Here is a 72,089-nt window from a genome sequence, read left to right on the forward strand (position 1 = left end):
CTACATCTTGTGTTTCTGTAGTTATCTATTCTTACCAAAACAGAAAAGGCATACTTGACTTAACTGAATTACTTCTCTTTTTAAACCATTTTTCTAATTTTTCAAAATAATTCTGAATTCCAATTCCAGTCTCTCTTATTTCCTTCTTATGGTATACAACTGTTTTCTGAAGACTGAAATGCAGAGTCATTCTATTCAGTAAAAAAATATGTGGATGAAGTGCAATGACCTGTGTTACACTGGAGGTCAGATCAGATGATTTAAAAGCCCCTCGGGCTTTAAACCCAAGGAAATCTCTACGAAATCTTTGAAGTTTCAAAAAAATCTTTTACTGTGGTAAATGGCTGTCTGCTAGAGCAGCTTGCAGGAAGATAATAACTAAATAGTGATTCCTTAAAGCCTCAAATATAAATTTCCTTATCTATCACAGTTTATGCCATATCTTGCAGTTACAATACTTTAGAGATTATTAAATTCTCTGTTGAAGTTCTTAAAGATCTGCAGGCTGTTATTGAATAACTAGACAACAAAATGCTTAACTGAAACAGTAACATACCACTTCCATTACAATATGTAATTGTATTTTTATTTATGTATATACATATGAATGTCTTTTTTTTTTTTTTTTCTAAATGTCTATTGACACTAATTTGCAGTACCGGGTCACTTTAAAGGTCAATAATCTGTTTAAATGTGTGGTCTATTCATTCAGTACAAAATAAGTAATCAGTAATACAATCAGGGCATTTCAGTTTTTCAAAAGCAGTATAGGAAAATTGAGATTCTACATATTCTCTTGAAATTTTTAAGCTCCTCATTATAAACAAGCAGTATTTTTAACAGTCATTTTACTGAGAAACAATACATTGAAGTTCTCATTTTATAAGGCACTGTTACCCAAGTAAAGTTCAAGTTATTATGATTAATAGTAGTAATATGTGTAATAACTACAGTAAAGAAGTCTTGCTGGCAAATCGGCAACATTTGTATGAGAGTTCTCCCTATGCTGCCTAACACTGGAACTGCATGCGTTCAGAAGTACCTCTGCATTTGACCCATGAGTTGAAAAAAAATGAAGAAAAGACTAAACCACACAGGACATTACACCCCTCCTGCTGTATTCCTACAAGTGTCCTCCAAGTAATTTTGACCTCATTTACTTTCCAGTATCTGACATAATGAATATAGTTTGGTTGAAAACTCAACCACAGCCCATTAAAAAGCCATAGATGGCAAAACATCTGGCTTAGAAACCTAAGTACAAGATCCTTATACAAGATCATCTAGACTGAACACTCAGAAAAGTAGCTGAAAATGGAAGGTAAGGAATCAAAATGTTCAGAGACAATTCACAGTAAGGAAACCAAACAATGACTTAAAAATAGAGACATAAAGTGTATAGTATAAGGAAAGATTTTAGAGTTTAATTTTACATTTAGCTAAAATCATAAATAAGAGCTGCTCAAATCACTTTTATTATGAGAAAGAGGATAAAATTACAAGAAACCTTGAAAAAAAGCATTGGGAAATGCTACTGAAAAGAAATATGTCTCTGTGAGAGCACTTTCTACTTTCTCTCCCTGGATGTTTTTTCTTAAAAGCTATTTATTAATAGAATCATAGACCAGCCCAGGTTGGAAGGGACCTTGAAGGACCATCTGGTCCAACTTTTTGTGAGAAAGGGAGCCTAGATGAGATTATCTAGCACCCTGTCTTGAAAACCTCCAGTGATGGGGAGTCTACCACATCCCTGGGGAGGTTGTTCCAGTGACTGATTGTTCTCACCATAAAAAAATTCTTTCTTATATCGAGATGAAATGTTTCCCAGTGCAATTTGTACCCATTGCCCCTTGTCTTCTCTATGTTGCTCCTTGTGAAGAGAGAAACTCTTTGTAGTTGTAGTGTAGAGACTCGTTGTAGTGTAGAGTCCTCTTTGTAGCTACCCTATTTACCATTCTCTTGAATTATTAAAAAATAGAATGACCACTTAAACCACATTTTCTGGCCACAAAATGTTATGCTCTGTCTATGTTTTAAAGCAATTTTTCCTCTGTACCTGTTCTGCAATTTTTGTTCTCAATCCATTGGGACAGGAATAATTTATTAACTACCTTGTGTATGTACAGTGCCTGGCACAAGGGGTTCCCAATCTCAGTTTGGGTTTAGATGATATTTATACCAATAGAATTAATATCAAGATGCTAATGTAGACTAGGAAGTACATAAACACTATAAGAAGGTTATTACTTTCATGGCATGTTTTCAGCTTGAGGCAGTATCAACTATGAATTCTCTGAAACAAAAATTCACCTAATTTAGTTTTACATATTCTTGAGCAAAGACAGGTAAGTCTCAAAAGAAGAGCTTCAGTGAACATGGTTGTAGCCACGTTTCCTCTGCTGCCAACAGCTCGACATGGCTGGCACCACTCTCTACAGTAATAGAGCAAAAATAGTTCCTGTAGATGTTTTGCTTTCTCTAAGAACTAGCTGCAAGCATAGCAGATAGCCAGGCTGAGAAGCTAGGATGTAAACTACACATATCCGGTTATAATTTATCTTGTTTTATGTGTTCAAAAATATAAGAAGTCTAAATGAGATGAACGCTGAACTCATTTACAATTACGTCTCAGTGGGTACTGAATCTAGTCCATAGTGCATAAACACTGGGTAAAATGAAAGAACACAAATTAGTAAATAGTGCACTGCTTAAAGCATCAGAAAACAGTCCTTCCTGAAGACTAATTACAAATTAAAAGATGCCTATCAAATTAACCATGCTTCAGGCAAGCAGAAAATGGAATAATTATAAACAAAGGAATTAATATTATAGTTTCTTCTCACTTTTTTATTTTAAAGCACTAATTACAAATTATTCTGAAGATAAGACAGCAAAAACAGTTGCTGTTTTATTGTCCCTCTGCACCAGGGAGCAGACAGAGCATAACAGTATTTGCTTACAGAACAGAAAATGTTTCTCTTGAATGATCTCATGTAGCATTAGTTTAGTAACATATACAATTTGGTTTTGAATGATGGTTAATGGAGTTTGGAGTTGCCTGGAGTTTGTTTATAAAAATATTGAAAACCAGAGTTGGAACAGCCTGTTATTGCCTTACCTCAGGAACTGTAGGGCTAACTGAGCCTTTTTGAAAGAAATTGTCATCTACAGTCTGCTGTGCCCCTTGCAAACAATCTCATTGGAAAATTGGTAAGGCAATCCTTTACCAGTAATTTTTCCATAATATCTGATATTTTGGTGAAAATTAGTGATTTTTTCTAGATAAACAGGGAGGTTGTTCCCTTCATCTTTCCAACAGTCTTCTATACTTTGAAGACTGGGATCAATCTTCTCTTCTTGAGGGTAAAAAATACATTTTTTTCAGTCTTTGGTAATTCTGACTGTTCTGGCTCCTGCAATTGATCCACAATGATAATGAATTGTAAAGCTGAAAAAAGCATGCTATATTCCACCCACAGACTTTCCAGTGTTGAGTAAGTGGATGGTTTATTGTCTTTGATCTTTACATGGCAGTGTGGTATCTCCTTCTTTCTTATTTTTCTTTTTTTTAAATGACATCTTTAATTCTTATTTAGTGTTTTCTGAAGAATTTTCATCATAGCAGTTATTCCTTATCTTACATTTGTAAAAAAGACTAATTCTTATTCTATCATAAAAATTTAATTTGAATGTTTGACACAGTTTGGTCCTCTAAAATATATATTGGCTGCTACTTTTGCCTTGAAGAATAATAATTAAAAAAAAAAAAAGACTATTTGTCTGGTAATTGAAACCATGACAATTGATCTTTTTTTCCCCTCCTTTCTCCTCTCCTCTTCCATTTGAAACAAACATTACATTTTTTCCCCTGAATTTCAGCTGTCCTCTCCGAGTTCTTAAAAATAACTGCAATAGTTTTGGAAGTCAGCTAAATATGTAGATCCAGCAGAAGTCACAAAACCATGAAATAAATTAGAAATCATCTTCCTCTCCCATTTTTCCCAGTGTAAAGTTCTCCTCACCAGGCTGGCCAACCTATTGGCAAAAATGCTTTTCTGCCAGTTTGTCAGGTGGATCCTGCCTCTTTTCCTGGCAGTACTCAATTCTCAAAGAGGGCTGAATGGTCATAAAAATCAAATCCCTGTTATCAACATCAGCTTGGAACCAGTTGTTGACTCATAGCATCCAACCACCACTCCTCAAGCCCCTCCCCTCACTAGCAGGATCAAAGAGAAAACCACTTGGGCCCCCATGCTGTCAACTCTCAGTCGTAGACCTAGGTAGTCACACTTGATACTTTCCAGAAATTCACTTTGAAAAATTCATCTATACTTTTAAAAATTCACCTATATTGCAACAGTTTTACGTTGATGGAGGTGGCCATAATTAAACCGTCCTTCTGGGAGTCACAAAAAAAGGCTTCATTTGCTACAGAGTACCTCCAAGCCATCACTTGGTGAGGGGGTGGAAATAAATAAATAGAGGAATGATTAGAGAGCTACTAAAAACAACAGCAGAAACTGAGGTTCCATGTTAAGAATTAATGTAGAAATATTTTCAGGGTTCAGCTTCTGCAAAGAGTGTGCCATTCTAGCTAGAGCTGTGCAAATAAAAAAGCTGTCCTCAGCACAAAAGGAGCAATAGCTGAGTAGATTCATTTTCACATTGTGTGCTGCAATATCTGCAAGAACAAGACAGTGAAATATTATTATAAGAAACAAATGAGAACCATCCCACTATAACCCCCATTAAAATCAGATCTTTTTTTTCCAGAAGACAGAGAGTTCAATCAGCCATTGCAGTTTAAACACAATCCACATTATGTCTTGCTTCTACCTATGTAATAAAAATGTGGTAAAAGTGCTAAGGGCAGTAGGCATCTGTTAGAAAAATGAGCAATATAAGCACACACATGTCATGCCATCAGCCAGAGAAAGAAAATATTTGAAGTAACCATAGATCCTTTAGGGACAATAGGCCTGATTATCTACTACCTCAAAACTTAGAAAAATGTTACTGACAATGAAAGATGCTCCTGTTCAAATGGGATAGCATTTTATGGCTGCTCAGTGGATAGCAAAGAGGCAAAGAAAAATGTATAAACTCTTATTATTGAGAAGATACTGCACAGAAAAAAACAAGTAATATTTAATCTTAGAACACACATCTGATCCTTAGTTTTCTGTCTTTTTTTGTATGTGATTCCCCTCCCACCAAAGACTGACATTTTCTGACTTCAGGAGTAAAGCTGTAAGCAACAGCAATCTGCCCTACTGAGCAGTTTTCACTCTTGACTTCCCCACTTAAAGGTGGAATTTCTATAATTTTAGACATTCTGGAGCTGGAATGTGCTCACAGCTCTGCCTGTATTCAGTGGGAAGAGATAGGTACCATTAATGCCATTTACCCCATCATAAAATAGACTTAATGAAATAAGAAATATTGTTCTCTGAAGTTTCAGCCTTTTTTTCCACTAACTGAAGAGGAAACCTAGAGAACCAACACTGGTTAAGCAATGGACTTTTACTTAAAGACGGTTAAATGTGTCTCACTGTAAATGGCCAACTCTTCTTTTGCATTCACTTAAATGTAAGTACAGAAGGACCTTGGATATGGATGTGTGAGTGGCTCCTGACAGCACAGGCTGCACAAAGAACAACCCTTAGATCTTGAATTTTTATTTGTTCAAGTCCAGCCTTTAAAATTTGCTTATCCTTCTCTCCTTTCTCATTTTTCTAATCTATGAAAATGTGTTGTTTCTGTTGGCCCTTCTATGCTCTAATGGCAGCAGAAATAGATATTGGTGTAGTGTAAAGAATAGTTATTTTTTTCATCAAGTGTTGATAAGTTATCATGCCAAATGCAATGCAAATATCTCTAGAGGTGAAGGGCACTGTGCGCAAAATGGAAATCTTCCTCAAATTGTTTCTTTAGTTAAATTTATAACCACCAAGAAGATGATTATGCTTGGCTTCAGGTTTCCTTAATATAAATGCCTATCCATAGTCACAGGACCAATCCATAAAAAATTCATTCTCTTAAACCACAACATTATTAACCACTTAAAAACAGACATGGTGCTATCCCATGCCTTAAATGATGTACACTCATAAAGCACCAGTGCTTTCTAATTTCAAAATTACTAAATGGAAAATTAATCCTTAAAAAACTGGGCCAGATCTTCAACCTGTTGAAAATGGGTAAAGTTTCACTGCAGGCAACAGGAGCAATGGTATTTTAATCTTCTGAAGATCTGATACCAGTAGTGAGAAACCAGAGTATTTTATCCCCACCACATAGATGTATCATGTTGAGTTAGTGTAATTACAGACATGCCCTTGTTAATTTCTGTTGTAGCTTTGTGCACACAACAGTGAAACAATCTTAAATACTCTCTTTATTAGTAGGTAACCTACTAAAACCTCCAGCATTTAAGCTGCCAAATTCTGATAGGTAAGAAAATTAATTTTTCCTTCCTGCAATGCTTTGCTTAGGTGTTGTGTAGATGTTTTCATGTTATTTCACTCTTTGGTAATCAGTCTTCTTAAGTACACTGGGCTCTGTATAGGCATAGCCTGAGTAATTAAAATAAAGGGCCTCACACTGCAAGTGGTATACCTCAAAACTAGACCACTAGAGATCTGCTGCAGCAATGCCACCAGCCAAAAAGTGTTCCAGGTCAAGCCTAAATCAAACACAGACTGGCCTTCTGTTTATTGACAAAATATTATGTCTACCTTTTAACAACTAATTATACAATATAGCTTCAGGAAGAATTTATATCATATAACAGTGAACATGAATATGAAGATAAACAATAGGGAAAGTAGGATTTACCACTCTCATTTTTAGTTTACATCAAATCAGGAAGCATTTTATTGATTTATTAATGACACATGATTAACCAGCAATCAGGGAACCTTATGTTCAGGATCAATAGCAGCAATAAAACAGATGAAGCACAGCACTGGACACTGGACAAATAAAATAACACCAAAAAGTTTCTAAACACCCTTCTACAACTATTTTCAAGAAGCTCTAACCCCCTTCTACACACTCACATACTCAGTTACGAGTCACCCCCCTCCCCAGCCATGGGGGCTACCAACCCTGTGGGAGACGCGGGTGCCCCATCTTAGTGTACCCCCCTTGCTCCCAACACCGCACTGATGTACCCACTGGTGAGGAGGTGCCTCCACACCCCAAGGTGAGGTCCTTGCGTGCTGTCCCCACACTACCAGACTGCTCCCACGGGGAGGTTGTGCCGCCCAGCCTGGGCAGGGCAGGGGTGCCTTGGAGACACTGCCATCAGGGGCAGACACCCCGTGATGGCTACCGCTTCCTCTCCACCGCCTGTCCCCATTTTCACAAATGTCTCTGCTCTCTTCTTTTCAAGCTGACTGCTTCTTTGTGTTATAATTTTTTTTTTTTATTTCCTTTGTTACTGTTTAATCCCACTGAAGGTCATCTTCCTCTTCAGGACTATCAGTTTTGGGAAAATGCTGTCTCAGCGTTTTGGGTCTCCCCTTCTCACACACTGTTTACACTTCCATCCTCTTACCAGCTGTTGTTATCCAGGGTGTGTTACCAAGAGGGAGCTGTGCAGGGACCCCCACAATGTTTTCTTCGTACTTCACATCTATTCACTTACTTTTTTTTTCTTTAATTAGCATATTTCATAGTTTTTTACATTAACATTTTTTACTTCATACCTGCTCATGGTATAATCTTTTTCTTTTTTCCCTCCACAGTTTTTGCTTGTTTAAAATGTCATGTTACCAATAAATGGGCCACATCTTTTCTGGTTTGCCATGGCTCAGAGATTGTTGCAGACAGGTTTGAGAAAAGTAGATATATATCTGAAGATGATGAATGACTTCCCATAGTCTGGATCCAGAAGTATAAGAAGGGATAAGCCCAAGGAAAAAGGGTACCTAAATATCAAGGGAATCTATTGAATCTTCTAGGGGTGGCACACAGTGTCAAGCTGTAGCAGCCAGAAATTTATCTATGCTATAATTTTCAAGTACAGAGCTCCAACCTAGAAAGCTTACTGGATGAAAATGTTACATCCTGATACTTCAGTTATTACTTGTACACAATTTTCAAAAGAAAAAAAAGTTCTTGCTTTATCTGTTTCATTCATATATATTTTGTATAAAACAGGTTGCAATTTCTGACATAATCATATCATCTACATATTTTCTGTTGCATTTTCTGTCTGCTAATACCTTTACCTTCAGGTCATTTTAGTTCCATCAGTGGATTATTTTCTTGCCATGGTAAAAGGTTGCATTGACAGACTGACAGATTCACAGAAACAAAGCATCCTTATGACCATCTAGGCTTGCCTGCTGCTTAACACAGGCTGCAGAATTTCACACAGTAACCTATCTATAGAGCACTTAACTTCTGTTTCAGCTGTGGCACATTTTAGAAAATTTCCCATCTTGATTTGAAGATTCAAGAGGTGATTATAGATTGCTGCCAACAAGACCTGTAAAACCATAAATCTTTTCCTCTCAGAACTTCCCTGTTATTTTTGTTATATTGCCTACACAACACAGAAATTTTTAGAAACCTTGTATCATAAACCTTATTACAAGAAAAAAATGTTGAGACAAGTCTAGACAAAAAAACAATTCTGCATTCTATTTAGCACTTTTTTATGTATTTCGAGAGCAAGATGATGGTCACTTTGGAAGCACCTATGACTGAAATAAGTGATAAAGAGGGAAAATAAAGTCCAGTTTCACAAGGCAAAGTCCTAAATCCTAGTAAAGTCTTACCAGAAATTACACTATTGCTGCCACACATACAACCATATACATATGTAATACATGTGACAGAATTAAACTCTCAGATATTGTGGTGGGTTGACCTTGGCTGGATGCCAGGTGCCCACCAAAGCCACTCTGTCACTCCACTCCTCAGCTGGACAGGGGAGAGAAAATATAACAAAAGGCTCGTGGGTTGAGATAAGGACAGGGAGAGATCACTCAGCAATTACCATCATGGGCAAAACAGACTCGACTTGGGGAAAATTAATTTAATTTATCACCAATGAAATCAGAGTCCAGCCAGGGTCAATTCACCACAGCATCTCCTGCAAAATACAGTTTTGGCAGTGCTGGAAGGTAAACAGACGAGCTTTCCAACAGGGTGGTGTGTTAATCTGCTACATTATTCACAGTGCACACAGGATTTTGGCAGACTGTATTTTACCAACTTTTATTAGATTTACACATTAAAATGGCTATACATAAGTGTAATAGTGTGTTAATTCTGGATTATTAGCTTAGGAGAGACATTTGGTGCTGCAGGTAAAGTCTTACAGATTTGAAAGACTTAGAGCACCAATTCTTGTAATTTTACAGAGACATTTGAAATAAAACACAGAATAAGGTATTGTTCCTGCAAATATTTTAAAGATCTGAATAATAACAGAAAATCACACGGAGAAGGAAAAACATCTTTCCACAATACATATTTCCATGACACAATATGTTATTGTCTTGCTGAGCTGTAGTTGTCAGCAGCAGTTTTGCTCTTGACAAAAATGCTTATGGTGATATTCCTAGTGGATTTTTTGCCATGGTGATTCATTTTCACTTATTTTGTAAATATATGAAGAAAAATTTTGTGATATATAGCAGTGCAAGTCTTTGCACTGTGGTTTTGTTTTCTGCTCATTTAGAAGTCTCTTATGACTAAACTTGGAGGTGTATTAAAATGAAAAAGTTTATCTATCTCCTTTATTTGAGTGTAGTTAGATATTTATGCACTCGTTTTATGCATTGTAGTAGGAGGTGTTTTAGGAACCAATCACTGAAAAAGTCTGTAGCTCTTTGGTTGTTTTATTTACATAATTTCAGTAAATAATATCAGTTTCTTTTCAGTTTTTGTTTCCACATCAGAATACAACTGTTTTCTTTTTTTTTTTTTATAATTTTGCTTTGAAATTTAGTCCATTGAATTTCAGCACCTTTTTAAAATATTAAGTTCACTCATAGATTAAGATAATTGTCATTTTATTCTTTCATGCTTGTATTCCACACACTCATCTACTCAACCTGCAGATTTCCTCTGCTTTACTTTAGATTTTTTTGTATTTTTCCCTACTTTTTCTGTGTTCTTCCCCTAGCAGTTTTTCACATTTTCTTCTCTCCTTTTTGTGCCTGACAAACCGAAAATTTGTAAGAAATGTAGTGAAGGACAAGTACAATCTAAGAGTTATAACATGGAACTGCAAAAGCTGAAGTATCTGTTTCTTTTTTCTTGATGATATTCAGATGTTTTCTCCTACTCTAGACAAGACACAATCTGTGTATTGATAAACCTATCTATAGAACGAGGATAATAATATTTATCATTTTCATGGATTGCTATCAAGCTGTAATTAGCCCATACAGTTAAGCATTCTAAAAAAAAGCTGCTGGAGTATGAAACTTGGTTTAATGATGTGTGTTAATTCTTATAAGCTATAGCTCAGCAATGATACAATTTAGTAAACTAGATGACTGAAAAAAACCCACGCCAAAATCTCTTGATTAACTTGAAACATCAAACTTGAGGTCTCACTTCATTCTTTATCTTTCTTTTTAAAAAACTTGAGTGGCTGGAACTTGTTTCTGTCTAGGTACGATCTTTTCACTTGCAAAAGTTGCAACTAAATCAATCGGTTTTCTGTATGTAATGGACATATAAAACTGTGTGCTCTAAAATGCAAAAGGGCTTCTAAAGACCTCAGAAATACAGATGCTTTTTACGTTGCTTTGACTTTTATAAAGAATGATCCACAGTGATATTTGACCACCCTTCCTCTCCCTCATGCCTTAGAGGGACAACTGATTTTGGTATTTGCATTTGTGCAAAATTTACAGATTAATTCCTTTAAAAGATCTAAGGAATTCAATTTTGAATTAATCACCATCTTCGAAGACATATGGTATCATTCGTAGCCTCATTTCTTCTGTGTCTAATTTATCTAGAGATATCTGTTCAAGGCCTTGACTTTGCTCTGAGGAGATTCAGGTATCACCACATTCATTTAGTTACTGTATGTTTACGTATTTCACATAAATTCTAGTCAGTTGAATTTATCTGGTGTCCATCACATATCTGAGAAACTATTGATGATGTGCTCTTAAATTCAGACGATAATGTTCTAATAAATCAATATCATATTTGAAGAAAATTTTAAGTTCCTCATCAAAGAGACCGCTACCCTTGGATATATCTATATATGTCATGTACCGTGGAAATACTGGAAGATTGAAAGTTCTGGAGTACCTAATTGATGAAAGCTCTTTTGCTGATATGTATCAGGCAGGTTCAAGCAATAAAAGCAGCTATTGAGCTTCTTTTTGGTTTCTGTTCCCAATCAAAAAATGCAAGTGCTGCAACATGGAAGAACTTTGCTCACAACCATTTCTGCAACCTTTGCTAAGGAACCAAACTTTCCTCTGCTCTTCATTTATATTTATATGCCTTTGTTTCTGTATAACTACTTGAGTGTGCATTATCACTACCATGCACTCAATTTATATCTGAAGCGTCCAGAAACAATGGTTCCACAAATCAAGCTTAAGCAGGCTCTGTCTCTGGCTGCTGTTCTACTCCAATACATTCCAAGTGATTAACACCACCTGTGGCACTCCTAATTCACAGCAGCAGACAATTATATCCCTTGGATACCCATTATGGGTAATTATTCCCATGACAGACTATTAGATATGGGTTGTGAACATCTCAGCTGTAAACTTTTTTTGCAATTTTATTTTAATTCTGATATTACCATTGAGAGGCATATTTGGGGAACAAATCAGAGTGTTACATTAATGGTATGCGTACAACAACCAAAAGATTCATTTTTATTGCTGGAGTCGTAGTCAGATTCATTATTTAAATATGTGATTAAAGGAGATTTTACATGTTTGCTATTACAAGATTATTTTATTTCATTCTTTTAGTACAGAGGCAATAGCAGATCCTGCTGATAAAGTGACACTTGAGGCAGTTAGAAACTAATTGTTTTTGTTTTAAAGACTGTCTACTTTTCTTAACAAATCTTTTTTCTTTTTTCTTTTTTTTTTCCTCCTGTATATACAAGCCTGATCCCTTATAAGCATGTAGGGGAATTCTCAGTGTGAAAAAGGGTTTAACTCAAAGATCAAAATTCATAAAACTTTCCTTTTGCTGTTGCTTTAATTTAATTTTAAAGATCCATCTTTTTATGAAATAACAGGATTTAACACACTCAATCATAATGTCTTTGATTTCCTATCACATAAGATAAGGTCTTATGTGGAAAATAAGCATGCTCTGAATCTGAATTGGGATAACTAGTTTCAGACAGGACCAAGTGTACTGAAATCAATGGAAATAAGATAAAAAATGTAAATATAAATGAATGAACAATTGATTCTTCTTTGTACATTAATTTTCAAGATGTCCATTTATATAAAAATGCTAATATTGGGTTAAAAAAAAGAGAAGGGAAAAAAAGGAATAATTCAGTTTGTTTATTATATTGAAAATGGAACAAAATATAGTTTTCAATATATTAGAAAGAATGAAAAGAAAAAATAACATAGAATTAAAAGGAGAAATATTTATACATGATGTGAATGTAGCAGTTATGGTTTCATTAATAAGGCTGGGTTCAGGTTAGATTTTCTGTATTGACTTAGCCTCTTTGATAAATATGAAGAAAACACTTGATCAGGATCCTCCCTCTAACACAGGCCATTACTGAATACGTGAAACCCTTAGCTATTAATTATAGCTGATCCTAGGTTGGAGCAGGGGGACAGACTAGGTCAGCTGATAAGACCTCCTGTAGTGGTTTAACCCCAGCCAGCAACTGAGCACCACACAGCCACTCACTCACTTCCCCCCCACCCAGTGGGGTGGGGGAAAGAATCGGGGAAAAAAAAAGTAAAACTCATGGGATGAGACAAGAACAGTTTAATAGAACAGAAAGGAAGAAAATAACAACAATAATAATAATAACGATAATAATAACAATAATAATAACAATAATAAAATGACAACACTAATAAAAGGATTGGAATATACAAGTGATGCACAATGCAATTGCTCACCACTCGCCAACTAATGCCCAGTTAGTTCCCAAGCAGCTATCCCCCACCTAGGTCAACTACCCCCAGTTTATATACTGGGCATGATGTCACATGGTATGGAATACCCCTTTGGCCAGTTTGGGTCAGCTGTCCTGTCTGCGTCCCCTCCTGACTTCTTGTGCCCCTCCAGCCTTCTTGCTGGCTGGGCGTCAGAAGTTGAAAAATCCTTGACTTTTAGTGTAAACACTACTTAGCAACAACTGAAAACATCGGTGTGTTATCAACGTTCTTCTCATACTGAACCCCAAACATAACACTACACCAGCTACTGGGAAGAAAATTAACTCTATCCCAGCCAAAACCAGGACACCTCTATGTTTCTGTCATGTGATTTATTGAACTTTTAAAATCCTGTAGGCATTTCACAAGTGTTGTTGAAATGTGCAATATGACAGAAAGATATGGTAAGCTACAGCTGCCCTTAGCCCAAGCTCAAGTTCAGCCTTATGCTCTAGCAAAAATCTACCTGACATAGGTAACAGCAAAGTGAGATAATGTTCACAAAATTCAGAAGAAACAGAACTAACCCAAAACCCGTTACTGTGGACTAAATGTGTTATGCAAATAATCTAGGCACGATGAACGGGATCTGACTCTGTTGCTCATACAGTCTGACTTTACCGCAATTTGTCATGTGCTGGTGGATCTCTCAGAGAGATTGAAGTCACGGAAGCAAATGGGATTTGTACAGAGTCTGTGTGCACTATAGGCTTGTACTGTGTATCGAATAGCATGGAAATTTGAATCAAAGCTATGACATCTTGCAGCCAACAGTGTGGACATGAACAGATCTCTCAGAGAGTTTCTCCTGACTTTATATTCTTCAGTCAGCAGAAACACAGCATAGCTTCCCTAAAGAGTAACTGGTACCATGCCATAAATTAAGAGTGGGAAATAGTATTACTTTGAAACTGTGTAATTATTCCTGAGTTCCTCTAAGCAAAACTTAATTCCTTATCCTCCTTTGACAGGTAAACTACACCATGGAAAAAATTTATGAAGTTATCTATCATGCCTGAGGACTGTCCTCAGGTAACTCTCAGGTCAGACAAATTTTTTTTAAATAATAAAACCCCACCCAATTTCATGGGGCAGGTTGCCCCCAGGAATTCACTGTATCTATACAAGTATGAAAATAAATGTGCTTAATAGGCAATGTATCAAAACAGGTAGTAGATGTGTTTTAGATGTGTGAAGATGATGCTTTGGTACAGTTCTTTATAGAAATACAAGCATATTTCCTGGAAACCGCTGAGAAATTTATATCTAAATATTTGTCATGAACTGAGCTCTTGTCTCTATTTAGTGAAATGAATAGGATAACTAACAAGACTTCTCTTGGTATCTAAGCCAGAAATCGAACTCATATTTAAGAGAGGTAATGATTCAGGATGCTTACTGTTAACATTTATGATCTATAATTTCTTTTCCACATTGAAGGAATAAAACTAGTTAGTAGGACTGTGTAACAGCTTTTAAAAATATGAATAAGCATATGCATACTCAACATAAGTGGCAAATACAAAGGATTTCAATTGAAAACTAGTTTATTCTGATCTTGTCCAGTGAGAATAGACCAATTCAAGTGAACAGCTAAAACCAGACTGAAGTTCCTGCAGTACCTGAGAAAGCAGGATTATTTTATTACCTGTGGCCAGGTAAAATAAAAGTGAAGATGATTCTATATGCTTGATATTACTTCAAGAAGCACATATCACAAACCTAAATTCTATCACTAAAATTCCCTGAGATTGCTTACACTGAGGGGAATGAGGGGGAGAGAAAGCAGGGGGATAAGGAAAAAAAAACCACCTTGGAGTAGAAGTTGCTTGGAGTAACTTGAATTTACAAGACAGGTTTCACACTTTAAATGTGAAGGACTTTGCTGAACCTGCGATAGAGACAAAGCAATACCCTTTCTCTTTTTCTTTGGTCAGACATAAAACTTCAGTATTGCTCGTTGAAGTCAGTCAGACTCACAGCAAGAGTTTGGACACTAGTACTCTACAGACTGCTTTTGCTCTTCTCACTTCATCCATCACAGGTCAATTGCTAAATCCTGGCAGCTTATAAGAGCACATCAGGTGTAGAAAGCATTTGCAGAATACTTAATGGCCACATACTAAAGATTTTAAAGTTCAACAGCACCATCAGAACAGTCTGCTGAAGAGCAGTCTTCTTAGAGTAATCTGGAAATTAACATTAAACTCCAAGGACACTCTCTTCTATGTGCATATCAAAGGTACTACAGAGGGCTCAATGTTTACTGCTCAAGCACTGATAGACAGTCCATGGCTTCACTGGCTTTGCTCAGTTTGAAAGCTTTTTTCTTACATCTAACTGAAAAAATTACTAGGCTCTATTGTTACCCCTTCCTAAAAAAAATCTTGTCTTAATTTAGTGTGGTCTAAATTTCTTGATCTGCTAATGAAAGACTGCCTTGCTGGCAACCCAAACTGACCTTTCTTATCATTCACTCTACATTGCTTTCTTCTTTATAGTGTAGTTCATTTGTGTTGGTAACCTTTTTTATTTTCTCTGGAAAGTCGCATTTCTAAGTGATGAACAAATCTTGTGGAGCATGAGTTAACTGTCTTCAGAGTTGTTAGAAGCAGTGCAGGCTCCCTTTCACACTCCTTATTCTATTACTGACAAAAGGTCTTTTAGACTCCAACTCCATTCCAACTGTGTTTATAAAAGAAAGAAACAATGCCATCTGTCAGTCATTTTCTCCAAATGTTGGTATCACTCTCTATTATAAGCAGTATATCTGAAAATAGACCTGCAGAAGGTATTTCTTTTAAGTCAGTTACTAAGAAGGAACTATGTAGTAACTTGGAACTGACATTATTGTCATTTTATTTGTGTTCAGACCACTGGATACCCGAAATAAGTTCTACCAGTGCAACAATAAAGCATTTAAGATATATTTGCATATTTCAAGATTTTTAGACAACATTTCACTCTACTAACACTAAAAATATTTTTGATGGCTGTATTTTAGCAACGTAATGGTAAAATTAAATTTTAAAGCTTGGAATAATTTAGAAAACAAAGAACAATTATAATATTTATAAAAAAAGAAACTTGGGATTTTACACATTTCTCTTTTTAAGAAAGGTAGTTAACTTAAAGCACAGATTCTAATTTTTATTATTTAACTTCGTCATATCATATGACATTTCAGTACTTTCACAGTTCATACTGTTTCTATTTATGACATATTCCTTTTCAATTTACCAATTTACTAAACTAGGGAATGGTAGAATCATAGAATGATAGAATCATTTAGGTTGGAAAAGACCTTTAAGATCATCGAGTCCGACTGTCAACCCAACAGCACCATGCCCACTAAACCATGTCCTGAAGTGCTTTGTCTACGCGGTTTTTGAACACCTCCAGGGATGGTGACACCACCACTTCCCTGGGCAGCCTGTTCCAATGCCTGACAACCCTTTCAGTAAAGTAATTTTTCCTAATATCCAATCTAAACCTCCCCAGTGCAGTGCTTGGATGTGAATTGTGACACATATTTTAAAAATGAAATAGCATTTACAGTAATTCTATTTTGGGAACAATGTCTATTAAGTGTTATAGTCCTTCAGAAGATTCCACTGAAAAGCCTACTTCAAACTTTTCAGAAGACAAAAACTAACTTTTCAATAATTTTTGAGCTTGCAAAAAGTGAAAACATTAATAACAATTGCAATGAAACCAAGATTCAGTGGTGGTCTGCATTCATCTTATATATCGTTTTTCTTCCTCCTTTCTATCAGCTGGCATGTTTAGTAAATTCTAGAAAAAAGCATCTCACAGCATTGCAGTGTTTATACACTTCATAATACATAATGCAAGCTATTAAAGTAAGATCTCTTTTTACAAACTTCTGTGATCACCACAGTTGTGTTACATATTGTTGTTCAATGTGTCCTATAAAATAAAAGAAGCAGAATCTGACCACTAGAAGATAAAAGTTGCAAACTCCTGCAAGGGCATCTGATCTATTATCCAGAAGTTTCAGTGTTGCACATTTTGAATTTCATACATATTTCCATAAATAAAGGCTTCATACCTTTATTTAGGTCCTTGAAGACCAGGTTTGAGAGCACCTGAGGAACCTGAACATACACAAGTCCATGGGATCTGATGAGATGCACCCCAGGGTCCTGAGGGAACTGGCTGATGTAGTCGGTAAGCCACTCTCCATCATATTTCAAAAGCTGTGGCAGTCAGGCAAAGTCCTCAGTGACTGAAAAAAGGGAAACATCATGCCCATTTTTAAAGAGGGTAAAATGCAGGACCCTGGGAACTATTGACCTGTTAGCCTCACCTTAGTGCTCAGTAAGATCATGGAACAGACCCTCCTGGAAGACATGTCAAAACATATGGAAGACAGGGAGGTGGTTTGAGACAGCCAACATGGCTTCACCAAGGGCAAATCATGCCTGACTAACCTAGTGGCCTTCTGCAATGGAATGACTGCATCTGTGGACAAAGAACTGATGCCATCTATCCTGACTTCTATAAGGCCTTTGACATGGTCCCCCACAAAATCCTTGTTGCTAAATTGGAGAGATAGAGGTTTGATGGATGGACTATTCGACGGATAAGGAATTGGCTGGATAACTGCATCGAAAGTTGCAGTCAATGTCCAAAGGGAGATCAGTAACTAGTAGTGTCCTTTAGGGATCTGTATTGAGACTGGTACAGTATCTTTATCAATGGCATAGATTGAGTGCACCTTCAGCAAGTTCACGGATGACACCACGCTGAGTGGTGAAGTTGATATGCTAGAGGGAAGGGATGCCATGCAGAGGGATCTTGACAGGCTTGAGGAGTGGGCCCATGGAAATGATCAGAGGGCTGGTACACCTCTCCTATGAAGAAAGGTTGAGAGAGTTGGGGTTGTTCAACCTGGAGAAGAGGAGGCTCCAGGGAGACCTTATTGTGTCCTTTCAATATATAAAGGGGGTGTAGTGGGTTGACCCTGGCTGGATGCCAGGTGCCCACCAAAGCCGCTCTATCACTCCCCCTTCTCAGCTGGACAGGGGGGGAGAAAATATAACAAAAGGCTCGTGGGTCAAGATAAGGACAGTTTAATAAAGTTGAAAGCAAAGGTCGCGCGCGAAAGCAAAGAAAAACAAATGATATTATTCTCTACTTCCCATCAGCAGGCGATGTCTAGCCACTTCCTGGGAAGCAGGGCTTCAGAACGCGTAGTGGTTGCTCCGGAAGACAAAAAATTCCCCCCCTCCGTCTCCCTTTACTTAGCTTTTATATCTGAGCTGACGTCATATGGTATGGAATATCTGTTTGGTTAGTTTAGGTCAGCTGTCCTGGTTATGTCCCCTCCCGAGATCTTGCCCAGCCCCAGCCTGCCATTGAGGGGGGGGCAAAAATGTTGGAGAGACAGCCTTGATGCTGTGCCAGCACTGCTCAGCAGTAGCCAAAACACTGGTGTGTTATCAGCACCTTTCTAGCTACTGATGCAGAGCACAGCGCTATGAGGGCTGCTATGGGGAGAATTAACTCCATCTCAGCCAGACCCAATACAGGGGCTTATAAGAAAGATAGAGAAAGACTTTTTTGCAGGGCCTGTAGTGATAGGACAAGGGGCAATGGTTTTTAATGAAGAATTTTTTACTCTTAGGGTGGTGAGGTACTGGAACAGGTTGCCCAGAGAAGCTGTGGATGCCCCATCCCTAGAAGTGTTCAATGTGAGGTTGGATAGGGCTTTAAACAACCTGATCTAGTGAAAGATGTCCCTGCTTATGGCAGGGAGGTTGGACTAGATGATCTTTAATGGTTCCTTTCAACCCAAACCATTCTATTATTCTATGATCCTATGAGTTGAGAAGTCTTCTGCAGAAGTTTCCTTTGGTCAGTAAGGACCTTGTTTCTGAGACAAGTTATGAGGCACGAGCATGTGCAAAAGCACAGACACCACTAAAGACAGGAGCAACTAGCTTGAGCATCCAGGTAGAGTGCTATCAAAGCAAGCAGTGCTAGGAGTGGCTTGCTGGAGTAGCTACTGAGGCAAGATCAACAGACAGAAAGAATGTGTAGGTAGAGTATTAGCAGTTAGCATGACTTAGCAGCTAGCACAACCAAGTAGTTAAAAAGGTGGAGGACAGTTTGTTGATGCCTTTCTATCCACCAAGACAGGTGACAGAGCAATGGAGCCTGGAAAATCCAAATGGTGAACTAAGGAGGTCTAATAGGACATGAGAAGTTATCAGCTGCTCTAATAGTTGTTTTATCAGTAACTCAGAAGAGGAAGATGTCATGAAATTGAATATTGATGGAGTTTGTTAAAGAAATAGTCAATCTGTATTACACTGTTTATCTTTCTTTTGTATTTATTTAAGGGAACTACTGCTGTTTGAATCATGTTTTGCAAATGGGAAAGATTAACTAAGCATTACAACAGCTTAAGTTAATTTTACCAGCTTTCTGGGTTCACATCACTGTTTATTAGTGATCCCTAATAACTGAATCTGTGTTTTTTGTTGACAGTTACAACCCAGCAGAACAGCAGCACATATTCTTTCTTTATTTTCACTTATTCAAGCCATACATATGTGTTTTTTTGACATTTTTCTCATTATAACTCCTCCGAATGCTGTAAAACTTATTCTACTTTTCTTACGTTTTCCTTTCCTTCACTCTGGTAAGAAGGTGAGTAGGTACTGAACTGCCTGTAAGAAGTTTTGTCTCACTGTGGCAGTTAGAGAGGAACTGTCCCTTCCCCATCTCACAATAAAGGGAATGAATCCAGCTTTACTCGCGCATGTATAAATCAACAAAGACTCAACTGGTCTCTGCAGAGTAACAGGCACATAACCAGTGAAGTTATGATCAAAATCAACCCTCAGATTTGATAGATGCACTCCAAAATTGTTATGGATTCCTTACGTGATGTTAAATAAGAGTCAAAATAGAGTCTCACAGTTCACCTTATGAAAAAATGGCATACTGCTGTGGGCAAGGAAAAACTAACAATACAGAAATCTTTATTCCCACAGTAGTTGTCCATTACAGAATACCCTACACCTTCATCTGAAATTTTTTTAGAGCAAGTGACTGCAGAATTTGAATATAAGACTGTCAACTACCAGTATTATCCTTCTGTATTCACAAACTTTATATTGTAGTATAACATCAGTAATTTCAGATATTAATAGTTTCCACAATTTTTCCATATTTCAGGATATGATATTGCATTTCCTGAGGTTTGAAACCTCTTTACCTATACTATCCTGTTTTTTTTGTTTTATTTTGTTTTTCTTTTACTACTACTGTACTTTTTCTTTGGTACCTTTAAGGCTACTCAAACCTCCTCTTCTGAGAACACTCTCTAACATGTTCTTGACCTCTGTCTGTACAGAATTAATAAAGATATTAAGGCTTTTTACAACCTTTTGTCCTATTGACATTGCTGTAAAAATGAAGGGAGATTTATGTGGATGATGACACACCTCTTCTATGTATGTTGTTAGTAATACTCAGTAACATGATTTTTCAACCCTAGTCGAGTCAGTCTGAGACAGTCCTTCGTCTGAAGTAGCTTTCAACTAGAGCTCTCCATAAAATGTCTTCTACCTTCTGTTTGCACAGTTCCTGTCACCATAACGTGTTAATCCTGAGTGATATAGAAGGGTTTTACTTTCAGATAAACATGTCCATACATTTTCTCTTTTCTTCATTTTGTAAAAATTTTAATGCAGCAGAATGAACCATGCAAGTATTAATAAATCAAATTTATATAAGTGTGTCTGCATATGTGTATGTGTATGTATGAAAGTGTGCTTATGTTTGTTAAAGGGCAATGCTTAAAGATCCCCACAGATATTATGATAACAATTAATTCAATAACATTCTACTTCACCTTTTTTTTATCTTCAAATGCCTATTTTTGTATTCCCAGTTGCATGTCTGTTTATTGCACCATTTTTTACAACTGTACATTTACCTGTACCACAGTAAGAGCCAAGCCTATGCTTTGACTCACAGTTACAAGTTAAAATATAAAACCATAATACCAGAAGTACACTGTAATCAACAGCTACAGATAATGAAATAAAAAAAAATTTTCAAAGCAGATTTGAAATTGGAAAATCAATAAAACTATGAAAGAAACTGTATTAAAAAGTGCCTTCATGTAGCAAAGATAAATCCCCTACTTCATTCCTGTTGACTCTTTACTATGTCCCTACAGTATCTACTAGCCATTCCCCAGGACTTATCTATTTCTTTTAAAGAAGGCGCACTTTGGGCGTCTTGAATTAATGATTGATGTCTCTGTTCAGTTTTCAGTTTAAAAAAATCTGAAATTAAATATTTATGTATCTATAACCTAGGAAATACTAGCAATAAAAACCATCTTGGATCCACTACCTGGAATCTACAGGCATGCAAGAGTCTTTTAGAAAATATTGAATGCATCTACATAACTTAATTCCTTAGTGGACGCTGGGGTGGGGAGTCTGCTGGAACATGGTAAAATCTGCATTTCTAGATTATGCCCATCAGTGATAGAACCGAAGGTTCCTGCTAAATGGCACACTGACTTATTTCTGTTTCTGTGTAAGTTCAGTTTTAAGTTACCATATCTCTTTCAGTGAGTGATGCTAGAACCATAACATTACAGTTATTTGGCTCAACTGATTGTTAGAATAAAAAGGTCAGGTTTTGATTTTTGGGAGGATTTCTTTCTTGTTGCCAGGAAATTCCTTCCACTAATAGAATTTTTGCAAACATTGAGTCTTCACCTTAGGAGGGGTTAAAGAACATTCCTGGGATTTAAATAACATTATTTAAGTTCCCGGCTCCAAGGTCTTGGGACTTAGCTTGAACTTTCAGAGATAGTTAGTTCCCTTGCTTCTGTGGTTGTGAAGTGGCATTCTCCTACTTCACGGACTGCTGTAGAGAGACAAATATACTAAATATTACTAGGCTTCTTTTACAAAATTTTCTAATATAGTAACAGGCCCCTGAAATACATGCAATGTTTCATGCAAAGGATGTTAGTTATGAAGTGGAAGCCTGAATATTAAGTCTGGATAAAAGGAATGTAATATCCTCAAGCCATGAAATCATGAAGAGGAAAATTGATAGCACCAGGGCAGAGAGTACCCTGTTTCATTTGTCCTCAGAGATACAAGGAATTGCAATGACTGGCCAGCTCACTTTTATATAGACAGTCATCAAGCTGGAAATTCCTGAGAACTTAGGAGTCGATGCTATTCACGCTGACTCCCAGTGAGACTAACAGGAATAAATTTAGCAATTTTTCCTGTGTTCCTAGAGAATCCTCTTATTAGTGGAAAGATATATTTTGCCTGCTTTATTTCCAATGCATACAGCAAAGGAGTGAGTGGGAGAACATTGTTAAGTGTTATGTGCCACAGAATACAACAGAGATGTGGAATTATGGAGGAAAGTGTAGGCAGTTGTTGGTTATGTCAGAGTGGTGGAAAAAAGTGAAAGAAATCTGTTTGAAGATATGTGGTGTGAATAAGGGGAATGGGAGACTAATGATATGTGAGAGGAGTAAGGAAAGAATGACAGATGATAGCAGCATAGCCACCAGTTGAGATTTTATTCTGAAATTCATAATATTCTTTGCTTGATTTAAAGAAACCATAGTAATTTCTGATTTTGTCCCTTTAATCTTCAGTTAGATAATTTTTGTATTTATCCAAATGGTTTTCATCACCCATTACAATCATAGTACTGAAAGCAGCAGCATCTTTCTATAAGAAGGCTGCGGTGTCCACTTACATTTTGCAAGTGGAAGTGAGGCTGTCCAGATACTAATCTCATATCCCTTTTAACAGAAAAGGAGCAAGTCTGTCCTAAGAGATGACATAATTCCTTTGCCATTTTGTCAGGTAGGCAAGGAATAGAAATATATGGAGATGTCAAGAACTACATGACAGGTACAGCAGGCTGAGTATCATGGTAAGAAAAAGACAGAAACTCTCTGAAGCATGCAGGCAGTATTACAGAGGATGAGGTCTACGGCAGTAGGCCAAGACTGATGGGAGGAAAGTGCCTCTCAGAGATGCATGTAATACACATTTATATCTAAGTAGTATATCTAGCAGAGGAAATATCTGCAAATTACCTAAGAAACCACTGCAGAAAGAAAGACTTTGGGAAAAAAACACAGAAAGAAGGAAAGAAATATGGGAATAGCAATAGGAGGTAAATGAGGAAGATGGATGGGAAGGCTGCCTTCCCTACCCACACACAAAAGGATATACAGCAGCACAGAATAATGTGCCTCTTAAAAAAAAAAAAATTAAAAAGAGCATGGTAATCTCAAAACTGCATATAGGGATTTCTGAGCCATTTTTGGGTTGGTTGCTTTTTTTGCTGTTGTTTTGTTTTAACATAAAATATTAGATTTTTTAACATGAAGTGTTTACATAAAAAAACCAAAACAGCAGGTATCTTTCTTCAAACAATTAATAGAAAGAAAAAAAAAGAAAAATATAATACTAGCACTGCCTTTGCAGTTGGAGCTCATTCTTGTACTATAAATTAAGAACAAGAGAAACCTGATCTAGTCATTTGGTCACAGAATATCCTTTAGCAAGACTAGTACTAAAGTGGTAGATCAGGCCACAGTCCTATAATTTTCTCAGTTTATAAATTAGCCATGGTGGGAAGCTCATAAAAGCTTCATTTAACATGTTATTAAAGCTGTGGAACTTGTAACCTGGATGATAACAAGTCTCATGGATTCAGCAAGCAGTGAAAAGAAAATCTATCCAAGTGGTCAGAGACAAACATGTTGCTTCTAGCTTAGAAAGTACTTATTCCACAGTTGGAAGTTGGAGGATTATTTGGAGAAATATGTTCATATGCTGTTCCTGTCTTTAAAGTTCTGTTTTCTTTTCCAAGTATCCATTACCAGCTACTATTAGGAATGGGATACTATGACAGATAGGTTTATTCTTAGGTTATTCAGATAATATTTTTATTTTCCTCTTCCAGACAGAAACTGAAAATAACTTATTTCAAATCAAAAGAACAAAATTATATTTATACCCCTTTATTATTTTTTTTAATATTTAATAATCTGTGCTACAGTCAAGATGTTCCTGCCTTAGATACTGATCTCTAATAAGGATAATACTTTGAGATCTTATAGGAAAAAAGTAACTTTACATTACTTAAGTATTTAAAGGCCTTATGAATTGAAATGCATTTTCTGAAACAACTCAGGAGCAAATTTACACTAGAGATGTAACAAACAGTTATAAGGTACTAGTAAATAAAATTATATGCTCTCTGCTGCTTATGTGTTGTTAGATCAGATTGTCTGTAAATTACTCTGTGGAAGAATGGATCAGTAATATTTTTTTACAAAAACGGTGTTCTTAGCAGTCTCTTTGGTAGCTATTATGCAATAAAAGGATGCTATTTTTATATGAGTATGTGAACATAAGCTTGCAAGTGGCTTTAATGACAGCTGACTATATATGTATGATCTTGTGATGCCCTCATGCTGTCATTGCCGTCATTGCTGGCACTGCTTTTTTACAGTTCCCCAGAATTACCATAATAATCATTCATGCTTAGTATTCCTTGAGATATTTGTTCAGTGTGCAACTTAAATTACTTTATATCCAGGCTTTTTATATCTATGGTGTTTTGAAAGGGCTTAGTGAGTCTCTTAATGGACTTCATGATCATGTCATACTGGGCAAATCCTAGACAAATATTATTTTGGTTGTATCTTTTATATTTATTAAGAGGAGATTACATTCCATTTAAAGGTTGATGCTTATCTCACTCTGACAGATTTCTTTGTTTCATAGTTCTCTGGAGAGAAGAGGATGGTACTAGTAACGTCTGACTAAATTTACTAAAAATGTGATTTTTTTTTTAATATTGTTTTTCAGGGAGGAATTTTTCTAGGCTGAATGAAATGCATTGCAAACCATTTTACCACAAGTGTAATACCATGAGCACTCTCTTCTCAGCTGTCTTTCTGAGAACAGAGAGATTTAGATGTTGGATTGTGAAATTATTCCTTTAGCATTAATAATTACTTTTTATTTCTGCTGTACTTCTTCTTTGCTACAGTAAGAGGCAAAATCCTCAGAAGATGATATTGCATAAAGAAATAGCTAGCTGGCATGCAAGAAAAACATTTTTTTGTTCAATCTGGCATAGCCAGAAGAACCCAGTGACTTTTTGGCAGCAGAGGTTCTCATAATACTATCCTGCTATACTTATTTCACTTTGGTATTGTATAATTTATCTATCATGGACTGTATGACTCTTCGAGATGTACAAAAATCCCAAACGTTTTTTATTGCTTAGAGTTCATTCTGCAGCTCTTATTTCTGTCATGAATAGTCATTCCTCATTAGATTAAGTACACTGATTTCAGCAGAATTACCTGCATAAGGAGGGCTGATGGACAACAGTTTAAATACTGTATGCTGGATTTTAAGTGGTGATATAGGGGAATCAAATCTTCCTCTCTCACTGACTTTCAGACAAATGTCTATGTTCCTTCTCCCATTAGCAGCATTCAGCTTGAACCTAGGAGCTTTCAGTTATACAAGGAAGCCCATTATATTTCAAGGGGATATACAGAAGTGTGTGCACACACACACATATGTTTATATATAAATGTATGAATATATCTATGCAGGTGTATTCATGTATGTATGTAGGTAAGTCTGTTATTTAGCTGGCAAAGTCAAGTATTAAAAAATCAAGAAATCAGTTTATAGTTTACCTTGTAATTAGGGCCATTCTAGTACAAATTCAGACTGGGCTTACCTTTGAGTATTTGCAACTCTAACCAAAATCAATTTCAAGTAATACAAATGAAATTAAAAAATAAATAAATATGTTTGTATCTCAGCAAATCCAAACATATACAATTTCTTAATGCAAGTGCTTTTCAGCCTAACCTTTCAATTTAGATAACCATTAGACCCCTCTCCTCTAGTGCTAAAATGCTGGTAAGCTCAGTGGAAATGAATAAAGTTAGTACACTATGTTAAACTGTTTTGGTTTGTTCTCTTTTAAACCGTAACTGTTCACTAGAGATAGGTTTTATTTATTTAAATATTTGAGTTAAAATAGAACAGAAGTAAAATTGAAATACAATTAATTCTGAATAAAACCACTTGAAGACTACATCAAAAATAAAAACAAAAATCCTGAAACAAAAAAGAAATACCAATGGTATGGCAAGAGTGTTTAAAAGAAAAAGTATATGTAGAAGTTCCTATAAATTCTTCCCTTAATGCAGTGTCGCATACATAATGTACATCAGCAAGGTGGGGCTGACAGGACTGGATAAAAAAATTAACTTCCTTCCACCAACAAGTAGTTTCCTCTTGTGAGGCTGGTAACATAGGTTTGTACCTTGCCTGTTCTGTCTGTCAGGAGCTCTTTTATCTAAGAAGGTATTTGCAGCTTTTCTTTATTCAGTTTGTGTTTGCTGATGAGCGCAAAGGATCTGAATGAGGCAATCTCCAGTACATTTTGCGGCCAATGGCTTTGGAATAAGATGACCTTACCTCAGCTGTGCAGGTCAAAAGGAGCTCAGACAACTGAGGATCACATTTGCTGAACATGTAAAACTCTAAAGACAAACCTCCTTCACTATTTATACCAGAAACATATGCCCAGTATTTATACCAAAAACATATGTCCATGTTATATTTTAAGAAGGGGCTCAGGAACATCTTGAAGTTCAGGTAGCTTCTAATCTTGACAAAACCCCTGTCTCAGGCATATGTGTTAGTTCAGTTTTGGGGTAAGACAGCAGAAAAATTTGGGCCTACTTTACTTCTCACCATGATTTTAATAGTTAGGTATAGTTACAGCGCGAATGAGCCTAACTAGCATCATCTATGTAGTGATATCACACGTTAATGTCAGTTATAGAGCCCTTCCTAAAAGCTCCTACCTAATTTATGGGCATTATCTACAAAGCCTGATGTACTCAGCCTGAAGTCAATCATGAGTTCAACAGTGCAGTTGTGTTGTACTTAGTTTTTTAAGCATTATAGATATATGGACTTAGATCAGAGATTTCACAGTTATTTAGTCTGCTCCCTGGTGCATAAATCTAGGGACACAATGGACTTTGCCTACTGATCTCAACCCATACCAATGTGACTGGATATTTAACAGACTTGATCAATCTCTGTGTCCTCCAATACGAGTTTGAATATATCATGGTTGCCCATGGCAATTTAATTTCATATCATGATAGATAAGATTAGCTCTTGATTTGATGAAAGATATGGCCTTTTGGGTAAATCAGAAGTATAAAGCCTATTACCCGGATTGTGCCATTTGTAGTAGAGATACATAAAGACATATAAGGTCTTTGTAATTTTCAGTTAATTCACTAAGTATTCCTTACACATATTCCATCAATCATTTTTACCTGATTTAAACTTCTACAAGTTTGTTCACTTGTAATTTCTCTGAAAAGCCAAGGTGGAAAACTACACCCAAAATTACAAAGACGCCCATGCAGAATAACTTACCTTCCTGACTTTCTCCACTCACTGTTGCTAATAGGTGTCTTCATCTGGGCTAGTCATTTTAGTCGGTGGAGGAAACAAGTACTTTCAGAGCAGACCTGTTCAAATCGAAAGCCTATCAAAGGAGATGAAGGGCTCCGTTCGGTTGTCCACATATGTGTATCCACTGCTTATTGAAACATCCTAGAACATCATTATAGGTTGAGAGACATTACACTGAGTGTTTGAGACAAAATCAGGAGTGCTGTGTCCAGGTCTGGACTCCTGAGTACAAGAAAGACTTAATAAGACTTATGTATGTTGATACATAACAATTAAACAAAAAAAATCAATCAAATAGTGGCACCTTCTTGTCTTCTTCCTTTCCCATAATACACTTGTTACAGTTTTCAGTGCAAATTACCACTTGAAAACAGGAAGAAAATTAGCCTATTCAGTAAGAACAAGACCATTGAATTTACTCTGTGTTTTACATAGTAGTAGTCTCTAGACACGTTGTCCTGGTTTGACGCCAGTAGACAGCTAAGCCCCACAGAGCTGCTCACTCACTCCCCCCACAGTGGGATGGACGAGAGAATCAGAAAGGTAAAAGTGAGAAAACTTGTGGGTTGAGACAAAGACAGTTTAATAGGTAAAGCAAAAGCCGTGCACACCAGCAAAGCAAAACAAGGAATTAATTCACCACTTCCCATCGGCAGGCATGCATTCAGCCATCTCCAGTTACTTGGAAAGACAAACACCATAACTCTGAACGTCTCCCCTTCCTTCTTCTTCCCCCAGCTTTATATACTGAGCATGACGTCATATGGTCTGGAATACCCCTTGGGTCAGTTGGGGTCAGCTGTCCCAGCTGTGTCCCCTCCCAACTCCTTGTGCCCCCCCCAGCCTACTCACTGAGGGGGCTGAGAGGGAAATAGAGAAGGCCTTGACTCTGTGTATGCACTGCCCAGCAATAACTAAAACATCCCTGTGTTATCAACACTGTTTTCAGCACAAATCCAAAACATAGCCCCATACAAGCTACTATGAAGAAAATTAACTCTATCCCAGCCAAAACCAGCACACATGTGTATCAGATAAAGCTCCAAATGTAAATGAGAAATTACCTGGTTTGTGAATGCATGAGGGATTTAAGCATCAAGCATTAGTTCTGTAGTTTTGACAGGCCTCAACAGTTTTGTGGAAAAATTTAGATAACTGTATGACTACATCTGTAGAAACACAGGTGAGCACTTTCCCACCAAAATGGAGTCCAGCTTTTAGAAGTTTGGTGAATGTCAGTGGTACCTGAATGTTGAACTCAGATGCTTAATTTGGTGTGTAGGCTTCTATGATCTTTTTCTGATTCTGTTACAGGATTTATAAAGTTGTCCTGGACTATAGGCACCCAAATTTTGTTTGCAACACTGTCCTTTTTTTTTTTTCTTAAACTAATACAGCATTTTTGGCTCTTCCTGTCAAGATGTCAGCAAAACAATACTCCATCTTCATAGTACTGTCTTTCAGAGTTGGACTTTATCTCTGGTTTCCATTTATATCTGAGAGTCTTCTCAATGTTACTGAATGAAAACAAGCTTCAAAGATTTTCATTTTCACTCCAAAATTAGGATATCTGATTACACAAGCCTTGATTTTACTGTAAAATGCTGACGGGGTAACAGTCAGCTTAAAATTTCTTCTGATGTACAAAGAAGAGTCTGAATTAATCTTGAATGCATCTCATATTTGTTTTATAATTAAACTTGTCTAGTGTTGGAATAAGAAGGAAAATCTCAGAAGAGATGTAGCCAGAAGATATGTTTAAAATCCTCTGAGGAGCCTTAAGAACCTCTGAGCAAATGTATTGGGTTCACGTGGCAAAGTTTTGGTAAGGAGGGGGCTACAGGGGTGGCTTCTGTGAGAAGATGCCAGAAGCTTCCCTCATGTCTGATAGAGCCAGTGCCAGCTGGCTCCAAGATGGACCTGCTGCTGGCCAAAGCTGAGCCAATCAACAACAGTGGTAGCACCTCTGTGATAGTATTTTTAAGAAGGGGGAAAAAATGCTGCACAACTGCAGACGGAGAGAGGAGTGAGAATATGTAAGAGCAACAACCCTGCAGACCCCCAGGTCAGTGCAGAAGGAGGGGGAGGAGGTGCTCCAGGCGCCGGAGCAGAGATTCCCCTGCAGCCCGTGGGGAAGACCATGGTGAGGCAGGCTGTCCCCCTGCAGCCCAGGGAGGTCCACGGGGGAGCAGATATCCACCTGCAGCCCGGGGAGGACCCCACGCTGGAGCAGGTGGATGCCCGAAAGAGGCTGTGACCCCGTGGGAAGCCCGCGCTGCAGCAGGCTCCTGGCAGGACCTGTGGCCCCATGGAGAGAGGCGCCCACGCTGGAGCAGGTTTTCTGGCAGGGCTTGTCACCCTGCGGGGGACCCACGCTGGAGCAGTCTGTGCCTGAAGGACTGCACCTTGTGAAAAGGACCCACGCTGCAGCAGTTTGTGAAGAACTGCAGCCCATGGGAAAGATCCATGCTGGAGCAGGGGAGGAGCATGAGGAGGAAGGAGCAGCAGAGATAACGTGTGATAAACTCATTGCAACCCCCATTCCTTGTCCCCCTGCACTGCTTGGAGGGAGGAGTTAGAGAAATTACGAGTGAAGTTGAGCCCAGGAAGAAGGGAGGGGTGGGGGGAAGGTGTTTTAAGATTTGTTTTTATTTCTCATTATCCTACTCTGAATTTTGATTGGCAATATATTAAATTAATTTCCACAAGTTGTGTCTGTTTTGCTCGTGACGGTAACTGGTGAGTGATCTCTCTCTGTCCTTATCTTGACCCACAAGGCTTTCATCATATTCTCTCTCTCCCTGTCCAGTTGAGAAGGGGGAGTGACAGAGCAGCTTGGTGGGAACCTGGCAGCCAGGCAAAGTTAACCCACCACAGCACAGCAGGATATGTTTAGGCAACGTATTGAGTGTATCCTGTCTTACTGCAGAAAGTACTGTTGCATTTAAAGTATTTTATCCTGTATAGAAATTATCTCCAGAAAGCCTGAAGAACATTGCTCTTTCCAAAATTCAGACTGAGCCCAGCTGAAGACCAGTCCAATTCTCTGGACAAACGTCAAAATACTGTATCAGATTGATCAGACATTTTTAATGCTTTTCATGAAATAGTCTCAGTATATAAAAAGAACATGGGATTTTTCAGCAGACATGAATCTATCTTGTCTATGCTTTGAGCAGATACAGTTTAATCTGCTCACACTTCCAGAAGACTAGAAGCTGCTGAGTGAACATGGCAACCACAGCCTTGAGCATGAGCTAGTGGCATTGAAGGTGAGCCAATTCACGCTGCAAGTGAAGATTATGAAGTGAGATTTTCATAGCTACAATGAGTTCTGGTTGGTTTAAACCATGAACAGGTACGTTAAGGAAACATATCTTAAAATTTTAGAGGGTTAACATCTTCATCAGTTTTTCTGCTATACAGGAGGAAGTCTTCTGTACCAGGACTGATGTTACATCAGTTCACCACTTTTATGTTTTTCCAGAAAAGGGTAAAATGAGAAAAGGTAATGAAAACTGTAAGCATGTGTTTATAGTGCATATACCATTCTTCTGATCCTACAGATTGTAATATTGTGCACAGTTTTCCATGAACAAATGGAGAATTGAATGAGGCATACTATTAAGATTTTAAGGTCAAGCTCTAGGCTGATTATTAACAAGACATTGAAAGCTTAACTTCAGTTCTATTCATTGCACTTGTTAAATTTTGTTCTGTTTTTAAGATCCTGAAAATTTTCATTGTGATATATTTCCTGCAGAAATATGCTCACTGTATGTTACAACGCATAATTCGCATGCTGTCTTCAGGAAGCATACAGTAAGTTACAATGCTTTCCTTGCACACTGTTTTCAGAACCACATTATTTTTCTTGTTCCACAAGACCTTCAAAAGCAATCCATTCTTAAGAAAACTGGTTGAATAGTTCTAATGTTCTGAACAGTGAAAGCCCCTGTGAATGGAATCCTGTGGGATAAAAGATAGTATAGAAATTCAGGATATATTAGTTGTTCTATAAATCACATAATTAAACATGTATTTATCTGTGCATCCTATTAGCATTCAAATCTCAGAAAGTTGTGGGTTTTTTTTCCAGATAGCATTACCATTTTTTAAATTTAATTTGATTATGGAAACCCATAAAAAATATTATTTATAGACAGACAGATTTGGACCATCCTCTTGCTTTTAAAATTATAGTCAGCCATGCCATCAACAGATAAAAGCCCTCTAGATATCTCTTGGAAGTTCTGTGTAACTATAATCCTAGCTGACATTTGACAGATTCTCTGTCAGATTTCAATATTTTATCTTTCCCCTCTGAGGTTATTTTTAAAGTGTGGCTATCAAAACTCTGCACTGTATAGAAAGCTTATTTGTAATTGGCCTGGTGCCACAACAACATATGGAGGTGCAGAACATATTGCTACATTCCACAAATGTGAAGAACTTATTAGAAGAAATCTTATTACACGTATGATTCAGCAATGCTTTGCTTTTCACAATGTAAGAGTCCATTTTAGGTCTATATGCAAAAAGTATAAACTATTAATTATCTAAACTAATTACTGCATGAATATTAGATTTTGTTACGAGTTTGAATATGATCTCTACTGAGATTTCCATGAATATAGTATGCATATATAGATAAATTTACCTAAATCCCATCTATCCATTTGTGTACCAGATAGAAATTTTCTACCTCCCTCCCTCAGTTGTGTTACCTTAAAGACATTAAAATTAATTAGATAACTTTCTGTTTAGCTTGAAACTTTCCCAGGCATGTTTAGGAATTTTTATTCTAAGGTGACAGATATCTTTCCTCTATTTGGCAGTCCATTATATTAAAGATTTTGGTGGATAAGCCTAGCTAATTTGTCAGAGTGGCACCGAATCATAACACTCATCTGAACTTTGAGACACAAGCTGTTAAACTCTATGTAAAGATCTGCTGCATAGAGGTTCCCCAACTATCATGCATCACAGAATTCTCCACCTTGCTGTTCTTGGAGAAGCCAAGCCATTGCACAGACCGACATGCTGGGGAGCTAAGATAGGACTCATTGGCTACGCACAAATAGGAGTGTATTGGGTGCGGGTGCTCAGGTGTTGGCGGGGGGGCTGCGGCGGTGGCCTCTGTGAGGAGAGTCTGGGGCTGCCCTGTGCTGGACACGGCTGGTTCCAGCAGACAATGGACCCACTGCAGGACACGGCTGAGCCCAGCAGACAACATGGTGGCACCTTGGGGAAAACATATTTAAGAAAGGGCAAACACTGCATGTCAGTGAGGAGTGCACTTCTGGGGATGTGGGCAGCTAAAAGAAGTTGGGAATGGAGTGAAGTTGAGCCCAGGAAAAGGTGGGGGCAAAGGTGTTGTTTTAATCTTTTGTCTTTGTTTCTCACTACCTAAATCTATTTTAATTTGTAATAAATTAAATTAATTCTCCTCCAGTCAAGTCTGTTTTGCCCATGATGGCAACTGGTAAGTCATCTCCCTGTTTTTATCTCAACCCACAAGCTTTTTCATCTTATTTTCTTCCCCTGCCCTGTTGACAAGTGAGAGAGTGGGTGGGTGGGCATCTGGCCATTAGCCAGAGTTAACCTTCCATGATCAGTGGAACAGATGTCTACACTTAAACCAGGGTTTACACTTAAACTCTCCCTTCATTCTGAGAGGAGACAATGAGGCACATCTCATTTTCACCTTATTTTAACATTGGTTAGATAGATTGCTTCCTAAAAGTGCCTTTTTTGTATTTGTTGACCGTACAAGAAAGCTGAGGATGAATAGCTCTGATTTTAGTTGCAGACTCTTCTATAAGTGTGGAGCCTTGTTGCCCGATGAAGTATAGATTCATGAATAGCTCCCATCTTCTACTTCTGTACGAAAGCCACGTTACATTATTTGCAACAAGGCCATGTGGCCACAAGTGCTGTTGGGCAAGTAAGCAAGCAAGAATAGCCAAAGCTGACACCTCTAGGCTATCATTGGTTTCAGCTGAATATCTAGTCCCAGACTTCAGTACCGTATGTCAGAGCCCTGGCCCCTATGCTGGGGTCTCAGCTGCTTGTGCTGAAGCTGGCTCTGATCCAGTGCTGCTGTGTGGCCTTGGATCAGACTGCGGTGAAGCAAGCTTTGTGGGAAAAAGTTGTGAGAAGTAAGGATCTTACTCCTCTTAGCTGCATTCACGTTCAGGCACTATCCTTGCCTGTGCTATGTAGCAGATACGCCTGTGCCCATCTATGTATCGCGTTGGTCCTGGTCCTGCTCTTGACCCATTGACCTGACTTCCTGGCTTGATCCTCAGACCTACCTCATGGCTATGGGCTTTCCTGGCCATTTGGCTGATCGAGGTTACTGCCACCAGAGTTGCTCAGTGACTCTTGCTCAGGGTCTGTGGGACTGCAGTGCTTGGTGAGGGCACTGTCCTTCCTACCTTGGGCCACCCTCGGCTCATCTGCACTTACAGAACAGCCCACACTTGTTGCTCCCTGACCCTGGGATGGGGATCTTCAGAAACTGCTGTTACTCTCTTACAAAGTGTTCTGATGTATATGCTGTGGTCTGTGTGTTTTGGAATGCACTTTATATATGTAATGGGTTAACCCTGGCTGGATGCCAGGTGCCCACCAGAGCTGTTCTATCACTCCCCCTCCTTCTCAACTGGACAGGGGAGAGAAAAATATAACAAAGAGCTTGTGGGTCGAGATAAGGATAGGAGAGATCACTCACCAATTACCGTCACGGGCAAAACAGACTCAGTTTGGGGAAAATTAACTTGATTTATTACAAATCAACCGGAGTAGGGTAATGAGAAATAAAACCAAATCTCAGAACACCTTCCCTCCACCCCTCCCTTCTTCCCGGGCACAACTTCACTCCCGGATTCTCTACCACCCCCCCCCAGCGGCACAGGGGGACGGGGATGGGGTTTACGGTCAGTTCATCACACGTTATTTTCTGCCGCTTCATCCCCCTCAGGGGGAGGACTCATCACACTCTTCCCCTGCTCCAGCGTGGGGTCCCACCCACGGGAGACAGTCCTCCATGAACTTCTCCAACGTGGGTCCTTCCCACGGGCTGCAGTTCTTCACGAACTGCTCCAGCATGGGTCCTTTCCACGCTGTGCAGTCCTTCAGGCACAGACTGCTCCAGCGTGAGCCCCCCACGGGGTCACAAGTCCTGCCAGAAAACCTGCTCCGTGGGCTCCTCTCTCCACAGATCCGCAGGTCCTGCCAGGAACCTGCTCCAGCGCGGGGTTCCCATGGGGTCACAGCCTCCTTCGGGAACCCACCTGCTCCGGCGTGGGGTCCTCCCCGGGCTGCAGGTGGAGATCTGCTCCACCGTGGACCTCCATGGACTGCAGGGGGACAGCCTGCCTCACCATGGTCTTCCCCACGGGCTGCAGGGGAATCTCTGCTCCGGCGCCTGGAGCATCTCCTCCCCCTCCTTCTTCACTGACCTTGGTGTCCGCAGGGTTGTTTCTCTTACATGTTCTCACTCCTCTCTCCGGCTGCCGAATACCGCCGTCCCAACTTTTTTTCCTTCTTAAAAATGTTATCACAGAGGCGTTACCACTATCGCTGATTGGCTCGGCCTTGGCCGGCGGCGGGTCTGTCTTAGAGCCGGCTGGTATGGGCTCTGTCGAACACAGGGGAAGCTTCCAGCAGCTTCTTACAGAAGCCACCCCTGTAACCCCACCCGCTACCAAAACCTTGCCACACAAAACCAATACAATATATAAAGTCACAATGTCTATACTTATAAATAAACAGCAGTTAGGGACAAATCCCCAGCTCAGAGGTCTGATGGCACATCAGGCTGGAGTCTGTACTTCTTAGTGGCAGCTCCCTCTATAGCAGATTTTTTTTGGACAAAGCTAGTTAAAACAGTCAGGGAATAAACTAGCACTTAAGTGATGGAAATAATCAAGAATACAAAGATTCCTCTCCCTAGTCCTTTGATATTTAGCAGCAGAGGCAGACATTTCCCCGAGACAAGGCAGACTGAACCCCAAACACATGGAGGTTCCTAACACTTCCTACCTGTTTTCAAAACCCTTAGGGGAGGAGATCTATGCTTAATTACAACTGTCTGGATTACACTCTGGAGGCATAAAAATACTAAGATCCTCTTATATCGATTATTATTTGTCATTGTAGGTGTATTGATTGTATAGGGAATAATAATTATTATGAGAGCCCCACTGTTTTGACTCTTTCTCTAAGCCAAATTAGTTTCCTCTTCTTTAGTGCCATGCACATAAATGAAATATCCTGCCTTGGCAGACTCTTGGTTTAGAAGCTAAAGCTGCACTGCCTTTAAGTCAGTGTTATATTAGCGGCAATTCTGACAGAAACAGAAATAGAATCCAGTGTGATACCAAAGTGTTTGTTTTATATTTCAAATTACGTAAATGGTCTGACTCCCATAAATAGTAAACACCTCTTGTATTACAATATATTTCATTACAATAAGCTCAAATTTATAGAATGCTATTAATATTGAATAAGTAGACTTGAATTTGGGAATAACAGTAAATACCTATTCAACAGTAAAATGTTATTAGAATCTTGATAGAAGAAGAGAATTAAATAATCATTCAGGCTTATGTTTTTGATACTAGAAAAATATTTCTTGACCTTTTTTTTCCAAACCAGAAGCACTGAAATTTAGTGCAACCTTGAAAAAATACAATCTGAAATAGGCAGTTATCACTTTTATGACCTTGTTTTCATTTCATAGTTGTGTATCTAATAAGTTCCCTCTGTCACATACATTTCTTTAAGAAAGTATTCTTTCTAGATGAATTAGGATACTTTTATTCCATAAACACAAAAGGTGTATAAGAATTCCAGTGACCAGGGCTAATTTATTAGAGATAGAAGTATCTTACTCATTTATAATATTATTTTAAAATCTAAGAGAATCCTCCATCAATCTTTAAAAAATACATTAGTTATAAAATAAGTTAATTACAAAATTATACGTTACAACTCCTCTTACTGGGTCTTCTTTTTTTCAGGCATCTTTAGAGTAAGCACAGATATTTTTCAAAGCATACATGCACAGCATACATACATAGCATACAGCATCCACAGCAATTACTTATTGACTAATACACATTGAAGATAGGTAGGACTAATACTATATTAGGGCAAGTCTGAATACTATTAGACCTACGAGAGTAGGCAATGCACAGGTCTTTGTTGACTGGGTAATTGTCACTAAATTTGGGGTGCATTGGTTGAATTGCTGACTTTTCACCCTCTGCTTTTTTAAGGTTTTATACTTCTTGCATCAGTATTTTTCTCCTGAGTCTGTAAGTTGCTATATGGTACTGTCTCAACAATTCCATTTTTGTTTGTTGTCACTATTCTTATTTTACATGGCCTTTATGTATTTGCTTAGTGCTCAATATCTTTTTTTTTTTTTTTTTTTTTCAGTAAGGCTGAGCTGAGTTTGCACTGCACACAACTGGACTTTCGGTCACAAGCACTGGAATTTCTGGGCGCTTGGTTATAATATAGCCAAGAATTTTCTGACAATACCATTGTTTGACTGAAAATGCCAATTTCTCAAAGTTGTAACTTTTTATAACAGTGTATCAGCTTCAACAAAACTTTTAACAATTCTTGAGGTGGAAATTCTTGTCAAAATCAGAGAAAAAGAAATTACTCCTGCACCAAATACTATATTGGCATAGGGACCACATCTTGAAAATTACAGAAAAAGATTAAAATTGTATCTTTTCTAATTCAAAACCAGGACACATCCTTAGGTCCTCCATATCACATTCGAGCAACACAGTCACAACATTTCTAGTTATTTTCTGATAATTTGACATCCCCCTGACATTTTTATTTTCTTTCTGCCTCCAAAAAATAAAAAATAGGACAGAGAGAGTAAAAGTCCTGAGGTTTTCTCTGTAATTAGCAAAGGATGAGAAGCTATTCTATATACAGAGCACTTAAATTAGATCCCTGCTTTGAGTAGCTCTTTGGAGGAATCTATCTTTCTGCATTGCCTATATAAGAATCAATGCAGACTAGCCTTCTAATTTAGGTACATATATTTGGGATTCATCTGCCCTACTTTAGGTATCTAAAAGGCATACAAGTCTTAATTAGTCATTCTGGTCTCACTTTGTAATAAACTCCAAGGACAATCACTGCATAGGAAAGGGCAGATGAGTTGGTCTCTAGAGATGCCAATACCTTTTGCAAGCTATAGAAGGAGCTTTGGGATATCAAACCATTATGACCTTAATTCTGTTGCTCATATAAAGGCATCTATCCCACTGAGGAGCTCTAGGGTATCTGGGACATCTATATAGAGCTAATAAAGATCATAGAGGAAACTCATTCTCTTCCAGACCACCAAACAGATGCCAGGCAGAATAACCTGCTAAACCTAAAATGGCACTAAGAATGTGTCTTGTGTCTCATGTCCAGAATCTTGCCACTACAATTGAATGCTATTCCAGATTAAGACAATTTCATTTAGCTTTTCACATGTAAGTGTCCGCTTTTCACTGAGGAAGTGCTGGTTCTTTTGGAATCTCAGTAAGAAAGGCACCAGTGTTCGAGGTTGATTACAGGATTTATTTCATGAAGGATGGAAATTATAGAAAAGTTGATAGCAATCTTCTGTCCATCCTGATGCAAGGAACCCCAGATGTTTCAGCACTGGACGAGCCCATCTTCATTGATCATGGCACGCTGCACAGAGTTCCCGTCTGTAGCAGGGTTTACCAGCACAAAGTTCTTGCTCACAATACAGATTCATCAGTCACTAATAGCATTATGTCTGTAATGTGGACTTAGGTCTGAAGAATCTCTTGGACAACACACTCTAACATCCTAATCTCATTAATAAAATTACAGTTCCTGAAGAGGTGCCTATAGTATTTCCAGTGGACAAGACAATATACATATGGTTAAATGCACATTGAATACATGTACATTAACAACATATTGATTATATGTACTTTGATTAATTATACTATTATTTAGATACACCTTGATTAAACAGCAGTCACATGGTACCTGTGATATATTGTCATTCCCCTGAATGGTCATGGGTAGTGTCTACATGTGAATTATGTGTACAAATCTCCACAAGATATAGCAAGTGCCATCTGAGTCCTAAACTATCTTTGCTAGCCTTCCAGCTCCTTCTTCATGTAGGCATGGATCTCCCATCTGTTTTCTCAGATAATCTAAGCAACTTCAAATAGCACTAGAGGCAATTTTTAGGCACCAGATCACAGTCACAGTCTGTGCAGCCTAGAAAGCAATCCATCACACCAACCACTATGGGTTAGGTTCAGTTGTCTAACTACAAGCAGTTGAGCCATTTTTGCTGCCCTAGGATATCTGAGAAATACCTGAGGATACAGGACCTACAAGATACCTGTGACATCCTGGAGCAGCTGGAAACTTTGAAAGAAAACTAGGATATCTATCTCAAACACTGTGAGCCCCCCTTTTTAGGCAAATTAATCAAACTTTATATGTCTACTTTAGAATCATCAGAATAGCTCTTTAGCCTCCATCAGTTAATATTCATTCACTGTACTGGGAGCTTAAGACACCTAAATCACATGTAAACACCTGTATTGAGACACTTAAGTGTCTGAAATGGGAACAGAATTCTTTCTTTCCCCTTAAAACTGAGTGTATTGGGTCTGGCTGAGATGGAGTTAATTCTCCCCATAGCAGCCCTCATAGCGCTGTGCTCTGTATTGGTAGCTAGAAAGGTGCTGATAACACACCAGTGTTTGGCTACTGCTGAGCAGGGCTTGCACAGCATCAAGGCTGTCCCTCCAACATTTCCCCCCGCCTCACCCAGTAGGCTGGGGCTGGGCAAGGTCTTGGGAGGGGACATAGCCAGGACAGCTGACCCAAACTGACCAAAGGGATATTCCATACTGTATGATGTCTGCTCAGCAATAAAAGCTAAGAGAAAGGAGGAGGAGGGAGGGCATTCGTTATTATGACATTTGTCTTGTGGATCAACAGCTACGTGTACTGAAGCCCTACTTCCCAGGAAGTGGCTGGACATCACCTGCTGATGGGAAGCAGAGAATAAATCTTGTGTTTTCCTCTGCTTCTGCACACGGCCTTTGCTTTTGCTTTATTAAACTGCCTTTATCTTGACCCATGAGTTTTCTTCCATCTTATTTTCTCCCTGCCCTGACCTGGTGAGGAGGGGAGTGATAAAGCAGCTTGGTGGGTACCTGGCATCCAGCCAAGGTCTACACACTGCACTGAATAAAATGAATCTCATACAAAGTCAGGTGTGTATGTTAGGCAATGTGAATATCTCCTGCCGATTTTAGATGGCTCATATTCAAGCTGTTCTATTTTATAGACAAAATTCTATCTTCATAACACTAGGAATCTGAACCTGATGAAACTACATTCCAAATCTCCAAAAATGCTGATTTATTATTTCAAAGGAGGAGGGGTTTGAGGGTGGGGACAGACATAAAAGTTTTTATTCCTCTTGCTACAGACAGAAAACAAATACTGAAAATTTCACTAATCATCTCTCATCTAATTCTAATCATAACACTTATTAGTGATATCTTAGCCAAAGGATTGTCAGTGACTTGTATCACTTCCTGGCTACACAACTGAAAGATATGGCAAACTTCTTTCCACCCCATACTTCCTCCTCTGCTTTCCAATGGAAGTTAGCATCTCTGTGATAGACTGCAGAAAAGAACATACACCTACAGCTAAAATTTCTCTGTAAAAGTCTACCATCTTAGCTTCGAACTGTCATTAGAATTAGGTTCATACAAAGGATACATAATTTTACGCCACAAATAACCATGCACAGAAAGTTGTTCCCTTTAGTTGGCTCTGATGTGGGAATGGTATTCTGTGGCAGAATGGTAGAGTGGCAAATTGGGAGCTATATCTTTGTACATCTTCTCCACAGCAAGACTTGTCAGAATTTGACTTCATGTTTTAATACAATATTTATACACTTTGTTAATTTCAAATCACACCAGATTGCTAGAGACCTTACACTTTATTAGAAGTATCTGTCTGCTTGTTTGATTTCTTCTTCCCAAAAGCAGTGCTCAGACAAGTTTGATGATTGACAAAACTGCAAAACATACTCACTGTAGTAATCTAGGTTTTCCTCACCATGAGCAGCACAAATTAAAATAACAAGAACATTGGCTTTGTCTACATAGTCCCAGATAGAGCACTTGGGCGTCCCCACAGGCTAAACCACTGTGGCCAGGAATACAAGTCAGAGGACTACAGAGAAAGAAGGTAAAAGACAGCTTTAACTCTGTATGACTAAGTAATTTAACTGGAAGAAGAAAGTGGGGTTTTTTTTTCCTTCCTACATTTTGATTTTACTAATTCTTTTATTTTTTGTAAGCAGTAACAATGTAAATGTAAAATTTTTAAACACTCCTAGAGGCAAAGGCTGGTAGTGAGCCTCCTGATTTTCAGAACAGAACGTCTAAGTCATTATAATGCAGCATTATGTTCCTTCTGACTCACTCTCCTCATAGAAGGGCATGACAATTTTCTTTCAGTATACTGGACATTTACAATAATACAAACAAGGATTTTTTCACTAGAATTATGCTACAGAATATTAGTTGAGATTGATTACATTACATGAGGGAAAAAATCTCCATAAGTCACCAGTGAAAAGTGATTTTATTTATATGTAGTGGATAGAGCTATTTCCCTGAATTTTGGAGCATTTATTTACAAACAAAGGTAATTACCATTTAATTTCATATGAAAACATATAGTAAAAGCCAGCTCTTAGAAACGATCTAAATTTTTACTGTGTGATATTTACATCTGTTAATAAAAGATTTTAATAATGCCTTTCTAATTTGCATCTTAGTAAATGAACTATGGCTAGGAAGTCTTATATTTAAAATCATATATTTTGAGATGAAGTATTATAGAAGAAAAACTGCTAGATATAAATAAAAACCAGACATTAGGAGAACAAAATTTGCCGTTATTCAGAGCTGTCTACTTATTCCCTAAAACACCTCAAAGATCATACAGAATGCATTTTTGTGTCTACAGAGATGCGCACACACACACACACTATCTATGCATATATTAAGGTCCATCAAATTTCAGCACTGCATCTTTGCTAGCAAACATCTGTTCTAGATGCTATGGACCTAGATAAGACAAACTGTTTCTGTGCTGAAACTGCCAAGTATTCAGCTGGTCATTATCTTTCGGCCTTATAAAACATACCCAGTAATTAAACTGTAGCTATATAACATCTTTACCACCACTTTTTTCTTCTCTTAAGACAGTTGCAACTGTCTTTTCAATGTGATTTTACATTAGTTTTTTATTTATTTAAATTTGTAACTGTTAGTCTACCAGTATTTTATTTTGTTAAGCCAGTTTAAAATTGTCTCTCTTCCTTTCTGAAAAGCTAAGCATACAGGATGTGATAGATATATTGATCTTTTGGCAGCTATGGCAAAGTTTTAAGAAGAAGAGCCTCTTGATTATTCACCTGAGTGTCAAATTTTCCTTTTTCATTTTTGACTATACAGACCTGACAACTGCAGGAGCATGATTTTAAACTGATTTCATCTTTCCAACACATATGACAGTGTCACCTGTTTCATTCTACTCATCTGATGTGACGTCTCACAGAACTCTACAAATTTAATGCTTTGGTAAAGAACTAGGATGCACTTCTGCTAATATCTGTCCAACTTTATGGTAGATCTTAACAGAAACAGTTTGTTGACCAGTTACATTACATATGAAAGAATTTCAGACAGGCTGTGCACCAGGTATCATAGAGGAAAGGGTTCACAATCAGAATACTTATGAAAGGAATCTATGAGAAATGAGACAATATCTACTATCCTTGTGTACAAATTAATTGCTTGTGTTTGCAATGCTGCTTATTTTTTGTGATATGTATACTATACAGATACCTTATCTCTTTTTGTTTTCATACTTCATCCACGTTAAACTTCAAGCTAAGTATAATCATTTTGGAATAGTTTCCTACTCTATCCAAGCAGTGAAAGCAAAGATTCCATTAGAGAGCACATATTCTTGGTGACTTCAAATACAGATGGATAAACAAAAAATCAAACCAGTAAGAGATAACAAATGAGATTTCATTAACAAATCTCAGTAAAAAAAATCTCATTCAATATTATGACTTCTGGCATTAGATATGACAATATTGATATGGAACATTATGAAAATGAGACACGATTGTTCAATATATATCTTAGTGGTAAGGGAAGTAAAGTTCAAAATAATGGTGAAAACTGATGTGATAATAGTATGTTCCAATAAAGAAGAACCTGCAGAATACTTATTTTATTGTAAGTCTTTTCTGGAAAGTTTTCATTCTGCCATTTCTAATAAAGACATCAGTAACCTAAATATTTCACAGACATTTTAGGTATAATTAAGGAGAGAGTTTTCATAAGATCTCAGTAAAGTAATCACTACAAATAGGATTGCAGTGAAGAAATAATTCAGTGTTTTGCCAAGTGATTATTATGTCAATGGCAGTAGTGATAACTGCTATTGAGCCTATGGCAGATTTAAGCCACAGGAGAGCTTGACATATGTGACAGCATGCCATTTAGAAGTACTGCCCAGATGTTATCCCTGGGGAAGGTTTCATTTGGCTCTAGTGGCTTAAGGAAATGTTGAGAAATGCAGGTTACAAATTGAGCAATCCCCAGCTGTGTTATATGCATTTGTGTCTAAGCCTATTATAGCTCTTCCATTTATGTTTGATAAAGCTGTGTTTGCTGTTGTTCTGATGAAGTCATTAAATAGTCTCAGCATTGTGCAGTGATATTGCTAATTGAGAAAAACGCCATTAAATGTATTTTATTTTCATTTCAGCACATCACAGTAACAATTACAGTGGAGCTAGAGTTCATGCCTCTGGCACATACTCACAATTTCTCCAACTTCCAAGCTTGCTGTCATTTGATACACTCAAATCTGTATCATCATGATCTTAGACGTTACCCATAGGAAACAAAAGTACAAGCAAACTTTAGACACCCACTCCTATCACCATGAATCTTGATAATGAGAAGGCTGTAATTTGAAAATTTCGTAACACATACTTAAAACACCACAAACAACACTCGGCTCTTTATCTGTTCTAAATACAGATACTGTTCAGTGACAAGAACTGTCTAAAGGCACTGGTTTTGTCAAGGGTTGTATCAGGATGTTCGATAGGGAAACAATACTTAAAAATACTCCTCTGAAAGAAGTATAAGCACACCTAATTCACAGATTAGAAACTTCCCCTCCTAAAAAAATAAAATAAAAAAAAAAAGGTTAAAAGTTTTTCCTTCCTCTTAAGTGGAGAAACCTGGGAATATAGCAGGTATTTCTCAATTCCTATCCTTTTATCACAGTCATTCCTTTTTAGTGGTGTGGGATACTGTGTTCATAGTCTGAGGATTCGAAATCCCTGCTATACCCTTTCAGCAATACTAGTATCTAATAGCTTAGATATGTAAAGGAAAAACTTCTGGCTAAAATCTCACCTTTTGCTTTCAGTTATTTAGAGACAAGAAAGCTATCTGACATCCCTAATGCTGTGAAAAGTGAGCGTTCAGACTAACTCCTGTATTTCGCCATCAATAAGACATTCACTCAAGACATGCTTGTGAGTTTGGAGTGAAAATTAGGTTAATTTCCAATTTGATGTTAAGGAAACTGCATTTAAGTAAGTTTATCTCATAGTATAGGTATAGCCTGAGACTTAGGTGTTCATCATGATGAGCAGCCATATCTGAACCACTCAAAGAGAAAGGAAAATACAGAGAGAGAAAAAAAATGTCCCAGTGGAAGGAAAAGACAGAAGTAAGAATTAGAAAAAGAATAAAATTATTGAAAGGGGAAGCAGCTCGACTCTCCTTGGAAGATCCAGAAAAACAGAAAACCAGAAATTTCATATATAATGTGGTATGTCAGGTTCCAAGAGTCAAGAACCTACTAGCTGTTTTTTTAGCACAGGAAAGAACGCAGCTCCATCAGCTGGTTGGTTGGTTGGAACATTTGCTAATCTGGGCAGTAATCAGTGCAACACTTCTGATCTGAGGAACAGGGGGACCAGCAAGGAAATGAGTGTGCTTATGTGCTGGTGCAGTATTTACAGTACTGTTTGCCTTCCAGCTTTTCATTTCTTTTTCACTGTGATCACAGACATCACCTTTTCAAAAAAGGTCCCAACAGTAGCTAGAGAAGCCAACAGTTAGGTTGCCCATAGCTGAATGATGGTTAGTCCACACTCAAAGAAAGATAGTAGCATCTATTTTCTTTCACTCTTAAAGTGAAAATATTAATATTGCGCAACTGTTGTTGCATGAATTAACTCAAAATTTATGTTTTAATTCAGGCACATGGCTGAAAAAACAAACATTGTATGTTATGTGCATTATCTGTTCATGAAATCAGAATCAAACATAAGTATTCTGATTTGTTAAATACAAAGACTCTCTGCATTGTCACTGGGCTCCATCAGGTTTGGTTTTTTTAATGAATACCGCTGCAGCATTTAAACTTTGCATATCAACCACAGTAAACATAATTTACATAATAAATAAAATTTCTGCCAATGTGCAGATATCTTCCTCTGCCATTTTTAAAAACAAGAATCTGGATATTCCTGTTCAAAAGTTATTTTGCTTAAAAATGGGTCTCATTCCCTCTCTATATATATAGATAAAAGAAGCTTGAGTTAAAACATTTTCATTCATTGGAAAAAAAATTCCAAATGACAAAATGAAAGTTTATATTCTATTCTTATTCATAAGAATACTACATCTGCAGTAGACTTTTTTATGAAATGTGTATTTCAAGTTTTACACTGACATAATCAATATCGTTTACATTTTTCATGTTACGGTTAGAGCACTTCAGGTTACTCAGATTTTTAAAATAATCTCAGAGTGAAATACTGCTTTTCAAAGAAAAAATCAAGGTACAATCTCCAAAACCCCAACTGTTTTTTTATTTTTAAAAAACATTTTGTTCTGATTATCAGCAACACTTCTTCCATGTTTATTGTACCAAATATCAAAATATTGCGTACCAAATATTACCTAATATTTAACTGATTTAGTCAAAAGATTCAACGATGTCCAAAAAATGAAAGGCTAGTAGATTAAAATTAGCAAAGGTGAAGATGGTCTTTGGAATAACCAAGTAAATTAAAACTGTAGATGCTGTGCAATAGGAGAAAATGTAATTGTTTAAAATACACCACTGGACATTGCATTGGGTGTATGTGTCAAGATTTTGGTATTGGAGGCGGGGGGCCTGCAGAGGCGGCCTCTGTGAGGAGAGGCCGGGGCTGCCCCGTGCCGGACACAGCCGGTTCCAGCCGGCTCCAACCCGCCCACCCCAGGGCACCGCTCAGCCCCTCAGACAAGGCCGGGGTGCCTCTGTGGAAATGTGTTCAAGAAAAAGCAAAATGCTGCCTTCTAAAGTGAGGAAAAAAGTGTAAGAAACAAGCCTGTAGACACCAAGGTGAGAGGAGGAGGTGCTCCAGGCAGCAGAGCAGGGATTGCCCTGCAGCTCCTGGAAGAGGACCACAGCAGAGCAGGTATTTCCACGCAGCCCATGGAGAGGACCATACCAGAGCAGGTATTTGTGCTGCAGCCTGTGGAGGACCCTATGTAGGAGCAAGTAGATATTCCTGAAAGAACTGCAGCCCATGGAGAGGACCCACGCCAGAGTAGGTTTTTTCCTGAAGGACTGCAGCCCATGGGGAGAGCCCATGCCAGGGTAGGGCATGTGACAGGGAAGGAGTGGCAGAAAGAAACCGCTATGTACTGACCATACCCTCATTCCCGCCCTGTGTCACTCATGAGGAGGGTGGGGAGGAGCCTGCAGTGAAGGAGCCAAGTTAAGCCTGGGAGAGTAGGGAGAAAAGGTGTTGCTTTACTGTTTGTCTTTTTTTTCACTAGCCATATCTGTTTTAACTGGCAATAACTTAGATTAATTTTCCCAAAGTTGAGTCTGTTTAGCCCACTACAATAACTGGTAAGCAATCTTGCTGTCTTTATCTTAAAACCTATGAATCTTCTCATCTCTCCACCAAGGAGGGGGAGTAGGTGAGCGGCTGTGTGGGCATTTGGCCCTTAGCCAAGGCTACCCCACCTCAGGCATATTCAGATTCTACATTATGTGTTCACCACTGTCCTGGTTTCCACTGGGATAGAGTTAGTTTTCTTTCTAGTAGCTGGTATAGTGTTATCTTTTGGATTTAGTATGGGAATAGTGTTGATAACACACCGACATCTTCAGTTATTGCTAAGTAGTGTTTAACACTGAGCCAAGGATTTTTCATCTTCTGATGCCCAGCCAGCAAGAAGGCTGGAGGACACAAGAAGTTGGGAGGGGACACAGCCAGGACACCTGACCCAAACTGGCCAAAGGAATATTCCATATCATATGATGTCATGCCTAGTAGACAGGAGATCTTGGGTTCATATCCCAGCGGCTAGTACATAAAGTGGAGGGAGTTGGCCAGGGGGCATGGATCACTGCTTGGGAACTAACTGGGCATCAGTCAGCAAGTGGTGAGCAATTGCATTGTGCATCCCTTGTTTTGTATATTCCAATACTTTTATTATAATTATTGCCATATTATTATTATCATCATCATCATCATCATTATTATTATTTTCTTCCTTTCTGTCCTATCAAACTGTTCTTATCTCAACCCACAAGTTTTACTTTTTTTTTCCCCGATTCTCTCCCCCATCCCACTGGGTGGGGGGGAAGTGAGCGAGCAGTTGTGTGGTGCTTAGTTGCTGGCTGGGGTCAAACCACGACAACCATGTATTTGCTTACATTCACCTTACCCTAAATGTAAAGGTAGCCTTTAGTAACATTACTTCATATTACAAAGCAAATGAGTGTTAGAAGAATTAAAATCAATTGCAATGTGCAGGCTACATAGTAAAAAACAATATAATAACATAGGTAAAGGAACAGTTAGGGCAGTTAAGGCTATCTCAAAGTAGTACAGCAACGAGGAATCAAATCCTTCTGTGAATACTAACGTAGAAAATAAGCTTTTAAATACATGCATCCAGCAACATACAGCATCCAAATTGTGCAATACAGACATTGTCACTGTTAACAGCCATTTTTTAGTAATTTATTCCAAAATCAAGTAAATAAGCTTCATCTCCCATAATGTGAGGTCTGTTCCAGTAATAGACATCCATGTAAAGCATTTGGATAACTAAGTATCATAACATAACAGTACTGTGAGTATTTTGATGCCCCTCAAAAAGCCTTTAAAATTACCTGTTGATGTATGCATCTATTAGGCCTTCCACATTGGTTGTGTTTCCTGTGTATTAAAATAAAATTCGTATGTAACAATATATAACTGAGAAGTAAGAAATAGTCTAGAAGGCTTCTGTTGACTTGTGTTGCCAAACATGGGATTAGTTTTAAGCAAAATAAAAAACTCAGTTACAAGGAATTCTTCAAGGCTAGGGATAGAACCTCAATTTTTCATGTATTTCTTTTTCCTGATTCTTGATTTCCCCCTCTTTGATGCTTCTACCCCTGCATTCCTTTTTTGTCATTCCCACCCCTTTTCCCTTTGTCAGCAAACCATTTCACTTTGACATAACATTTTCAAATTTGCCTAGGATATATACACCACCAGCTGTGTTCAAAAGGTGGGAAACTTTTCCATTGTTCATTGTTCATGGCTAGTAAGTGCTGTAAACAACAAACATTATCACAGGCAAACATTAAGATTCTTGTCAAAGAAGTCCCTAAAATAAGAATGTACTTTTTCCTCTACCACTCAACACAAGGCTTACAAGATACAGAAAAAAATAAAGGATTCAGTGCCTAGGATGCCTAATACTTCAGTTGGAACCCAGATTTATATTCCAGTAACTTTCCTATTCAAATGTTAGATGATAATTGTACCATACCAAGGTATTTTGGAGCAGAGAGACAGAAAGAGGCTCTGCTACTGCATTTCTTAGGATGTTATACCTACTGTTTTTCTTTGCCTGTCATATTTCTCTGTATCGGTGATCTCCAGGTCAAAGGCCATGGACAGTACGCCTCTCTTGAGATACTCTCATGTTGCTTATGGTCACAAGACATTAAACACTTAAAAATAAGGATGAGATGTAACAAAAAAATAATGTTGTCCACAGCTCAGTATTTTCTCATTTTATTTGGTCATAGACCAGCAAAAGTAGCAGGTCACTATCACATACTTTTCAAATTGGGCTGGACAAGAAAAATATGCATAATATTTTATTTGAGGATCTAAATGCCACGAAGTAAATAAAACATCTTACTGGGGATTAGGAAAGAATAACAGAAATTATGACAAAGAGAAAATAAACTCGGAGTGATAACCAATATTCTGCTGTCATTTTTGTTTTTACATATTGGAAAAAAGATCGAGAAATGATTTAATGAAATATATGCTGGCTGCATGGTCTTGGCTAAAAATCAGTGATACCTTGCCCTTCGATTTTGAAGTTAACTTTAGTCACAAAACAGTTGTTATGAATAATTACAATGGATCTCATGGTTCCTTAGTTATAATGTAATTAAAAAGACTGTATTAATTTTTATCAGTTTCCAGCCACTAAGTGTTTAGTGCTATTTAAATTTACGACATATACAATATGTATTGTACACTAATAAATGGTGAAGTAAATTACATGAGAGGCAAAAGAACTATAAATAAAACTAGCTACCTACTGATACAGAAGTTTGTCTTATTTGCCAATTCAAAATAATTAACAAAAATATTTATTCTGCTGCAAAATAAGATGAGGGTAATATGTATGAATATTTTAAGATGGTTCCAGGCTACCTAGATTGATGGGGAGCAGGAACTATTTTCAGTGGCTGAAGTGAAATGTTACCTGGTAATGAATTTTCCCTGCTGAGATTTTTGTTTGCACTGAAATACCTTAATGTTGTGTTTCAGCTACTTAGAACTAGTAGTAAATTAGCATAAAGTTGTATGGCTGCTTACATCTCGGTAATTCCATGCCAGCAGAATAAGGCTACTGAACAATTAATACTTTGGACAGATAACCTACATAGCATAACATAGCAGTGTATCTTCTCTGCGTAACAGCTCTCTGCCCTGACAGTTGTGACACATCATGGCCACACATCTTTTTTTACTGGATGATAATTTTGACATTTATGTTACAAAAAAAATGTTCAGTGAAAAAAAAAAAAAGGGGGAAAGAATTTTCAGTCAGCTAAGGCTACCAGAAGACCAGGCAGAGTTTTAACTGCTGCCTGTGAAACTAAGACCAAACAATATGTAAGACTAGTGAAATAATGTGACAGGCTGGGGTTGCACTGTGAGAAGGCAAGTTTCTGATGGTCAGCAAACTAAAAATAATGTCTATTGAGAAGGCAAATCCTCAAACACAATCTTTTAGAGATTTTGCAGGTAACCCTAATTCATCAGGTCTGTGATTCCCACTGCCCCTTTCCATAAGATGGCAACACTAAACACATTCTCTCTGCTCTGTTGGGCATTTGGAAAATGAACTGTGAGAGTCTCATCTCAGAAAAGCCTACATATGCCCTTGCTCCTGCTACTTTATCTCTTGCAATAATTTCTACTATACTAGCAAGCCTGCTACACGGAAAAGTGGTAGCGTTGTGAGTCTTAATTTAAATGGATAAAACCAGCTGTCATAAAAAATAACCAACCAGGGGAAAGGAAAAAAAAAAAGAAAGAAAAAAAGAAAAATATTCTTAGATTCTATTACTAAGAAAAAAAAAATGTTTCCATTAGATCATCAAAGAGCACTCTCCCATAAAGCATTTTCTTATTATCTCTTATTTCACTACATTTTATAAATTTATGTAATTTTAAATTAAAGATTATCAGGAATAAAAACATGGACTATGGGACAGCTGGTTTTCTTTCAACTGTCTTGCAGTCCATAAAATGGATCTTATTCACGTACAAAATAGAAAAAAATTGGACAGTTTATTCCTGATACATTTTATCGTCAAACTGAAGGGATCAGGAAGTAATCAATAATTGAAATGATGATTTAGAATGGAAACTGTTACATAACCTCAAATGTTAGTGTTGCTATTACTGTACCAGTAGAAGAGGCAACTTGAAGCCATGCTTTAGTATGGTACCTTGAGTGTCATTTCATTAGATTCACATGAGAAATTGTGGTGGACTCATGCTCCATAAAAATAATGCTGTGCAGAGGCATAGGTGTTGTAGAAGAAAAAAACCACAGACCCAAATGCTAGATTTTTAGTCATATATAGTTTGCTTATTGTTACATTATCTTAAATCACCTACTTTAACTGAACAAAACTGTATATTAGTTTGTTAGCAAGTAAAAATTTCAAACTTTGAAGAGAACGTATTCTCATAGTATTCCTCAAGTAAATACATACAATTTTACTGCACTATTTAAATAACTCTTTTTTTTCTGTTGCTTCATAAGTGTATTGAAAGTTTCCAGTATGTAATTAGACTATGTGATGTCTGCTAACAATTCTTGATGGATTTTTCACTTTTATATGGTGTGATTAAAAATACTTTGAGAATAATAATACATATACATGGCAATTCTTTTTACAAGCAGCTTAAACTTTATTTGTCTCTGTGTTCTTGTGTGCAGAATGGCAGCACAGCTTCAGGCCCTGAAAACTGAAAGAAAACTATCACAAAAGAGTTGTGTTGGAGGTGTGGGTTGTGGTGATGTCATTTGATTTTTTGTTGGTGGTGGTTTTTGGGGGAGCGTTTGTTTCTGGTTTTGTTTGGGGTTTTGGGATTTTTTTGTGTGTTTTTTGTTTTTTTTGGTTTTGGGTTTTTTTTTTCAATTAGAAGAGTCTTTCTGGTCTTTTTAAAGACTACAGGACTGAAGTTCAGCAAAGTAAACTTGCCAGAAAATTTCGTCCAATGGCACATGCATAAGATGCTCGATAGCTGAGCTTATTATACCAGATAGAATCATTGTTCTTGATTTTGCTTTCATCAATACCTCACTTACTGAAATAATTTCCTTGTAATCTATTGAGTTTTAACTGTGGAATGTTAGCAAGCAAAAACCTTGAATCTGTTCTCTCTGGGCTCAATTAACTCTACCATCCGCACAGAGCAAGGGACAGTACTTTACACTGACAGTAGACTGTATGAAATGAACTCTGCTCTAGGGTCACAAGTCATCTCCTGTTCAATTCTTGTTCTAGAAAGTCCTTTCAACTCTTCATACAGCTGCTTATGAGTTGCTGTCATGTGTTCACTCTGTGATAGTGACCAGAAATCAAATGAAAAGAAGCCAGGTCTCATATTATTCTTTATCTTCTTCTTGCACACGTTAGTAGGCTATGATTAAAAGAAACTTTCCAGTTTCTTTTCCATAATAGCATTCACAGTTGGATGAAGTACTAGCAGGAGACTTACATACATGGTCAAATTTATGCATAAAATTATCCCATTACTTTTTTCATTTGAAGCTGTGTTATAAGAAATTGCACATAACCTTTCTCAACTAATTTTGTTCATACCATTCATGTTTTTATGAAAATCTGTCACTTCCCTCCTCAAACATTTTCTCTCTAAGCTAAAAATGTATTACAAATTTCCTCACATGAAAGTTGTTTCATAGTTTTGGATGATCACCTTTTTACAGTAATCTCTACCCACTGTAGGGCTTTTTTCCCCTCTTTTTTTTCTTTTTCTTCTTTTTTGGGGGGGGGGGGGGGGAACAGAACAGAGGCATGGATTTGGAATGACAAAATTATGTTCTTTTTTTCCTTTTGATGTCAATTTCTTCCCTACTAATTAACTGATTCTCAAGTATTTTTCTGTGGGGAAAAAAAAAGATAAGGGATTTTCACTTTCTATTGTTGAGTCTGTTATTTGAAAGATAAAAGGACAAGTAATTGCCAGTAATAGAGAGTTCTGAATTAGATTCTGCAAAAGTTTCAAAATGGTTCTAGGGATCATGAGAAAATTAGATCACCCGACTACAAAAAATTATGAAAACAATTAAGATTACAGAACAGTCTCTTTCACTTTAAATTAAAGTGGTAATGGTGATTTTTTTTAAATTTATATTTGATAATGAAATCCTTTTTGTTCTTAATTACAGAACTATAAATATAGAAACATGTCATTATCCAGACCTATTGGTAACAAATGTTATCAGGACTCTAATTTATGTAAAAATGTATCTGGAGAGGAAATACATATTCACCGAGATACTCAGCACCCAGTACATACAATTCCAGAACCCATGGGAGTTTGTCTTTGATTTCTGCAGGGACAGGATTTTCCCATGACTATAGTTCTGCATGAGGGCATGGAACAGTTTTATATATATTTATTCATATAAATATTTATATATATATTTATATATATATTTCTGTAGATTGGTTCTATTCCTTAGATCTCTTCATGCAGGGTGATACAAACATATCTTTTCCAAAAACATGTTAATAACCACTAGAATTGCTGATCCTCCTTACTTCTTGTATTTACTTCATCCACTGAGTATTTAAATTAATGTTGGACTCTCTATACTACTACATGAAGCATACACATGGAAATCTGCCAGCAACAATCAGTCTTGTAAGAGTTTTGCCTTTGTATGGGTGCCCAATTCAGTTTTTGCTTGATTCTTTCAAGGTCATAAATGCTCAAGAAGCTTAGATTACTAGAGAGCTATATTTTATCACTTCTAATATTCCTTCTGCCCTTTCTTAGATAAACACCAAAAGCATAAAGAATTTGGACCGTTCACTGAAAAATATTGGCTCAAATAGCTAAGACTGATATATCACATTTCTGTATCAATATTGCATTACCAGTTACTGTTCTACATTATTGATAATTGTAACGAATTTCTTACCACTTTAACATTTTTTCATGAACTTACATGAAACAAGTAAAGCTAATTCAGGACATGTAATAGGAAAACCATTGTAGCAAGCTATTACACAGGGTTGCTCTTGAACAGACTTTTAGGATTCACTCTGTAAAGCAAAGAAGTGATCTGAGATATGAATTTGGATTTTCAAGATGTCAAAAAAAAAACAAAACCACCCAACAAAACCAGTAACTCACAAAAAAGAAAAGATGTAGAAGATAGAAAAATGAAAGGGGGTTTTGTTTGGTTTTGGAAAAGATTAGAAAAGTCTTTAATAGGTATTTTATTAAATGTTTAGTACTCCCTGTATTCTTTGATAAGAACAACAGGACTCTGGAGTTTGCATCAGGATACTTGATTTCTATTTTTAGCTCAGCTGCTCCGAGACTGACCTTGGGCAAATCATCTCAAATCTCCTAAGTTTCATTTTTGCCTTTCATTCTTTCTTCTCATTGTATCTTTAAATAATATACTATTGATTCAGTGCAGCAACTGTATCTTAGTGAGTACTTAGCAAGTAAAATATCTGAAACTACAGATATTCAGTATCATTAAAATGTCTATACTATTATACACCTAAGTATAAAACTCTGTATTGCTTTCCCTAAATTTATTTTACATTTGATTTGGTGCTTTAGACTCACAAATTTTCTTTTGTGAGATAAGGATTTTTCATTTAAAAAATTGAAATGGTTAAAATTGCTTATTCATAAGGAAGCTACCAAATATATCTCTCATTTAAGTGTATTTCATATTTTCAATATCAATTCAAAATGGACAGGGGTCACTATTTGGTTAATCCCCACTCAAATGCAACATGGGTGAGTTACCACTCTTTGTTCTTCAGATGCCCCTGTGACACTGTAACATAAATATTGCACTGCAAATCCTAAAATACTGATATACTGGTGAATTAAGAGGAACCATACCAAAAAGGGTACCATCATGCTCTATGATGCAGAATCAAAAGCCCTTGAGAGGTATTCGGTCAGAAAAATCCCAAACACCTAGCTAAAACACACACGGAAAAATTCTGCTGCAACATTGTAATCTTTCTAGATTGATTTACCACTTAAAAATCACGAAGTAATGCTTAAAAAAAGAAGTAGATGAGATTTTATAACAGCTCTAAGTAGACTGGGTAGAATGAAGTGCTTAAGATTCTCATTCAAGATCTGTAGACTTGCTGCTGGAAGCATGGCCCATAAATAACTGTGGTAACAAATAATAGCAAATAACATCTGTGGTTACACTAACTCTGGAAAAAAAAAAAATTTACAAGGGACATCAATCTTCATGCTTTAGGGCATAAGCTGATCACCAGCTGACATCCACAAGCAATCTCCCTCATGGTGTCTTATTACACAGTAAAGTAGATTGCAAGCTTTTGTGAGTTTGGAGCAGCAACCAACATGGAACACAGGCATTGATAAAGTACAGGACTAAAGAGACCGTTGCTCCAACCCAAGATTACAACACTTACAATACATGTTGCATCTTGCTTGCAAATTAAAGACTGATCAAATGTTAGGTTACCTGCTGAAGCTAATTAACCAATCTGTCTGTACCAAAAAAAAGTATTTTTAAAAATGGAAATTCAAAAACAAAAAAAGCAAAAAAAAAAAAAAAAGGAAGGAACATCCTCCCACCAGCCCTGAAGAATCAGACTGTCAGGATGCCGCAGCTCTGTGGTGGTAGATATTGCAACAAACTCTTTTCCTTCTTTCTTTCTCTTTCTTTTGCATTTGCGAACTTGTGTCGGGCAAATAAAGTTACCTGGCGCTTGACTCTGTTTTGAGTCTTAATTCTGTTCCCAAGAATACGAGCAAAACCTCGCTCCAGCTTATGACCGGCACGTGACACCCCTCACCAACTTGGTTGCCCTTCTCTGAACACGCACAAGCACCTCAGTGTCTTTCCTGCAGTGAGGGGCCCAAAACTGAACACAGTACTCGAGGTGCGGCCTCACCAGTGCCGAAAACAGGGGAACAATCACCTCCCTGCTCCTGCTGGCCACACTGTTCCTGATACAGGCCAGGATGCGATTGGCCTTCTTGGCCACCTGGGCACACTGCTGGCTCATATTCAGCCGGCTGTCAACCAGCACCCCCAGGTCTTTCTCTGCCAGGCAGCTTTCCAGCCACTCTTCCCCAAGCCTGTAGCGCTGCATGGGGTTGCCGTCACCCAAGTGCAGGACCCGGCACTTGGCCTTGTTGAACCTCATACAATTGGCCTCGGCCCATCGATCCAGCCTGTCCAGATAGCTCTGTAGGGCCTTCCTACCCTCGAGCAGATCAACCTTCCCTCCCAACTTGGTGTCATCCACAAACTTGCTGAGGGTGCACTCGATCCCCTCATCCAGATCATTGATAAAGATATTAAACAGAACTGGCCCCAATACTGAGCCCTGGGGAACACCACTTGTGACCCACCTCCGGCTGGATTTAACTCCATTCACCACAACCCTCTGGGCTCATCCAGCCAGCCAGTTTTTCACCCAGCGAAGAGTACACTTGTCTAAGCCATAAGCTGCCAGCTTCTCAAGGAGTATGCCATGAGAGACAGTGTCAAAGGCCTTGCTGAAGTCAAGGTAGACAACATCCACACCCTTTCCTTCATCCACTAGGCAGGTCACCTGGTCATAGATCACATAAGGTAGATGACCAACTTATTTTACCTGCTTGTATGTCTTTCTCCATTCATTTCAAGATTTATTGGTCCAGAAGAAGAGAATAAACAGAAAAACTTAATTATATGGCCCAGTGAGAAGGAAATAACTGCAGAAGGCTGGGCAAGAATGTCTTTGGTATCCTTTTTCTAGGGACTATTTCTGTTCTTTTTTGTAATTATTTTTATCACTAGGATAAAGAAACATTAGGACCATTGGGAAAAAACTTTATAATGAAAAACTTCCGGCTATTGGTTATAAATCAATAAATTACATGTGCCTATGAATGCACCTGAGCACTGGGGCCAGGTGGCAACAAACGGGGAGCATCGATCCGAGCAAGTCAGTCTCCAGAGCTGGGTGCCTTTATGCAGAATTCCTCTTGGAATGGTCCCTAGCAAATTCTAACGTCTGAGCAGTGTTCAGACTCCTGTGGGAGACTGCTGGTTGGTACATGCCAAAATCACCCTGGGGAATTCTCTAACACTTTGCTAGTATAAAATATTGTGTTCCAATGTTTGAGAATGTTCCCAAACACTGTTTTATTTACTTGTATAGACACAGCTTCTAGGAAGAAATCCTGCCACAGATATCTTCTGTATTAGGAGCTCCATATTCACATTCTCTCTTGCTCATTCAATTCCATGCATTTTTGGCCCCATAAACTTTGAAGTCTTTTTACTGCACAGTGAGCCAGAGTTTGTGGGAAAAATTCAAGAGAACTTCTTGCAAACCATTCTGTGGATTGTTGCTTAATTTTTTTTTCTTGGCAAGACAGAGTTCCCTCAGGCTGAGGTAGATCTAAAACTCACAAATTCCTCATCTGGGACGAATTCATTAACCTACAGAAGTTTATGGAAAAGGAAGTTCGTTTTGCTTTGTAGCCATCAACAAGGGAAGATTAGGCATTCTGAATCCTGAGTGCACAGGAGGGATTTACCACATGCCTCTGAATCAACTACCTGTTCTGATAAAGATACTTATTTAATGTCATCTATGGGGTAGTTATTGGCTGCTTCCATGTTGTTCACATTTATCACCTGAGGTCACTGCATTACCCTATGCCAGTTCCCTATGCAGTCAAAGGAAAAAAGGGAATTATCTTGCTTAGCTGTCTTGAAACATCCTGCGGAGACATGTACTTCTCTCCTTTGGCTGCAACCAGTGTTCTTTACTTAGGACGTTTGGATTACTCAAATGCATGCCTTAAGATGTTGCATAAAAGATAAGTTAAAGCCTAAAGCAGAGATGCTGAAGCTCACCTTATACTTTATCTTCTGGAAAAAGAATTCCACTGAGAAAGTAAACACATTTTACAGTGTACAGTGTACATCAGAGGTTCATCCTGCTTCAGAAATGTCACTGTATTTTTCTTCTGCCCTAAAAAAAAGAAGCCCTTTAGAGTGCTTTTTTTTTTCCACAAATACTACATTTCAAGCAGATGAACCAGATGAATAGGCAACATCCTTTGAAACTTTTCTTTCTTTATCTTTGCATTAACATACTTGTACACATAATATAGCATTCATTCTAACACTGTTTTTTACTAATTAGCAGAATTATTGCTATATTGATATTATAGCTTCCCAAAAGGGGGGGGGCTTTTCTTTTCTTAACTGTACAACTGTAAAACTAGTGCTTCTTCTTCAGAACCCAACTGTCACCAGACTAATTTTTATTAGAAAAGATCTGTAGGAGATTTTACTAGCCCCTAAAGAATGCATGTTAACAGCTTTGTAAAAAACATGTAGCCCTTATATGATACACAGAGCTAGACCAAAATCATCATGCCCAAATACCAAGAAATAAGCCCTTTCTAACAAGTAACACTAAAATTGAACTAAAGAGTGCCATTTGTTATTAAAAGCAGCAAAATAGAGAATCAAAGTCAAACAAAACATATTCCCACAGACAAACATTTCATGCTTCAGAATGCAGCAATTGCTGCCTAAGAGATTTAAAGCGTTGCCAAACAGTTTTATGTTCACGCTTAGAAGCAAATGCCTTGAGAATGGCAATGATTACTCATGCAAACTAATCTTCATACTGAGTATTGCAGTCTGATGTACAATTCTGGGAGTTGGCCTATCTTTCTAATATACTCTGGAAAAGTACTGGCAGAACACAGTGGGAAAGTCATACTCTATTTTTTCTATGCACAAAGTGGTCCAGTACTTCAGTCCTTCCTTAAATTATTATTTATTCAAAGCTTTATTTCAATGCAAAAGACCAGGACCATGGCTGAATCAATTCCTATGGACATTGCTGGTTTTCTTTAGCATTGGATTAGAAATTATATCTTCATATACTGGTAAAATGAATTATACTGTTCAAAACAGGCCTACTTAAAAAACCCCTTCCATTTCTATATGTAGGCTCAATAACATGGCTTGATCATGTTTATACTTAAGTATACATGCAGAAACATCAATGGCTTTTTGGACTCAAAATCTGCTAATAAATATAACTGTAAAACAACTGCCTCTCTGTATCTATAAACAAATCTTTATTCATTGATAAAACTAGAGGTTAACTTATCCAGAAAATATTTCAAAACATTCTGGGAAGTTACCTTGAATTAGCTTCAGTAGTACAGGTACCACTGACACACAACACAAGACATCAGAAGGGCCCTACCCACAGCTTCTGGCAGAAGCCAGCCCCCTCCCAGCAGCCTCAGGGGCCGTTTGCCCTGGAAGTCCCTCCTCTTTCCTAGTCATATGCTCTGTTGTGATTGGCTGGCAGGAACGCCCATTCCCTACCGGTTTACCCCAGAAGTACATCAGACCCAGGAGGTCCTTCCCCTTCATGCACAGGGGCCACCATTTTGGTTTAGCTACTATTTAATGACTGAGTGCTGCTATTTAATGCCAGAGAATTGTGGTTGTTTTAAATGTCTGTATTGGCTTTGTGTGGCAAGGTTTTGGTAGCGGGGGGCGGGGTTACAGGGGTGGCTTCTGTAAGAAGCTGCTGGAAGCTTCCCCTGTGTTCGACAGAGCCCATACCAGCCGGCTCTAAGACGGACCCGCCGCCGGCCAAGGCCGAGCCAATCAGCAATAGTGGTAACGCCTCTGTGATAACATTTTTTAAGAAGGAAAAAAAGTTGGAACGGCGGTATTTCGGCAGCCGGATAGAGGAGTGAGAACATGTAAGAGAAACAACCCTGCGGACACCAAGGTCAGTGATAGAAGGAGGGGGAGGAGATGCTCCAGGCGCCGGAGCAGAGATTCCCCTGCAGCCCATGGGGAAGACCATGGTGAGGCAGGCTGTCCCCCTGCAGTCCATGGAGGTCCACGGTGGAGCAGATATCCACCTGCAGCCCGTGGAGGACCCCACGCCGGAGCAGGTGGGTTCCCGAAGGAGGCTGTGACCCCGTGGGAACCCCGCGCTGGAGCAGGTTCCTGGCAGGACCTGCGGATCTGTGGAGAGAGGAGCCCACGGAGCAGGTTTTCTGGCAGGACTTGTGACCCCATGGGGGGCCCACGCTGGAGCAGTCTGTGCCTGAAGGACTGCACAGCGTGGAAAGGACCCATGCTGGAGCAGTTCGTGAAGAACTGCAGCCCGTGGGAGGGACCCACGTTGGAGAAGTTCGTGGAGGACTGTCTCCCGTGGGTGGGACCCCACGTTGGAGCAGGGGAAGAGTGTGGTGAGTCCTCCCCCTGAGGAGGATGAAGCGGCAGAAAATAACGTGTGATGAACTGACCGTAAACCCCATCCCCGTCCCCCTGTGCCGCTGGGGGTTTGGTAGAGAATCCGGGAGTGAAGTTGTGCCCGGGAAGAAATAAGGGGTGGAGGGAAGGTGTTCTGAGATTTGGTTTTATTTCTCATTACCCTACTCCGGTTGATTTGTAATAAATCAAGTTAATTTTCCCCAAACTGAGTCCGTTTTGCCCGTGACAGTAATTGGTGAGTGATCTCTCCTGTCCTTATCTCGACCCACAAGCTCTTTGTTATATTTTCTCTCCCCTGTCCAGCTGAGAAGGAGGGGGAGTGATAGAACGGCTCTGGTGGGCACCTGGCGTCCAGCCAGGGTTAACCCATCACAATGTCATACTGCTCTGTGATTGGCTGATGGGATTTCATGACACCACCATACCATGTGTTCTCAGGCAGCCCTGTGATTGGCTGGCAGGCAGGATTGGTTGGCAGGACAAGCTTCCCCTACCAGTGTACCTGGAAGAACATCAGAAAGGAAGCACCCTGCCATTACATACAAGGAGGACACCATTTTCAAGAGCATCCTTCCCCATGCATTTTCATACTTCATTGTGTCTGGCTGGCAGACGTTTCTTGACACTGTCATACACCCATGCTCTCAGGCACCCTTGTCATTGGTTGTCTGCTTCCTTTGGACAAGGAAGTGCTCAGATATAAAAAAATAGGCATTTATATATAATAAATACGATATATACGTGTATAGAAATATATATAAAGGAATGTAACCATTTATTTGTTTATACATAGAGACACTTTTTTATATATACATCCATATGTGTATATAGGTGAATATCTTTGTTATATATATACACATTTATAAAGCTCTAGAAATTATATACCTATAGCCATGAAAACATAGGTATAAAATGGATAAAAGATTGTTTAATAGGAGCTAATGGAATGAATAATTAAAGTTTAAATGTGACTAGAAATTAATTAAACAAAAGTAAAAGGCAGGTTCAGGGTCTCCCACTTTCCCAGGCTGCAGAGAAAGCCCTGACATGTCTGTGGTGGGGGGGATGCTTCAAGAGGAGGGGCACCAAAAGCCTGGGAGGGGCATGGACAAGTGGGAACATGACCAAGGGCTGTGGCCCCCTCACAGGAAGCCCACCAAGGGGCTGCTGGTATAAATCCCATCATGTGCAAAGAATAGCCCAGTCCTTTGAGCCGGATTTGGAGGCCCCTGTATCTAGGCTCAGCCCAACAGGATGATCATGCAGTATTACTGGGGCAGACTGTGGTCTGCATGGCAAGGCACAGGCAACACTGTCTGCAAAAATGGAAAACCAGAACAAAATGCCAGCTTCAGAAGAACATGTGTGTGGGGACAATAAGGAAAAGACCCAAAGGGGATCCCCCAAAAGACTGCATGAACCAGAAGAACCAGTCAATTGGCCATGAACTGCAAACTGGATTTTGAGGTAAGTGTCACACAGAGAGGGTGTGTATTACTGGGGGGACTCCATTCTCCCATGGTTGGGGGGGATCCTACAGCTTCCTGTAAGACCACTATGGGGTGCAGGCTGGTGCTATAAGTTTCCTTGTCCTTAGCCTGATGCTGCAGATAAGAGGCAGCTGTCATTTTAGACTGTCCTGCAAAAGCAGCAAGGCCCAAGCTTTGCAACACAGACCGCAGTCCCATTCTTTTGGAGACTACAGCTACTGCAGAAAGAGTAAGTGGATCAGTAAAAGCAATGGGGGTGTTGCAGAGCTGAAAGACCGTGATTATTACCTGATAGAGAGGAGTACTTGGCAGGATGCCGGTATGAAAAGGGCTAGCTGTGTATCAGTAATAGCTATACTACTGTCCTGTAGTAGCTGTTCAGTGGAACCCTCTTTAGAGTTTGGTTTTGATATCCGTGGCAGTTTTAATAGCATTTCAGAAATAAAATAATTAACAGATTTAATAGGACTGTGTAGCAGCAGTTGTGATGTTCAGGCTGTGATGGAGCATTCAGTGAAGTTACATCTTCACTTACACACAACCTTCAACAATGTTAATTTGTTTAAGGGATTCCAGCAAAATTAAGAAGTGTTTTGGGTACTGGGCTGTTGTGGTCTAACCCAGTAGGCAGCTAAGCCCCACAGAGCCACTTGCTCACTCCCCCTGCAGTGGGATCAGGGGAAGAATTGGAAGGGCAAAAGTAAGGAAACTTGTGGGTTGAGATAAAGACATTTTAATAGGTAAGACAAGGCTGTGCGAGCAAGCAAAGCAAAATAAGGAATTAATTAACTACTTCACATCAGCAGGCAGGTGCTTAGCCACTTCTGGAAAGCAGGGCTCCATCACACGTAGTCGTTACTTGGGAAGATAAATGCCGTAACCCAGAACATCCCCCTTTCCTTCTTCTTTCCCCCCAGCTTTTGTTGCTGAGCATGAGGTTGTATTATGGGATATCGTTTCAGTTATTTTGAGTCAGCTGTCCTGGCTGTGTCCCTTCCCAAATTCTTGTGTAACCCCAGCCTACTAGCTGGTGGGGTGGTGTGAGAAGCAGAAAAGACCTTAATGTTGTGTAAGCACTGCTCAGCAATAGGTAAAACATGGGTATGTTATCAACACTGGTTTGGTCACAAATCCAAAACATAGCACCATATGAGCTGCTGCAAAGAAAATTAACTCTGTCCCAGCCAGACCCAGTATGTGGTCAAAACAGTTTTGGCTCTCAAAACAATAATAACAACTGAAAATTAATGGAGTCATTATTAAAAATTATATTTATGGAAAGTTTATTATTAATGGATGTGACTCCTTCCAATTTCTTGAAAGAGTCAACAAGTGTGTGTTAAGAGAGGTCTGACTGATGATCTCCTTGAATTTCTAAAAGATATCAGCAGTCACTAAAAGCTTTTAAGGAGGATAAGCAGCCTAAGAGACTAGAGCTATTGATAGCTAAATAATTGGTTAGAAGTTAGGAAACAAAATGTCAGAGTAATTTTAATTTTTTCACAGTGAGGGAGGCAACTGCTAGGATCACTAAAACAATCTCTGCTAGAACTCATGATGTTCAGCAGTCATAAATGACATCACAGAAAAAAGGGTGAGGGTGAATAGAAGGTGAGAAAGTTTTCTAATAATTATTGAAGAGACTAAAAATGAGAGCCAAATGTGAAGTATTGCAGAAGAGTCATACAAGACTTATGACTATGCAAAAAAAAAAGACTCATAGGTGTATTGTAGATAAATGTAAAGTGTTGCAAACAAATCAAAAAGCATCACTACAATGTCATAAAAATTGCTACTATGCCTTAACACCAATGATCTATGATTAAGTAGTTGGGGATTCTTTAGCTTAAGGCAAAGAAACGGTGGACATGTGATATGGTGGAAGTCTATAAGTTAATGAAGGGCAGAGTGTAATTTTCCTGGTTAAATAAATGTGAAACATCAAATAGAGATGGCCATTTCAAAACAAACAAAGGAGGCAACTCTTTATAAAATCTTTAGCTAACATGTAGAACTCCGTGACACAGGTTTTTAAGTATTTTAAAAGCACTGAGACTCATTGGAAGACTGGACAGTGATACAGAAGAGAAATCCTTAGAAATCTGTTAAATATGAAGACATCACTTTGAGCTTAGAAAGTATCAGACTGACATAATCTTGTAGGCTGAGGTTATATACTGGGAAACTGTCACTGCTTGCTTACTCTGTTTTTGTGCTCTTCACTAGGCTTCCATGTTTGACTGCTAGCAGAGATAAGGTCATGAGCTAAATGTACTTTGGTGTGATGAAATATGTCCATCTTACATTCTTATGCCTGGTGGTCTTTCAATTATATCAGATAAAGATAGCCAGGGCTTTATGTACAATCTACCTAGACAGTGTAGGGAGTTACCCAAAGTTGATTAAAAGGCTTTTGAATTTAAAAAAAAAACAACAAAAAAAGTATTTTAATTAGGCAATAAAGTTAGTTATATTTTCAGCTGCAAAAGCTCTGTTATTAAAGAACTCAAGTTAATGAAAATGTTTATACACAGCCCCTCACCCTGTCCTTCCTTCCAACCAGCCAATTCAGCAACCTCTGTACCACCTTCTTAGATGGAAATTTTTCTTTCTACTGTCTCTGAGCCTGTCACACAACTCCACGATCCTCTTGCCAATGACTTAGTCTCTGCATAAATTGTAAATTCCTGGGGATATGCTATAGTCCTATGCTGTATCTAATATTTTGCAGTCTCTTGGAATAACCAACAGTCCTCATAGAAGGATCAATACACCCATCTTGACAAAAAGTTCCACACGATCCAATCACTTTAATTGTTATAAAAGTTTGAAAAACAAATCACCTGCCTTTTACAGCTCCAAAGGATAAAAACATCTGAAATCAAAAACAGTAACGAAAGTGAACTTTTTAATGCCTTTTTCCTGAACACTGAAATTTTTCTACAGAAGAATATTGTTGAAAGGTTAATCTTCCCAAAATGTTTTGTTCTTTCCACTCATGAGTACTGTGAGTCCTTACACAGAAAAATTTAAATGAAAATTAGCACTTGGATAAATGAAAGAAGGGAAAAAACTCCACAATGTAAATTATCAGTAGAATTAGACAACACTGCCTTTTAATAGAGTTTAGAGAATTTCAATTAATTTTCAAATTCAAATTAATTCAGCTCTTCAAATTAATTAATTTTCAAATTTTCAAATTTTAAATTTTAATTAATCAATACACTAGATATATTGAAAGTCTGGAGTTATCCAAGGATAATGTCCAAACAGAAAGGGAGGAAAAAAAAGAAAGCAAAAAACCAAAATGTCTTTCTCTTCCTATCCAAATAATGTGCAAAAGAGAAAATTTTTTCATGGCATGACAGAATATGGTACTGATAAGGCATTAAAAATAATAGAAAGCCTTTATAGATGTTTTGTAAAACTGTTTAATCTTCAAAGACTTCAGCAGAAGTGGGAAGAATTACATTTCGGAAGTCTCCTGGATTTTGCAGCAAGGAGAAGAAAACATCAGCAGTTACACAGTAATGATAAGGCTGGTAAGGGAATACTGTGATTTCAAAAACACTCTGAATGGATCTTTTTAAAGTGAGATTTGTCTGTAGCTGAAAGAACAGATACATCCAAAAAAGGTTACTATCAGTTGTTCAGGTCATATTTAAAAGAGCTGTAACTGAGTCATGTTAGATGATCATTGCCTCTAAAGACATACTGGAAATACAGTTCCTTTCAACTGAGAAAATATTTGTTATTTTAAAGTAAAATAAATATAGAAAAGGAAATACAGTTCCAGTACTCAGTAAATTGGAGGCTGTCTGTATTAAGTAAGTTGTTAGACAGGGAAGTAGGTAGGTAGAATCCAAATCTTGTGTTAAGTTCAGCCATAAATGACGAATAGCAGTCATATTTTAAAATCAGGCAAATTAGGTTAAAGGATAAAAAAACAAGGGCAAATAGACTTTATAAATCTGGTACAGAGCTAAATGAGACAGTCATGTTTTGTCCCAGACTTTCCTTTAATAGGAGAAAGATAGAAAAATTACTTTCTGGCTTAGGGTTTTTTTTGTGGGTGGGGTCGCGGGGGGGGGGGGGGCTGTTCAGTTTTGTACAGGATGTAGCTATGCTGCTTCTGTGTTAGAACACAGCTTCCATATAAGAGGAAAGAGAGTGCTTTGAAGGCTTAGTCCTGCGTCTTCCTCTCCTCCTGTTTTCACATCCCTTTTTCATTGTAAAAATCAAGAGAGGAGTGCATTGTAACACCTTCAAGGAAATAAAATTTCTCTTCTACATTGCATATTTCAGCAGGTCTTTTACAGAATTTAAAAGTTGACTGTAATGTAGCATAAGAAACCAGAAGTCCTTATCTTAACCACTTCTTCGCATAATATCATAATTACGTTAGTTAATCAGAATAGTAGTTTTACCTTCTACAAAGTATTTTCACTGTGACACATCATAAATCGTCAGTGTTCACCAGGAAGGTCTTTATTTTGCTGATTACATTTCTATATAACCTCTGCTAGTAAGACTGATTATGTTCCCAAACTAGTTTAGACTCTGCTCAGTTCCATTTTCAAGCAATCTTGCCTTAGATTTGAGAAACAATACTTGTGATGAGGTAAACCATTTCCAGATCTTTATGTACAATAGTATCACATAACACAAGAAAAAAATTTTCAATTTCCACAGTACAGAAAAGTAAAACATAGTTTAACACTTAATTGTCCTAAATTCCAGCTCCTGATAGAAGTATGTACTTGTTACATATATTCTATTAAAAAAAAAACTTTACATTTTGTTTATAAATCACATTTTCTCTCTATAAAAATCTGATACACAATAAACATCTATTGTCCATCTTCAACAAAAATGATTCACCCTCCAACTGCTCTCTTATGATGGTCCTCATCCACACTGCAGGACCTCAGATGCCACAGTACAATGCAACTACAACTCCCTTTAAGAGAGACCTCAAACTCTTGCAAAAGGGTAAATTCTCAGCTTCAGATTCCTGATGAAGTCCATACAAATACTCTGAGGCAAATATCCAGCACTAAGTAAATGAAGGCCACAGAATGAGCTCTAGAACTGTATGGACCTCATTTATCCATAATACTTAACTGTTAGGTGATCTCCTGGATCTGTTCTAGTCTCCTCCCAGGTTTTGCAAAACATGTTAGAGCAGGACAGCCCTCAGTGATCTGAGTAAGAACCAGCAGTGCCACGCGATCTTGTGAGGAGGGATCACTTTCTGCTGTTCTCTGGTTTGACTGCATAGACATAGAGAGGGGAGTACTTTCCATGCCATGTCCATGTACTAGTACATCCAGGGCTAATCTCTCTGGAAGGTGTTAACTGCACTCATGTATTTCACCCTGCAGGCATTTATTGGTTGTTCTTCCTGCTTAGAACACGGCAGGTAGAGGTGAAGGTTCCTAAGCAGGGCATAATTTGAAGTGTGACTTCTGTCAGAATAATATCCACCTTGTTAATCCTGCAGAAGAAACAGCACCATCTCTGATTTTTACTTATTTATTTATTTATTTTCCAGACAGCATTTTAAAAGAATATGGGAGTTCACAACTTTCTCAGGTTCCTACCTTAACCCTCTTTCTCTGAGTCACTTTTTTGGGCAACTTTTAGTGTGTGCAAAGATAATACAGAAATAGGTTATACACAATTTGAGAGTACAAAGCAATCATTTATTGGTTACTACACACAGCATATTGCTAAGTTTAACAAACTAGTATGCTGATCAATAGCATGTTCATGAGTCAGTTGCATAGGGAAAAGTGAGCTTTTGTTGCATTTGGGACTGGAATGACCCTCAATATTGTTGAGTTGCTGTCTTCTAATTGATCTTCTGTTTTGGGGAGGGAGGGCTGGATAGGATTTTGGTGTCTTTCTCCTCTTGAATCTTTGAGCTACTAACTCTCCCCATTTCACCAGCTACCCTTTTGTCTGTGGTTTTACTTTTCTTACTTTTCATGGTTTTAAAGCACTTACTTTTTCGCTGCTTAGCAACAATTTTCTCAGTAAAACTCTCAAAGGTCACACAGTTCCTTTGAATGAAACTAGGCCTCGAATCACAGAGAGCTGAATAGGGTTGAGTGTGGGGCTACTTCAGATTGAACCGAGTTGGTTCTTCAGCTGAATAGCAGTCCTGAGTATCCAAACTATTGCAGTGATTCAGTTACTCAAACATGGGTGTCTAACGCTCTGTGAGATGTCCTAGCATACCCACCTGGCTTCTGGCTATCAGTCAATATGAGTGCTGCCTCATGTAGATTCTATGATATGTCTGACTGCTCTTTCTAGATTATATGAATGCTAAGGGCCTCTCAAATACCTCTGGGCTTCCCTCAGAGCTCGAGCATTTCATTGCTATTTAGACACCTGCACTTAGACTCTTAAATTGAAGTGTCTAGAATCTGCAACTGAATCCCCCCCTTAATTTTTCGTACCCTTTGGGTGAATCCTATTCTTAGTCATAGCATTATGCTGTCAAACATTAGTTTAAATAATATCCTGAGAGGTTTTTTGTGCAATGTATATTATGCATGACAATGAGAAATTTAGGTTCTTAGCTTTTTCTGTCAACAGCATTGAGTTTAGCTTAAAACTTCTGGCACTGCAACACAGCAACCCCATGGTGCTGATTTCATGAAAAATGGGGTATCTTCTAAAAACTCCTTCCTCCGTTCGGCAACCAGTTGTCAATGGCGGTACCTATGTTCCTTGCTTCAGCAGCAGCTGTGACCAATGGGCACATTTAAATTAAACATAGATTCATGAATGCATGTCATTAGTTATCACTTTTTAAAATACACTGTAGTTTCCTCAAATATATTGGGTTTATATTAGTGATGAATTTGCAGACTACCTATCTGATGGCAGGCTCTGTGGAACAATGATTAATCCTTGTTCATTTTTTAAATAAGCCCTAATTCTCCATGTAGTTGCTATACCACAAAAAAAACCCCAAACAAACCCTAGAAACTTCCCTTCAGGTCATCCTAAATGAAATGGCATTAAAAAAAACTTTACATTTTTTCTAACACACAGTTAGACAAACTTTCATATTTACTATAAAAGTAAAACGTGGATCTGGGAATGTTTACTCTTTAGATAATGAGATAATTATTTGCAATTGCAATTGCAAAGTATGCAATTTAAAATTCAGAGATTAAGCACAGACTATGCTAACAGCTCTTCAAATCTAGACAATAATACAAATTCTGAAGACCAATGTAAGACAACATCAAGGATATGACTTCATAGAAAATCTTCAACAAATATAAAATAGGAAAAGAGATATTACTTGATCTTTTTTAACTCTTTTTTTTTTTAGAGGACTAGTGCAAACATTTTTCATGTTAAGCATAGATACACACTACTAGTGTTAAATGGTCCCCAAAGAGTTGATTCAGTCTCATGGAGTTTTTTAGGTCTGCTTACTCAAATATTGCAGCAGTCATTACATTCTGAAGTAATTTTAACTTTTCCAAAATTCTGCCAAAAGTTTTATTTGAATGTTATAAAAATCACTGTCAAATTGCTTATACTGTGAGTGGATATCACATTCTTTTAATATTTTTGTTTTCTTGAATTATGAAACACTGTGGCATTTTCTGCAGACTGACTCAAAAAGTACTGAAGCTGAAGGATAACACTCACTACAAGCAACATTTTCAGTCTGCAGAAAAACCCTGTCCCTGTTACTTTCCATGTCAAGTGCATGAGCTGCAAAAACCTGTCTTTTGTCTGCTCAATTGTGGAAAAGGAAGTGACAACTGCAGCATTTTACAGCTCATAACAGTGTCAGAAGCAAAGTCAGTAAGGAAGAAAATACAGAGGAAAAAAAAATCCCTCATTGTGTACTTCATCGAAGAGAAATAAGAAAGAACAGGAAAACATCTCTGCAGTGACAGCAAACACATGAAAATAACAACGGAAGATGACACAAATAAGGAAAGGCAAACCAGAAAGCGAATCATAAAAGAAAAGGGTTTCAGTGGTGATATATGTACTTAGAAAAACATATAAGCACCTAGAAAAAGAAATGCTCCTGGAAGCTAGGGAAAAGTTTGGGAAAATTAAAGTTGCTGGAAGTTTAGATTAAGAGCTAGACAGAGAGGGAGGGAGGGAGGGACAGATTCTAAATTAATTCAGTGTTTAGCTGGGGAAAAAAAAGTTAATTCAAACAGAATTCACACATATTACATCATTCTGGATGTCAGTTCTTCTGGCTATGGATTATCTAGGTTTAAATAACATTTTCTGTGTTGTATTAAAATTTTAATCTCAAAGCAGTTTCTTTTATTTCTGTGCATTTGCAGAACTCCTTGAAATATTGTATCCAAAAAAGGAACCAATCCAGATCATCAGCATCCACAGAGGCATTCCTGTTCACTTTAAAAGGCTTTGAGCCCGTCATAAAGTGAAATCTCTGCACTGGTACATAGGTACATAAACAATAAAGAAATTTAAAAAAAAAAAAAAGACAAAACCAAAACAGCTATTTACAGATAGTTCTGTGAAGGAAGCTTCTGAAAAAAAAAAGATTTCTGATACTGAAGCAATAGCAGCAATCCAATCTCTGATTCTCTCCACCCCCAAAAGAAGCTTTTGCACAATCTGACATTTGCTGCTATTTTATATTTTATCCTGTATTAGATTTCAGAATTGGTTCTGGAAAACTGGTTCATTTAATATATTATGCTTCTCAGTGACAACCTTTATAGGCCTGGAATCTCTAGCCTTTTATATAAGTCTAAGGATTTGAAGCTGATCTGAAAATGTATAAAATATAGTGATTAAAGGGATATGGTAATAGGTAACATGAGGAAATGTGTTTCTGCCTATTAAGTCAGTAAAGATACAAAATTATCTTTAAAAGCGCTCTTGTCATCTTATCTTTCAGGAAGCTTGTGCTTATGAATTTCACCCTAAATGGCCCTGTTGCAGAGTAACATGTATCTTCAGATGCATCAAAAGAAGAGAAATGTCAGGGAGCCTGGTTACTGCTTATTAATAAAGATTATGAAAATTATTTCATGTGATTTGCTGAGAATGTTAATAATCAGATCTATGCAAAAGGAAAATATAATGGAAGCTAGATGCAAGAGCAAGCTTATCTTCTCCCCTGAATATAGAGTGCTATTTTGCCATGTTAATGCCCTAACTAATGAGAACTAACATTTATTTTGTAAATAATATCCCCCAAATTAAAAAATTGGTACATATTCCAGCAATATTAAGAAACGCAAAACTTAAGATGACCTTCTGCGAGAAGGTACATGTATTTGAGTTTCTGAGTATGTTGTGAAGTATTTGAATCACGTTCCTCAAATTTGCTTGCACAAGAAATTCTCTAATTAAAAAAAAAAAGATAAATTTATGCTAATAGCAAATGAACGAGCAAGTCATTATGATTTCTGTTATTTAAAAACTTGGAAAGGTTGAAGAGAAGAGCGTTCTGAATTTCTGTTGTTTAATAATAAATCTCCTTCTGGCAAGCAAGTAATCTAGCAAGTGGAAACCCTGCAAGTTATAGAAGTGTGATTTTTGGACTTATGCATTATAATGAAATAATTATTCTTACTTCTGACAAACAACATTAATTATCAGGATTCATATATGCTGGCACCAATTAGAAGAGATAATTTATGCAAAAATCATAAAATTGTATGCCCTATAATTTTTCCTGTTAAAAAAAATAAAAAACAATTAGTACATAAATAACAGCCAATGGCTTGAGAAAGATTTTACCTTAAAGCTCATTTTCAAAACAACTGACAGGTACAGACTTGAAAAAACAGTACACCTTTTAAACAGAAAAATAAATGTTAAATTCTGTCTTTTATATGGCAGAAGATGTTTCTTCATTATTTACTGGAAATAAAAATCATATTAAAGAATAACATTACTGCTAATTAAATATTATGAATTTTTGGTGCATTTTCTTTCCATAGACTCAAGAAATGAAAAACAACCCGATACAATTTAGAAAGAAATATGTTGTTCTTGTAATACTATTTTGCCCCTTTCTGTTTAGAAGCAATGGTTATGTTGAACATGCGATTGTAGGTAAAGCATGATTTAAATTAAAACTATGCTCTGGGGTATGACATACTTAGATTAAAATAAGCCATGGTTAGATTTTTATGTCTCTTGTATGGGTTCTGAGTGGAAGCCAAGAAATGTGCCACTGGCTGTACAACCAGGAAGGGGAGCATGGAGAGCTTATTCCCGGATGATTAATCCAGAATGAATTTCAGAGGCTGCCATGAACCAAGATTGAACAGCCTCCTTTCTATGAAATGGGAAAGAGGGGGGAAGACAGACAGACCAGCAAACTGAAATGAATTCATTACTAGTTCTAATGCTATTAGGTGAATGGAAAATTTCCATCTGACTTAGTTCAAGGTTCAGCCTTCTACAGAAAACCTAGAGTTCTCCATCTCCTTCATCAGAACTGCTTATGTATAAGCTAATAGAGTTTTTTTGTATGTATAATCAAATTTGGACGTTTCCTGTTACTCCATTGTTACTGCTTTCACCCAAAGGCATGATGACAAG

Source organism: Harpia harpyja, chromosome 4, assembly GCF_026419915.1.
Source record: "Harpia harpyja isolate bHarHar1 chromosome 4, bHarHar1 primary haplotype, whole genome shotgun sequence".
Classification (NCBI taxonomy): Eukaryota; Metazoa; Chordata; class Aves; order Accipitriformes; family Accipitridae; genus Harpia; species Harpia harpyja.